At 43.1% G+C, this 72,089-nt stretch overlaps 2 protein-coding genes across 2 annotated transcripts; one reads left to right on the top strand and one right to left on the bottom strand.

The window, feature by feature from the left end:
• Positions 1–10,634: 10,634 nt before the first annotated feature.
• Positions 10,635–11,786, bottom strand: LOC147895486 (early light-induced protein, chloroplastic-like). Its single transcript, XM_087383526.1, has 3 exons — positions 11,592–11,786; positions 11,294–11,377; positions 10,635–11,013 (listed from the first exon to the last, which is right to left on the bottom strand). The coding sequence occupies exons 1-3, from the start codon at positions 11,727–11,729 to the stop codon at positions 10,666–10,668; spliced, it is 570 nt and encodes a 189-aa protein (XP_087239652.1). The 5' UTR covers positions 11,730–11,786; the 3' UTR covers positions 10,635–10,665.
• A 29,815-nt stretch (positions 11,787–41,601) lies between these two features.
• Positions 41,602–68,676, top strand: LOC147895485 (alpha/beta-Hydrolases superfamily protein). Its single transcript, XM_087383650.1, has 5 exons — positions 41,602–41,783; positions 48,328–48,464; positions 48,692–48,821; positions 49,276–49,467; positions 68,156–68,676. The coding sequence occupies exons 1-5, from the start codon at positions 41,634–41,636 to the stop codon at positions 68,393–68,395; spliced, it is 849 nt and encodes a 282-aa protein (XP_087239776.1). The 5' UTR covers positions 41,602–41,633; the 3' UTR covers positions 68,396–68,676.
• Positions 68,677–72,089: the final 3,413 nt, after the last annotated feature.

Here is a 72,089-nt window from a genome sequence, read left to right as displayed (position 1 = left end):
TTGAAACTCATCGTTTTCATTATCAACTACTTGCACACAATCAATATGTTGCATCTTTGGCCAAAATCTCTCGTACATGCCCTCTACACTATTGTTTGGTTTATCAAGCTCATCAATCATGCTCTTCCAGTACTTCACTACTGGCTTGTAAAACTTTGTGAAAGATGCTTCTGGACCTTGCAAGTGTGCCCATTTTTCCCAAAAGCATACATACTCCTTGATACCAACTATCACATCTAAGTGATCCTTCACATACTTGAACATGGTTACATAAGGTGGCTCTCCATTTGGTAGCATTGGATGACCATCTGGATGTCTCTTCCACAACTCAATGCCACCTTCACTTGGTTGCCAATCTAATGATCGTGGATGCACTTTATATTGCATGATAGGAACTTCATTTCGCATAAAGAACCAAAATTGGAGAGGCTTTGAGTGTCCCACTATAGAATCTTTCCCATCGCATGGGCATCCATCAACATAGCTCTTGAAATCAGGGACTTCCGTTACCAAAAATAGCATTGGAGAAGACTCCTCACATTGTCTAAAAGTATCCATGAGATGTGCAAATGTCAATGTTTGGCTAGTTCTTAACCTCTCTGAAAACCTGCTAAACATTGCATCAATATCCTCATGTGTATGCCCAACCATCAAGGATCCCAATTGAATTGACTTGAAAATCCCTCGAGCAACAAGTAATGATAGGTATGCAAACAAGTACCTATTCTTGTTTTCAAAACCACAATTATCCAACTGCAACAATATGTGTTCGGGTAGTTTCTTATAAGGATTTTCTTGATGGGAACTTCCAAGTCCAAGGTCTTTGAATGTTCCACCCACTGCTCCAAGATAAAGTTGTTGCTTGCCATTAGAAACATAGTGAGAATCCAATGCTTCTCTTGAGGTTAGTGCATTTAGCAGAGCATTGTTAGACCTTGGCATCCCATCATGTACTAAATCTCCAAGTGCATGGTTATCAAATCTTTCAAGATTTCTCAAACACAAAGCCAATGAACCAATTGTGAAGTTAGGATCCGACGGCCACAAGGATAAAGAAAAGTGACCATAACGTCCTTGACCATGTCCATGTGTTTATCATGCCAGTCAAAGCCACTGGGAGCTGAAAGGATTTGTCTGTGTCCTTTGAATGATTGCGTAATCTAGGGATGGCTGTCTTCTTTTGGTCCATCTTATCATGGATAATGCACAAGTATGTCTGAGGATACATTTCAGAAAATCTGCGCCAAGTGTAGTACACATTTCTACAACTTTTTTGTTGTAACATGTGCTTTCTTCTATCTTCCATCAACTTATTATGTTCATTTTGGCATTTTGTCGCTGCAAGCTGAGCCTTGATTGCACGACATAAACCACACTTAGAGAATTCACTTGTTTTTGACAAAGTTACATGCTTGAATTCAGAGTTCCATATGCAGTTGAATGTGGAAGTTGACATCTCCTTACAACCCAAACTATGCTTTAATTGCATGTTAACTTCATAGAGAATATCAACCTACTTGTATACATCCGGTATCACCAACTGTGTTTCCCTTGATCGATCCTGAAGTGTTCTACTTTTGTGTGGCATACGCTCAGAATTGTTATCCACAAAATAATGGATTATGGCTCTACCCAGTTCTGTGTGGTCCCAACCTCTCCGCATGATTCCTCTATTACCATGTATGCACCTTCATATACCAATTTCAAATTGCTCCCTGTCTCGATAAAATGTTGTTTTTGGAATACCATGCATTTCATACCATGCTCTACAACAAACTTGAATACCATTCAATGAAAAGACATATTTGAACTGCCCATTGTCATCTTTTCAACAAGCAACCCCAAGAGTGTCATATACATAATTGGTGCGAGCCTCCAAACTTTGGCCCCAATACTCTATGCGTAATTTGGATATCATTTGACAATCGGTGAATTGACAACAATTTTGTTTACAACAATCAATCATAGATACTTTTATGACTGCATCCCTTGTGAGTCTAGATGATGCTAATGGCATGCCATGTTTTTTAGCTTTTCTCTTTATCATGTAGTAACGCCTCTTTTTTGTGGATTTTTCCATTGGGTCCTCATCTTCCATGTGCTTTTTCCCAGAACCACTTCAAGAATTCATGGTGTCATCGATTCTTAATGAAGTTCTATCTAAAAAGGTTATTTGTGCAATGGGCCATTTTATTAAGTGGATGGTATCGATGCCTGATACATCACTGTCATACTTTTCAATTCCCACACCTAGATTACCTTCACCAAGCATCTCAAAATTTATAGGTTCAAATGGGTAGACATACAAAACAACACCCTCTACAATGCTCTTGGCTTTCTGCTCATCCCATATTAAGACTTTCTTGTCCTTCCATGATTCTCGAATGGAAAACTCATCATATTCACATAGAGGTTCAACGTCAATGGTATCTAATGTTATATCATTCAATGGTACAATAGCTCCATTGACATTGTCCACACAACTCATTGATCGTGCTTTCCAACGAACAACACTACCCAAAGCCTCATAGACTAAGAATGCATCCATTGTAGGAAATGGAAGAAGTGCACTTTCATCCATACAAATATCGATCGCCACTGATACATTGTTTTCTCCCAAGGGCACACCTTGGCACATGTCATCATGTGATGTAGAGAATATTGTCCCAATGGCAACAATCTTTCCACTGACGAGCAAGTTGACTTTAACCCCCACTTTCAATGTGGCACCTGCATAGTACATAGCATTTGTTATAGATCTGATGGTGTGAATTAGGATGAAAATGCTTTACAAGATTTATTGCAAGACCAAATCTTCCTAAACCTTGGTGCTTTGAATTTTAGGTAGCAAAATTTGGCTACATGGCCAAATCTTCACAGACCATGGCACACATCCAAATCTACTTAGACCTTGGTGCTTTGAAAGAAGCCCACAAGATTTGGCCACATGGTCAAATCTCCCTAGACCTTGGTGCTTTAATGGCAAAAGGCATGGCGAGAATTTTATGGTGTGCAGGAGAAGAGCCGAGAAGGGGTAGATGCAACCGAAATGCTGCTAGCAGGGAAAGGGCTTTAGAGAGAAGGAAGACAGGACACCATAGGCAAGCAGAGGGAGGCTGACAACAGCAGCAAGCTGGGATATCGCAGACCTCGATAGATGCTAAAGTCTTCAAGAGTGACGCTTTTTAAGAGACAATCGTTTCTAATTTTTATTAGAAACTCAATTCAGGTTGGAAGCTTGTTTCCAAATAATTGATGAGAAATCGTCAAGAAAATCAAAATGGAAAATTAGACTATAAAGACGACGAGAGCGCATGCATGTACTACCCCCCGCATCACTCGCTTTGCCAATGTCGTCCATATAATCCACAGCAATAGGTTCCGTAGACAAAGGGGTGGAAGGAGATTCGATTGCCTTAGAGCAAACTTTAACGAGACCAGCAATCAAAGAAACAAAGCACATAAATCGCCATCCTTCCTCATCCACATTCGTCACATTTCCATTCGAATCACCCTCTTCTTGTCGCTTTCCATTTTGCAATTTCCCTTTAATTGTCCCTTTCGTGCAGTTTTATGTGACATGATCCTCTCCTTCTGTCGCTACCTGCATTTTTATAGTGTTCCTTTTAAGTGTATCTCTTCATAGGATCCTCTCGCTACTTCATAGGATCCTCTCGCTACATGATACCTGAATAGATAGGTTTTGTTTCAATGACACTATGAGATTGCAAGTCGATCGATTCCTGGATCTTCAGAGAAGCATGATCTTCTCAAAACTTATTATTTTGCTACTAAACTTTGTGATTTTGTAGCATTTGAGTATAATGGTACAGAGCATGTTCGATAAGTTTGAGTAATAGTGGAACCATATTATGTATGGGTCGGTCATCTTTGTAATCGCAATAGTAAGGTCTCTTCAACCTGGACACTATCCATCCCTTACAGTAGTATCACGTCATCGCGTGACCTCAATTTGTCTGTCATTGAAAGGAAGGATGCATCAAAATTTCCTCCTCAGGCTTCGGATGAATTTGACACCAAGAGGCCGTCTCAGTTTCCCCCTACATTTCTTTACTCATAATCCTAGGAAGATCCTCGTGTCGACAAAGGCGTCTTGGAGATCAAGTCTAATGTATGGTTTTAACACTAATGTCGGGAGGCTATAATGCTATGGACTTGGTCCATCAGGTCCATCTTATAAGATTTCTGACACATGCAATTCAAATTTATCCCTTCCCTTGTTTTGCTCTCGTGTCTGAACCTTGGTTGTTCATCTCTTACTACAGCTCAAATGTGTAAGGAACTTGTGAGTTGATGCTGCATGCTCCTTCTGGCGTACATGGATTGCAAAGCTGAAGATGCGAGCACTAGTGGCAGGGTTACTGATAGTGGAGAAGAAAGCAAACTTGATGTCTACAAAATATTTTCGAGGCAGGAAGCTGATGATCCTAAGGATGTTGAGAGCACACATGGACATGAATGCTTGCTTCCACAAGGCCTGGCACTTGAAATACATACTGGTTCACTACATGAACTCCATAAGGTTCTTACAGAATTGGGTGCATCTCGCTTCTTATGCAAAACTGTAAGAAAACAATACAATGTCTGTGCTCAACAGATAACAGGATCTCGTATGCAAGAGAGAAAAGCAGATAGTATGGAGAATCAAAATTTGATTATTGTAGAACTGATACAATAGATGGCGCTGCCTCCCAACCGTGCGCTCCTGTGAAAGAAGCTTCGATGGCGAGCTAGAAACAGTAGAGGACGGAGGCTGGATGCTAAGGAATCAGGGTTGCTATAGCCAGTGATGAAATGGCCTTCACGGGCTTGCTCTTATATAGCCACCAGTCATAGTCGGTTAGACCCAATTGGGTGACCGACCCAGTCCGCCCAAACTGAGGGTCGGTCCCGAAATAGGCCACCGACCACACGATAGAATCGTTGCGTAAAATAGAGCAACAAACCTACGTTCTTCGTTCGGCCCAGACTGAGGGTCGGTCCCGAAATAGGCCACCGACCACATGATAGAATCGTTGCGTAAAATAGAGCAACAAACCTACGTTCGTCGTTCGGCCCAGAGCCATTCAGGATCATCTGGGGCTCCAAACAGGCCCCGTAACCCAAGAGTGGGCTACCCCGGGAAATGCTCCGTCTACCCTTAATGCAATCAGTCATGGGATGCCTTCTCGCACTTGCATGTAGCCTAGTTGGCAGTGTGCCAACTCCGTCCAACGAGCGTCCAGCCATCAGGCCACACATGGCCCCCATCTGGTGTCCAAACCAGGACCTATCGGATAACTGAGCTACTCAAATGCCTTCTCCTCATATGGGGGGCTTACAAGTAGAATTAGTTGGTTCCCGCATAGTTACACGAGAGTGGAGCATTGATATCTAACACCCCCCCTCAATGTCCACCCGCAAGTGAACTTACTTTTTCGGCCCAATGCCAAGTCGATGAAGATGCCTCTCCAGCAAATCTCTTCCGAGAGCCTTCGTGAAGATGTCCACAGAATTCTTTGTAGTCGAACAGTACACCAAGTCGACCTCTCCATCCATGATGAGCTCGCGTACAAAGTGATATTGAATCTCAATGTGTTTTGTGTGAGCGTGGAACACAGGGTTCTTTGCAATCGCCATACAACTCTAATTGTCACATGATAACTGCGTAGGCTTGTTTTGCACTGTACCCATGTCCCCCAAAATCCTACTCAACCACACTGCCTCGCAAGAAGCAAAGCATGCTGATTTGTACTCAGCCTCGATAGAAGAAAGAGCAACTATAGGTTGCTTCTTGCTGACCCATGACACAGCTCCAGATCCAAGTGAGAAATAGTAACCTGTCACTGATCTCCTGATGTCCACGTCTCCTGCCCATCCTCCTGCCCATCCGAGTCACAGAATCCGATCAAGATGTTGCCCTTGGTATAGGTGATACCATAATCAAGTGTGCCTTTGATGTATTTCAGCACCCGCATCCCTGCCCTCCAATGGTTCTCCCGGGGCTTATTGGAAAACGTGCTTAGTACACCAGTCACAAAACTGATGTCCGATCATGTGTTACACAAGTAAATTAAGCTGCCCACAAGCCTTCTATACTTCGCTTCGTCCACTAGTGGTGATGAATCCTCGTTTGAGAGCTTCATGTCAACCTCCATAGGGGTGCCAACTGTCTTGCACTTAGCCATGCCAAATGCCTTCAGTATCTCTCCAGCATACTTCAGCTATGAAATGAAGATCTGTTTTGGCTCTTACCAAACTTCAATCCCCAAACAGAAATGCATTAGTCTGAGGTCTGTCATTTCAAACTCTCTTCCTAGCAAATGCTTTGTCTGCGAGATCTTCTCTTCATGGTTCCCTGTTATGACAAGGTCGTCCACATAAAGGACCACGATCATAAACCTACCTCCTTCTCTGAAGATATACAAATTTGCATCTGATGGGCTCCTCCTGAACCCGTTTTGCAGAAAGTAGGCATCAATTCGCTGGTACCACGCTCGTGGGGCCTGTTTCAGGCTGTAAAGTACCTTCTTCAGTTTATAGACTTTACCTTCTGAATCGGGGATCACAAAACCTGGTGGTTGTTCCATGTATACCTCCTCCTTGAGATCTCCATTTAGAAAGGCGGATTTTACATCCATCTGAAACACGGGCCAACTTCCCTAGGCAGCTAAAGCCAAAACACTGTGAATTGTGGTTAGTCGAGTTGTGGGAGCAAAAGTATCTTGATAATCAAAACCATGTACCTGTGCAAATTCTTTTGCCACGAGCCGAGCCTTGTACTTATCCAACGTGCCGTCGCACTTGTACTTGGTCTTGTACACCCACTTGGTGCTGATTACCTTGCGTTTTGGTGGACGATCCACAAGGTCCCAAGTGTTGTTCTTCATTATGGAGCCATACTTCGACTGCATAGCCTCCATCCACCTATCATCACCCTGTGCCTCTTCAAGACACTTGGGTTCATCAGCACGGATCACCTCTGTCATCAAAGCATAGTTGACCAAGCATTCCTGCACCCTTCTTTGCTCCTCTAATCTCTTAGACTGGTGGTGTTCGGATGGTTCCTCCTCAATGGCTAGAGGTTCTCTACCGTCCAAAAGTTGCATTACCCACTTCGGGAATGGTCGTTGCTGTTGTGGTTCTGCAGACTCTTCTTCATCTTCTATATCTTGAATCCTCCCAAGCACCATTGGGGGAGTTCGGTCTACTGTTGGTGGTGGTACTGGATGGATATCTTGGTCCTGGTTGTCTGGGAAGGAAGCATCCTCCTCCAATTGATGCGACTGTTCTGAGAAGACCACATCGCGACTTACTATTACCTTCTTGGTAACAGGGTTATAGAGACGGTAACCCTTTGCCTCTTCACTGTAGCCCAAGAAAATACACTTTCAGCTCTTCGATTCCCATTTGGTCCTATTAGCATCAGGAACATGCACAAAACAGTCACATCCAAAAACTCTAAAATGTGCAGCTGAAGGTTTCTTACCAGAAAAGGCCTACAATGGAGTCATCCCGTTCACAGCCTTCGTGAGCTACGATTCAGAATGTAAACTGCCGTGTTACATGCTTCAGCCTAGAAAGTCTTTGGCAAATCTTTCCCTTTCATCATACTCCTGCCCATTTCATAGATGACAGGCATCTTGCGTTCTGCTACTCCATTTTGCTATGATGTATGTGGCAGGGGTTTCTGCCTCTTGATCCCGTGACTTTTGCAATAACTTTCGAATTCAGTTGATGTGAACTCTCCACCTCTGTCTGATCTCAATTTCTTCACCTTCCTCCCTGTTTCTTTCTCGACCATTACATGCCATATCTTGAACTTACTAAAAGCCTCGTCTTTAGTCTTCAGGAAGTATATCCATATCCTTCTATTGTAGTCATCGATCGGCGTCATGAAGTAGTAGGAACCACCCAAAGCTTCCGTCTCCATCTTTCCGCAAAGGTTTGTGTGAATGAGCTTTAGAGAAGCCTTTGCCCTACTGGCCTCTTTAGGAAAGGGATGCCGATGATGCTTGTCCATCATGCAAGCTTCACATACATCAGGCAAATTTGTAATTTCTGGTAGGTCTGCAATCATTCCACTTTTATGCATCTCCTTTAAAGAACTAAGGTTTAGATGATCAAACCTCTCATGCCACAGCTTAGTGTGTTCACATCGGCTCGAGCACTGAAAGCTCATTTTGCTTGTGCCCTGCCTTGTTGCAATAGAAGCACTTGATCTTCTTCTTTCTCTTTTTATCATCAGAAGAAGATCGGTTACCAGAGTCCTTGCCCTTACCTTTCTTTGATCCAACATACAAAGCCGAATCTTCTCCAGTCCTCATCTTTTGACGCATCTCCTCCTCCAGAAGCATCGTGCTGAAATCCTCAAAGTTGAGGGACGAATTTGCGTATTCAGTGCCATAACAAGACCGTCGTACTTTGGTGGGAGAATCCGTATGTACCTTCGTGCTAGATTCTCGCTGGTGATGGTGATGCCAATCGCAATCTGATCGCGTAGATTCTTCACCCTAGTGATGAACTTCTCTTCTGCTTCAGACTCAGACAATTTCTCGCTTGTGAGTTGAGTCTCCAGATTCTGAATCCACGTCTGATTCGTGGTCTCGTACTGATTTTTCAAGACCATCCATGCCTCCTCCGATGTGACATGTTGAATTAATGCCATGACAGAATCATTTACACTGCAGACAATAGAACACAGCGCATCTGCATTTCTTCTTGTCCATGCGAGAATCTCATCCGTAGTTGATACTATCTGTTGTCCTTCATTGGCTGGATCCGGTCTCGCAACCGGCTTCACGTCCACCCCAGTAGTAGTATCCCAAAGCTCATATGCACTTAGGATGGTCTTCATCTTGAACTTCCAGAGTGGATAGTTAGAGCCATCCAACTTTCTACTTTCGCCGAACGGTGGGATTTGCAATCTTGCGGGCTAAACCATCTCACTCTGCTCGCAAACAGAAACACACTACCAAATCTTCTTGCTAGAGTCTAGGCTCTGATACCATGTAAGAAAACAATACAATGTCTGTGCTCAGCAGATAACACGATCTCGTATGCAAGAGAGAAGCAGATAGTATGGAGAATCAAAAATTTGATTACTGTAGAACTGATACACTAGATGGCGCTACCTCCCAACCGTGCGCTCCTGTGAAAGAAGCTTCGATGGCGAGCTAGAAACAGTAAAGGACGGAGGTTGGATGCTAAGGAATCAAGGTTGCTGTAGCCAGTGATGAAATGGGCTTCACGAGCTTGCTCTTATATAGCTACCAGTCGTAGTCGATTAGACCCAATTGGATGACTGACCCAATCCGACCAAAACGGTCGACTAGGGATAGGTCCCGAAATAGGCCACCGATCACACGATAGAACCGTGGCGTAAAATAAAGCAACTAACCTACAGTCCCCGTTCGGCCCAGAGCCATCCAAAATCATCTAGGGCTGCAAATAAGCTCCACAACCCGAGAGTGGACTGCCCCAAGAAATGTTCAGTATACCCTCAATGCGGTCAGTCATGGGATGCTTTCCCACACTTGCATGTAGCCTAGTTGGCAATGTGCCAACTCCGTCCAACTATCAGGCCACACATGGCTCCCATCTAGTGTCCAAACTAGGAGCTACCGGATAACCGAGCTACTCAAATTCATTCTCATATGGGAAGGTTACAAGTAGAGTTAGCTGATACCTGCGTAGTTACATAAGAGTGAAGCATTGATATCTAACAAAAATAAGAATTTTGTGCATACTCATAATGGCTTGGATGGGCACCGTAAACAGAGGATTTAAGTCCTCAACAACAACCTTTCTAGTTACACGCGATGGTGGAATTAGAAGCTTACTTACGATGGGACAACCGATGACATGCATGACGTAGAGACTAGTAGCAACAATAATGGCAAGAAGAGCTTCAATAACAGAGATGGCAACAAAGAAGTGATGTTCCTAATTATAAAGGACACCACAATCCAAATGATCGAATTTTTTTGACGTCTTGCACAGCACGAATGTAAATAGTTTGGTTGCTTCCTAGCCGAAAAGGCCTAGGATGTAGCAGATGGATCTCAATGAGACAAACAATTCAAGCAATAGAAGAAACAATTTTCTTCAAAAAGGAATTGTCAATCAACCACAAGAATCAAGGAGTATGAATGCGCTAAATGCAAAGTACTATGTGCAAAGTGTAAAGTGCTATGTGTTGAATGCAAATTTGTGTAAAGTGCTATGTGTGAATGCAAATTCGTATGTACTAATTCAATTTTCTAAAACCAAAATGTATGGTCAGATACTACGATAACAAAATTTAAGTAAAGCATATTCTTAGTCAATACAACTACCTCCCGAATCTAGTTTACATGTGCTTTTTACTTAGACACACTTACACACTCTAGTAACTTTGCAAATAGTATATTTATTTCCATTAAGAATTCATTGAGTAATGATACATAACTTTAAAAATGATTGTAAGCTCTAATCTTCTATAACATAAACTTCTAAAGAGACGTACGCTAGTAATTGGGACTAGGTGCTGTGAAAGATATTTGAGAGACACCCCTTGAGATGACTTAAAATAAGTTAACCCTAATGTCAAGTCATTGTTCGGCTACCTGATAGTATAGCGTGGAACACCATGGTTTGTCTGAGTTTACACTCCCTTGAAAGGGTTCAAAAAATGAGGGGCCCTTGCTTCACATACTCTGTGACTGCAAGTGCCACCAGTCCTAGCATCGCTGCCCGCCCATTCCATGTTTCTGCTTGAGCTGACATTACGCCTCCCGATCTGCTTTCCGTGCTCACCCCCTTGAACATGGGTATCAGCGATGCTGCAGAAATTATCACTCCTGCAAGAATGAACCACTGCACACCACCATCGTTGATTTGAGAGACAAGCCCGTTCCCCGTTGCCGCCTCCACTCCCATGGCCGCTGCAAACCCCAACATGGCCAATCTCCCGTTGATCGTTTCCGGTGCCGGGCCTGAGAAGGAAAACACATCAAAGAAGCTGGTGCTAACCTGGCTCCACCGATTCAAACAAAAATGGAACATGTTAAGCCCGGCAGTGTTCGAAGATACAACTGTAAGCGAGACCCTACTTTACGGTCCGAAAGGAAAGATTAACGTAGCCGCCCTTAAAATCATCGAATCTAAAGCAAAAAGACAGCATAAGCTGACATGGAGCAAGCTGGAAAACGTTACTGTTCCCGCAGCAAGAACGTAACCAACGTACACATCAACGAGACAGTACACGCACGGGACAGCAATAAATGGAAATAAAAAATGTGGAGACAGCTACCTTCTGAGGCTTTACGGCCGGAGCAGGATCCGGTATTTTGATAGAGTCAGGGGGGGACGGTTTAGGCGTTGGATCGGCGTCCGGCTGCAGACCAAAGACATGCGTTACAAAGGGCAGGTACTGGAGCAAGCAAGAACCTCGACTAGCGAGCAAAATAAACCCGACCGATACTATATACGAAGAACGAGCAAAAGTAGGCAAGAAAAAAGAATTTTTTCCTGAGGAGCATATTCTTCTGAAGCAAAAAGCGCATGGGAAGCAGAGAAAGATGGGTGAAAGGAGGAAGAAAAGACGTTACCTGGGGCGGCGTTTGAGAGGCGCGAGGTGCGGAGAGGCGAGAGGGGGAAGAGAGGAGGGAAGGCGAGAAGGTGATGGAGGAAAGGAAGCGGGAGGTGGAAGGGGAGCAAGAGAAGAGAGCGATGGAGGAAGAGGCCATGGGAGCAGAGAGGAAGAAGAGAAATTGCAATGGGTGGTGGAGCTACGGCGGAAGAGCTATTTTATAGAGGAGGAGGATCGTGGAAGCGAGAGTGGCGGCCATCTATGCATGGTCCTCTTGGGGTGATGGGTAAGTGAGGAGTGCTTGCTTCTCCACGTCCCCCTCCCTTTCCTTACAAGCCCCCTCTAGAACCTCCCATGTCTTGGGGCCCCTACCTACCACATTTCTTGGAACTCCAATGCTAGATGTTTCTCCTCAGCTTCTCACCTGTATCAACTATACCCTCTATGACATCGTTGCTCCTTGTGTCAATTGTGCGCCATCTTAGCGCTTCCCCCCTCCCAAGTAGCTCCACATTGCACCACTTGCTCATAATATAGCAAACCCCTAAAAGACCCATTACAAAAACAAAACATATTGGTATAAGCATTGCAATAGGTTCTCAAATTTCTATTAGTCATTATAACCACATCGAAAGAAATGTTTAAAAGAACACCGAAAAACGAACGATAGAAAACTATGGACTTTTATCATCAAAACTCCCCCAAAAAAAAATCGTCAAAAACTCTTGGAGAGCCATTGCTAATAAACAGAGGTTGATACCTTTAGAAAGGGTGGTTTACGTGGATGCCTAAAAAAGTTTTCCCATTTTGGCATGTCATGACCAACTTGACACCATTGACCTGAACTTAGCTCATTGACTGTAGTGTGAACTCAAAGACGAGCACCAGAACTAAATGTTCATATGATGACGTGTGTTGATGGATGACGTGGAGAGCAAATGAGTCTTGCATTGATTGAACTCCGGTCAATCAAGCATGAATGGTGGGTGACGTTGTGATGAGCGCAAGGAGCAATGCAAAAGCTTTTGCATGAATGGTGGGTGAGGCTGTGAGCGCAAGATACGAGCTGTGGTGGGGAGTAGTGATAGCCGTAGTGATGTTGAGGAACCGCCAGGAGAACACTCAATACAAGTTACGAACGAGGATTGATGAATATACATAGTATAACGAAGGAAAAGACGAGGAACTTCAGTACCAATAGAAGGCGTGAGAGTGATACTGTGCCGGAACGTAGTTATGTCGATGCGTTTAACGAAGTTGCTCATAGACTACATTCAAAAGCGATTTCTTAGGAACAGCTATATGATAGAGAAATGATTTAACAGACGAATGAGAACAATTCGATGGATGTAGGAGCAGCAATCCACCTGGTGAATCGATGCTCCGTCATAGTTTGGCCAACCATCAATACACTCTCCAGCAACCCTCTGCCTACACCACCAGGAGGCACATTAACAATGCTTGGAACCTTCAAATCAACCCCGATAGCTCCCACTTTGTTGAGCTCCCTTCTGTCGATTGGAGCAGGCGCATCTGGGCGCATCTGGGGACGCACAGGTTGTAGCTTCAACACCACCAATTACTTCGTCTATGATAGTGGGAAATTTAAAAGATCAAAGGGCAGTCACTCTAAAAGCTTCTAGAAATTGCATGGGTTTGCAAATAACTTTTGGATATCCCTACTTGTGCTCCATGGTCGGTGCTCCTAATGCTCACGTATCCCATGTCGGCATTCTTACTACTCTATAACAATTCGAATTTTGCTCACCTCCATCGCCTTGAACCAAGGCAAGCATCAACGGCTCTCTCATCCCTTTACGCAATCCATTTCCAGCCTCCTTGCTATGCTTTTAGCTATCGCTTCCATCGCCTTTCCCCCATGCAAGAGCCCGATCCCTCCTCCAGTACCTCCACTGATTCCCTTCCCCCTCCTATCTCGCAGCATTAGAAAGCGTAGCTTGGGGAAGTGGGTCTCTAAGATTAGAGAGCCTCGCAAGCAATTGCGCATTTGGCTTGTCTTGCAGGTGGTTGCTGCTCGAGCATTTGACACGGCAAAGTATCCTCAAACAATCCTAGGAAATAAGCCTGAACTACCTCTTGAAGAGCCAACACAGGATAACTCTGGTAGCGCAAGTCCGTCTGCACAAGTGGGAGCATTCTATAAGCTGATGAGCAACACAAACAGAGCTAAGAGAGCGTCTTTAAAATGGTCCATACCTTGAAATTCTTGAACCAAGGCAATCCATTTCCAACCTCCTTGCTATGCTTTTAGCTGTCGCTTCCATCGCCTTCCCCCCATGCAAGAGCCCAACCCCTCCTCCAATACCTCCAATGATTCCCTTCCCCCTCCTATTGCAGCATTAGAAAGCATAACTTGGGGAAGTGGGTCTCTAAGATCAGAGAACCTCGCAAGCGATTGCCCATTTGGCTTGGCTCGCAGGTGGCTGCTGCTCGAGCATTTGACACGGCAGAGTATCCTCGAATAATCCTAGGAGGTAAGCCTCAGCTGCCTCTTGAAGAGCTAACACAAGATGACTCTAGTAGCGCAAGTCCATCTGCACAAGTGGGAGCATTCTATAAGCCGATGAGCAACACAAACAGAGCTAAGAGAGCATCTTTGAAATGGTCCGTACCTTGAAATCCTTGACTAAAGGCAAGCATCAACGGCTCTCTCATCCCTCTACGCAATCCATTTCCAGCCTCCTTGCTATGCTTTTAGCTGTTACTTCCATCACCTTCCCCTCATGCAGGAGCCCAACCCCTCCTCCAATACCTCTAGTGATTCCCTTCCCCCTCCTATCACAGCATTAAAAAGCGTAGCTTGGGGAAGTGGGTCTCTAAGATCAGAGAGCCTCGCAAGCGATTGCGCATTTGGCTTGGCTCACAGGTGGCTGTTGCTCGAGCATTTGACACGGCAGAGTATCCTCGAACAATCCTAGGAGGTAAGCCTCAGCTGCCTCTTGAAGAGCTAACACAGGATGACTCTGGTAGCACAAGTCTGTCTACACAAGTGGGAGCATTCTATAAGCCGATGAGCAACATAAATAGAGCTAAGAGAGTGTCTTTAAAATGGTCCATACCCTAAAATCCTTGAACCAATGCAAGCATTAACGGCTCTCTCATCCCTTACGCAATCCGTTTCCAACCTCCTTGCTATGCTTGTAGCTGTCACTTCCATCACGGTCTTCCCCCCATGCAAGAGCCCAACCCCTCCTCCAGTACCTCTAGTGATTCCCTTCCCCCTCCTAATGCAGCGATCAGAGATCCTTGCAAGCGATTGCGCATTTGGCTTGGCTCGCAGGTGGCTGCTACTCGAGCATTTGACATGGCAGAGTATCCTCGAACAATTCTAGGAGGTAAGCTGCCTCTCGAAGAACCAACACAGAATGACTCTGGTAGCGCAAGTCCGTCTACACAAGTGGGATCATTCTATAAGCGGATGAGCAGCACAAACAATGCTAAGAGAGCGTCTTTAAAATGGTCCATACCTTGAAATCCCAGGCTATTTCATGCACAAGCCTCAGAAAAGGCAATTTGTGAATTGGTAGCTTTGTGCTCTTCTGGTACTTAGGGCTATTATCCTTGCATTGCCATTATGTAGCCTCTACCAAAAGAACATCAAGGATTAGAGGCACTCCTTCTTCTAGCTCCTGTAATTTTCAAGCACACAGTTTCTTTTATTTACTCCAAGACCAGTCGCAGGAGCAATTCAGGAAAACAAGGATTACATCAGTTGAGCGTTCCTTGGAAGACGAGAAGAAGCTTTCTACAAACGCTCATGGAGTGCTAGGAAAAGAAGCCTCTCAAAGCTTAAAAAGCCGTAAAGCCAACTTTAGAAGAATCCAACAGTCCATGGATAATAGCTAACCATGGATGAATGCCACATGGATTTTTATTTTCAAAAAATAGAGAATAAAATGCACACACAAGCTAAAAGCTGAAAAGCCAATAGCCATCTAAAAGAAGAGGTTAAGAATTTTAGAAATTTCTAATAAAAATTTCTTAAAAACTAGAATAGTCACAAAACTCCCACTCAACTCAATCCTAAAGAACTGTCTCTAGGAGAGCCACTGCTAATAAGGCGAAAAAAAATGGGCAGAGCCTTGGTTCTATGCTAAGACAGCCCTAATACAGTTAATCCTAAGTATAACTCAATATATATAATGTATAATATAATATTATGTATATTAGATATTTTATATAATAAATATATTATATTATACCTCTACATATAGATAGGTGTGCATGCGTGCGTGTGTAGAGAGAGAGAGAGAGCGTGCATGTGTGTGTGTATAGAGAGAGAGAGAGAGAGAGCATGTGTGTGAAGGGTGGGGGGGGATTTGGTGCGAATGCTTTGCCCCTCGATCAACATGACATGGCCACTGACACTCATCTAGCTGAATCTCTGAACATATTGAGCGTAGAGCCAATCCAAACAATTTCTATGGTGAAGGGGCTCTTGAAACTTTAAATTTATTTCTTGAAACTAAAGGCATTTTAAGATCCCACCTTGAGACTTAGCGGAGCGGGTCTCTAACTGTCATGGACAGGTCATTGTACTTGTAATAACAAAAGCAAAAGGGAAGAGCATTGCTTATCCTTCTCTTCATTAATTTTCCAAAAGTCTTTTACAACTGTTTTACTTAGATACTCTAGTATCTTTGCAAATAGTATATTTACTTGCATTAAGCATTCATTGTGTAGTGATACATAATTCTAAAACTGATTGTAAGCTTTGTCCTTCTATAGCAACATAAGCTTCTAAAGAGACTTCAAAATCCACACAAAAAAGGAATCTACTTTCTCATTTTGGCTAGTTATTGGGACTAGGTCGTGTGAAAGATATTTGAGAGACCCCTTGAGATGAGCTAAAATAAGTGAAGCCTAATGATTCATTGTTTGGCTAACTGATAATATAGCATGTAACATCACGTTTTGTCTGAGTTTACACTCCCTTGAAAGGGTTCAAAAAATGAGGGACCCTTGCTTCACGTACTTTGTGACTGCAAGTGACACCAATCCTAGCATCGCTGCCCGCCCATTCCATGTTTCTACTTGAGCTGACATTACACCTCCCAATCTGCTTTCTGTGCTCACCCCCTTGAACATGGGTATCAACGATGCTACATAAATTATCACTCCCGCAAGAATGAACCACTGCACACCACCATCGTTGATTTGAGAAACAAGCCCATTCCCTGTTGCCACCTCCACTCCCATGGCCACTACAAACCCCAACATGGCCAACCTCCCATTGATGGTTTTCGGTGCCGGGCCTAAGAAGGAAAACACATCAAAGAAGCTGGTGCTAACTTGGCTCCACCAATTCAAACAAAAATGGAACATGTTAGTCACCCCAAGCTCAGGAGGAGGGGGAGCAAGAGAAGAGGGCGATGGAGGAAGAAGCCATAGGAGCAGAGAGGAAGAAGAGAAATTGCAATGTGTGGTGGAACTATGGCGAAAGAGCTATTTTATAAAGGAGGAGGATCGTGGAAGTGGGAGCGGTCCTCATGGGGTGATGGGTAAATGAGGAGTGCTTGCTTCTCCATGTCCCCATCCTTTTCCCTTACATAACCCCCTCGGCCCCCTTCCTCCACCCTTCCTCGAGAACATCCCATGTCTGGGGGCCCTACCTACCACATTTCTTGGAACTCCAGTGCTAGATATTTCTCCTCAACTTCTCGCCTCTATCATCTCTACGACATCGTTGCTGCTTGTGTCAATTGTGTGCCATCGTAGCGCTTCCCACCCTCCCAAGTAGCTCCACATTGCACCACTTGCTCATAAATATAGCAAACCCCTAAAAGACCCATTACAAAAATAAGGCCAAAAAAAATGTGCAGAGCCGTGGGTCTACACTAAGACAGCTCTAATACAATACGAAACACTAGCTGATTTCTGATGTGTACTAGATGGCATAACGAATCACCCCTCTCAAAACCAATTGATTTGATTGTCAACAAGTCTTAGCCAAACCTAGAAAGAGCACACAACATATTAATTGACCTTAATCCAAATTGCCTTAAACCAACAAATATCCCAAATTTTAATATTATCCGATGGGTTCGTTTATACATATAGCAATCCCCTCCCAAAAAAACTCTCCCCCTCTCTTTTTACTCCCAGGGCTTCCTCTAGTCGCCTTCCTTCCTGCTCACCTTCTTTCATTACCATTACCTGTTGCCTCTAGTCATGCCAACAATTGCCCAACAAAGGCAAAGGCAATCTAGATACCATGTCTTTGCATTTCCTAAATGTTTTTCCCTTGTCTCAATGTTTAATCGTCCCTCATGGTCTTTCACATGACTCATGTTGCTATATTTTCCACTTTCTACTCTTCGCCTCTTCTTTGTAGTTCTCTAGTATCTCAAGTCATGTCTTCTCCACCCATTTATATGAAAGGACCTTGGAGTTACTCATCTCAACACCTAACAAGCTTCCTTATAATAACTCACCAATAAGCTCTAGAACCAATAACCTCAACATCTAACAAGCTTCTCTATATTAACTCACCAATAACCCATAGAACTTATGAAAGCAATTGCTTGCATTGAACCTTCACCTACCAAATCCAAAGGCAATAAGGTTGTGACTAGGAAATCTTTAGCCAACATAATCAAGGACATGAAGCATTTTCCATGGAAGAGAATGTAGGGAATCAAAGATGACAAATGATGGGAGGGCTTCAGCCATAACGGAGTGTGGGGGTTAAAGCTCACTGTGCCTTTACCCCGGTTATGTACAATACTCAAACACATATATAAATGAATGAAAAAGAAGATTAGGGTGTTTTGCACCCACCAAAAACTTATGGCTCTCTGTTTCTCTCTCTCCCTCTTCCGTTCTGCTTCCGTTGAGAGCACTCTCAACTGGTACCAGAGCCCAAGTGATCTAGCTGAGTGTGCGTGAATGCCTGGAAGCTGAGCAGCTCTATGGGAGGAAGGAGAAGCTTTGTGGGAAGCTTTGTTGGTGATTTTACTTGCATCCGAGTGCACTTAGACCTTGAAGGAATCTTTGGGAAAGTCACTTTAGTTTTGCGAAGTGGTTTTGAGAGCTTGTTAAGTGTTCTCAAAGAAAAAGTCCTTTTTTTTTTACTTTTCCCTGTTCCGTTCGACGACAGAGACTTCGTATTGACTTGTAGAGGCAACCATTGTCTACTTTTGGTGTCCATTTCACTTCAGGAGCTTGGAAACACCTTCATTCTTGAATTTGGGATCATTTCGTTGGATTTATGACTCACTGTGTCAGTTTCAACGTTTTTCTGCCCGGGTGTTGGAACTCAAGTTTGGAGCAACCATTTGCAGATCTGTTAGTCTCGGTGGACTCAGGAGGTCCTAAAACTTCTATGTTGCTCATCGTTCCCACTCCGGTGGAGTTTACAAATAGTTCAGTTTCCAAAAACGTTTTTTAGTCCATGTGTTGGACCCAGTGATTGGGACCACGGTTTCCAAAACCGTCTATCCCATTGCATTTCGGATGCCTAAAAACCCCTATCTATCAGTTCTTGCGCGATTCGATTGAGTATTTTCAAAGTTATAGATCTCTGTGTATTTGATTTCGTCTCTTTGTTATGCATTTTTCATTCTAAGGTTTTGAAACCTTAGATTTATGCACATGGTAGTGGATAAGTGTTGATTCCCATTTCTCACTCATCGGTTGGGATTTTTGAGTTCCAATAGAAGAGAGATATTTGCAGATTGTCTTGCTGAGTTCGACAATGGCGCCCATGTTTTGAGGCATCTCAGGTTCTATTTTCAGTAGGGTCATTGCCGTGGGACCATGATTTCTTCAGCATACCTTATGCAGATCACTCTGGTTGCAGTTTGAGCCATGTGCGCTCATTCGTGGTGTGCATTGGGTTGCAGTGGATGATTTATAGGCTATTTGGATGCATTTGATCCTTATTGGATGCACTAATAGGCCCAGATTGCCTTGTGGAATGCTATTTTTTATGGATGCTTTGCACATGGATGCTATTTTATGTTGAGGGACAGCTTTGACACATTGCAGTTGATGCACTGAAAGTGTTATGCTCTCTTGGATGAGATATTGTTGATGTATATGCCCATGGATGGTGTTTATGCTTGAGCCATTTGGCACTTATTGGCATTTTGGATTGCCATTGCAGTTGGCATTTTCTTTTGGGCCAAATTTGCTCATATGGATGCATAGTACATGCACAAGAGTCAGTTGTATCTTTTGATGCTTTGAGTTTTGGTGATATTTCACTCTATTGTGGCATACACATTTGGGTGCACTTGGTATTTGGTGTGATTCTCTCTTGTAGGCACTAGCATTTGGGATTTTGATTTATTTGCATCATGGCATCCTCTTCCATGTCTGAAAAGGAGTTTTTCAGCATTAAAAAGTTTGATGGGACAAACTTTTCTTTGTGGAAAGAACAGATAATGGATGTGCTTATTCAAAAGAAGTAGATAAAACCCTTACAAGGGATTGCAACTAAGCCTACAGCTATGTCCACACATGAATGGAATGAGTTGGATGCATTGGCAAAGTTGACCATTAGACTTCATCTTGGGGAGACAGCTTATTTCACAGTAGTCACTGAAAAGACTACAGAAGCTTTATGGAAAAAGATGTGTGCTACATATGAGAAAGAGACTGCCTCAAACAAAGTCTATCTCATGAAGAGATTGTTTGAGTTGCACATGAAGGAGGGAGTATCCATAGCTTTGCACTTGAATGAATTTAATATCATTTTCAGACAGCTTCAAGCTCAAAAGCTGAATTTCGATGCAGAAATGAGGGCAATATTTCTCTTATACTCATTACCATCCTCATGGGATACTTTCCGTACTGCTATCAGTAACTCTACACCTGGTGGAGTATTGAACTTTGATGATGTGGTTGGTAGCTTGTTGGCTGAGGACATTAGACGGAAGTCAATGGAAGGCAACAAGCAAGATGCAGCCTTAAATGTGCAAAGGGGCAGATCACAGTCCACGGGGAAGTTTCAAGAAAGAGGGAAGTCTCGTAGTAAGTCCAGGGCACAGAACATTGAGTGTCTCTATTGTGGCAAGAAGGGCCACATGAAAAAGGATTGCTACAAGCTTAAAAGAGAGCAAAACGATAAGAAAAAGAATGCAAATTGGGGTGCAAATCAAAAGGAAGAGAGTCCAAGGGAGGACAAAGGAAAAGTGAAGATTGAGGAGATCAATGCAGTCACACATGATAGTGACAATGACATTCTCTTCATGTCTAGTTTATTTGCAGAGTTGCTTACCACTTCAGATGATGCATATTCCCAGGATTGGATTTTGGATTCAGGTGCTTCATTCCATGTTACTCCCCATAGGGAATGATTCTCCACTTATGACAGTGGAAAGACTGGTTGTGTGCATCTTGGAAATGACTATGCATGTGACATAGTGGGAGTAGGTGACATGAAGTTTTCTTTTGCAAATGGGTCTGCATTTATTTTGAAAAATATGAGACATGTGCCTAAGCTAACCAAGAGTCTCATTTCAATGGGTCAACTAGATGATGCTGGTTTTCAGACCATCTTTGGTTCTGGGAGTTGGAAAATTCAGAAGGGCTCTATGCTTTTGGCCAGGGGTGCCAAGTGTGGTACTTTGTATCCCTAACATGTATCAGGGGTGTTTGATCATGTTGTTGCAATAACCGAGCAGCCAAGCACTTCTTTATGGCATTGCCAGTTGTGCCATATGAGCCAAAATGGGATGAAACTCTTATGCCGTTTGGGTTATGTACCGCATTTGAGTTTCTCAGATTTTGAATTTTGTGAGCATTGTCTCTATGGGAAGCATACTAAATCAGCCCATAAAAGAAGGGGAAAGAAAGAGTTTGAAAAGCTTGATTTGGTGCATTCAGACGTATGTGGTCCCATGCCTACATGTTCATTAGGCGGGGTTGAATACTATGTGACATTCATAAATGTTGCAACTAGGAAAGTGTGGGCTTGTGCAAGAGTGATGTGTTCCAAGTATTTCAGAAATGGCTGGCCTTGGTTGAGAATCAGTCAAGTAGAATACTTAAATGCCTATGGACTGCTGACAATGGTGGAGAGTATCGCTCTCATGACTTTCAACATTTCTGTGATACACGTGGGATTAAGAGGGAGCTCACATCCCCTCGTACTCCAGAGCAAAATTCAGTTGCAGAAAAGATGAACCATACCATTCAAGAAAGGTTTCAATCCATGCTTTCCAATGCAAGTCTTTTGGTGGTTTTTGGGCTGAGGCAATGAAGACTGCAATGCATGTGATCAATAGATCACCTGGTAAGAGTTTGGATGGTGGTATTCCTGAAGAGGCTTGGAGTGGCAAGAAGCCCTCTTACTCTCATTTGCATATATTTGGGTATGAGGCATATGCACATGTGCCAATAGAGCTTCGAAAGAAGCTAGATCCTGAGTCTAGGAAATGCATCTTTCTGGATTATGGTGAAAGTGGAGAGAGGGGCTATCATCTTTGGGATCCAGAAGCAAAGAAGATCATATGCAGCCATGATCTAGCCTTCAATGAGAAAAAGTTGCATAAGGCATCCATGAGGAATGTGGAAATGAGGAGAATCACTTTCCAGGACATGAATCCACCTGCATATGTTGATAGACAACAAGCTGTCCATGCACCAAGTGTGTAAGAAATGGTACCACCAAGTACTCCCACAAGTATACAATCAAGGGTAGATGATGGATCATCTATTGGTGGAAATGATGAGCCAAATGTGGCTGATATGCAGGTGGGACAGCATGCTGAAATGCCCTTGAGAAGATCATCTAGAGTGTCTAGACCACCTGATAGGTTTGTTCTAGGGGTAGACTATGTAATGCTTACTGATTGCAGGGAGCTTTCTTGCTACAGAGATGCTATGATGCATGAGGATCAATGCAAGTGGGAGTATGCTATGCAATTAGAGATGAGTTCACTTATGAAGAATAAGACTTGGGACTTGGTTTCTTTGCCACATGGAAAGAAAGCATTGCCATGTAAATGGGTCTACAAGATGAAGCTCACAGGTGATGATGTGCCTAGGTACAAGGCCCGTTTGGTTGCTAAAGGGTTCAAGCAAGAGAGGGGTGTGGACTTTGATGAGATATTCTCTCCAGTTGTGAAGATGACCACACTTAGATGCATGCTTGGACTAGTGGCAACAGAGGATATGGAGCTTATGTAGTTTCTTGCATGGGGATCTGCATGAGGAAATTTACATGGTGCAGCCAGAAGGCTTTGAAGAAAAGGGCAAAGAGCATTTAGTTTGCAAGCTGAAGAAGAGTCTCTATGGTCTTAAGCAAGCGCCTAGAGAATGGTATCAGAAGTTTGATGCTTTCATTCGGTCCCAAGGTTTTAGAAGGAGTGAAATTGATCACTGCCTCTACACTAAAAGGGCTAAGGATAATAGCATGATACTCCTGGCACTATATGTGGATGATATGCTTTTGGCTAGCAAGAATACTTATGAGCTAGATGCATTAAAGGCCAAGTTGCATGAGGCCTTTGCTATGAAGGATTTGGGACTGGCAGGTCATATTCTTGGTATGCGCATCATGCATGATCGGAGTAGGAAACTCCAAAGTTCTAAAACCCTGGGACCGAATGAAAGCATCAAACTTCTAATACCATTCTCTAGGCACTTGCTTAAGACCATAGAGACTCTTCTTCAGCTTGCAAACTAAATGCTCTTTGCCCTTTTCTTCAAAGCCTTCTGGGTGCACCATGTAAATTCCTCATGTAGATCCCCATGCAAGAAAGCTGTCTTGACATCCATCTGCATAAGCTCCATATCCTCTGCTGGCACTAGTCCAAGCATGCATTTCAATATGGAGGGGGGGAAGGCAGTGAATAATCCATTGCCTCCATATGTGAAACTAAGTCATACAGATAGTCCCAAATTAGATGAGGAGAGGGCCATGATGGCTAAGGTTCCTTACGCATCAGCAGTTGGGAGTCTTATGTATGTTATGATAGCTACTAGACCAGACATTGCATTTGTAGTGGGAGTTGTTAGCCGGTATATGGCTAATCGAGGAAAGAGACATTGGGAGGCAGTTAAGTGCATCATGAGGTACATGAAGGGTACCAAGTAGATGTACATCTGCTTTGGTAGAGGAGACATGCATGTACTTGGGTACATAGATTCAGACTATGCAGGGCATGTGGATAGTAGGAGATCCACTTCTAGTTATGTGTTCACCTTTGCAGGTGGTGCAGTGTCGTGGATGTCTCATGCACGGAAGTGCGTTGCTTTGTCTACCACAGAGGCTGAGTACGTTGCAGCCATAGGGGGTTGCAAGGAGGCTATATGGCTTGATCGACTAGTGGGAGATTTGGCATTTCATATAGGTGTACCAACATTGCATAGTGATTCCATGAGTGCTATTCAGCTAGCACGAAATCCGGTCTTTCATGCAAAGACCAAACACATTGAGGTCAGGTACCATTTCATCGGGGAGGTACTTGAGGACAAGCGCATAGAGCTTGTCAAGGTTCATACAGATGATAATCCTACAAATATGCTGACGAAGAGTCTACCTAGTTAGTGGTTTGAGTATTGTCGTGTATTGATGGGAATTGGAGAATATGCTCACTGGTTGTTCTCCCTTAAAGGCACATTGTCCTTTAAGTGGGGGGTTATGGGGGTTAAAGGTCACTGTGCCTTTACCGCGGTTATGTACAATCCTCAGACACATATATAAATGAATGAAAAAGAAGATTAGGGTGTTCTACACCCACCCAAAACTTGTGTGGCTCTCTGTTTCTCTCTCTTCCTCTTCTGTTTTGCTTCCGCACTCTCATGGAGGCCCCGAAAGATAATAGACATGTTTAGCTAATAACTTGGAAGGAGCGGGGACAATCTCTTTCCTTTTTTACTTTACAAAGCCCTTTTAGATTCTAGTTTGAAGGCACCCTGTTTCTTTGTGTCCCTAGCCTTTAATAGCATCTATCAAGTAACTCTTCATGCTCATTTCTTGCATTATATGGGAATGATATATTTGGACATGGGGCCTCCTTCCTCTTCATAGCTTCTATCCAGGTCCCTTTACTCCCTCCATGTTGTGTTTAGATTCAACTCATGTCTCTGACTGTTTACTTACTAGACACCAAACTTGACCTAGTTTCTATCCCTAGTTTGGGAAATGGATGCTTTCCTTTTGTAACCACTATTAATTCACTAGTAGTACTCTTTGCATTAGTCCATTTGGGATTATTAATTTTGAATTAATGACATCTTTTTTAGACAATTTTGTATGTGAAACTTGATTCTCAAGAGTTGCATATGTCCCTTCTTTCCCACTTGTTTTCCATCCAAGTTCTTCCTAAGTATTTGTATCCATTCTAGCTCACTCAAGCAAGGATTACACCTCACCTATGTGGGGCCTTGTCATTGCCCAATTTTTTCATGTCCTACTATTGAAGTAGCTATTTCAAGAATAGGAGATACACTATCTTGAAGACCCATTTCACTAATTTGGGACTAGTGTACTCCCCAAAATGATTACTTTTGAAGAAAAATTGAAAAAAAACAATACTTTAAATAACAAAAAAAGCTCAAGTTAAAGGAAAATTTGAAAGGTTTTTTAGAGGAATTACAAATTAAATTATATAAGGACTTGATGATAAATTACAAGAGATTTATCTATTATGATAGTCCTCTAAATGATGGTGTCAATAAACACCTTAACTTTTAAAAAGCAACTAATAAAATCTTAAAGATGGCGTTAACAAACACCATCTTTAAGGCATGCCACTTAGTATTCTCTAGGTCAAAAGCCACTTGTGTCTCTACTTACTCCATATCGTTGTTGTCAATATAACCAAATTTGTTAAAGACTATCAAGGAATGAGATATTTTTCATTGCAAAGCTTTTAATTGTTTTACAATGGATTCTACTTCATCTATTGGATATGGCCCAAAATGTGTACTTTAATTGATATTATACTAAAAAACCTTGCTAGCTTTGCTCGACAATTTTCTTAGTTCTTCTTTGCAATCATTAGGGAAGATTTGGGGTCTCAAAAGGGCCTCTAATTATTGTTTCCTAATTTTAAGGGGTTAGAGAGGGATTTGAGGTGTATCAATGGGAATGCTAGAACGTGTGGGGCAATGCTATGTAGAGGTGGATGGAGGGTAGGCATGTAAAGAGGCCCTATTGATTGTTCCTCTTACACTAGGGATGACCCAAACCATCTCCCACATTCCCTTAACCCATGCTTAACCCTCCTCCATGTGCACCTTCCCTAGATGAGTCCCAAGTAGCATTAAAATTCCTTGCGAGCCCTTTGGGGCAAATTTTAATTCTCTCCTATCTCTATCTCTAGTCTACTGCTCTAGGGCCAGGTGCCATTCTCTCTCTACTTTTGAATTTTCAAGTTTCCCCCATCTTTCTCTGATCCCCTCCTACTCTCTCTCTCTCTCTCTCTCTCTCTCTCTCTCTCTCTCTCTCTCTCTCTCTCTCTCTCTTCCTCCCTCCCTCCCCCTCTCTCTCTCTCTCTCTCTCTCTCTCTCTCTCTCTCTCTCTGCCCCCCCCTCTACCTACTTTACATGCATACCCACCCTCTCTCTCTCTCTCTCTCTCTCTCTCTCTCTCTCTCTCTCTCTCTCCATCTCTCCCCCCCCCTCTACCTACTCTACATGCATACCCACTCTCTCTCTCTCTCTACCTCCTCCTGTACTTGCCCTTTGCACTATTGTATCGGCTCTGCCTTTGCTAGAGCTACTCTCTCCCTCCAAGTTGCACTGCCCTATGTTGGAGTTTCTCCTATTACAAGCTCTTCAAGCATGGTGAGGAGCAAGGCTAATATTGTGACCTTTTATGTGTTCCACAACACCAAAAATGCATTGGATAAGTGGATCCCTTACACCTACAGCTTGTATGACTAAATAGTCATGAAAGGATCAGCCAAGGGTCCACATAAGCTGCCCAAGACCAAGAGGTGAAATCTTGCATGAATTGAAGAGCCACATCTTAAGGTTTAATTTTTGTAAGATACTGCAATGGATTGCAAAGGTGTAACACGTGTGCATGGGAAAAGACATGCACTTGCATCCATCACTCAATCAATCTAGGTTACCTGCAGTTGTATTCCCTTTGGACTTTGAGGAGTGGGAACTTGTGTCATTCATAGGTAAGTTCATTGCGAGTCATGAGGATTTAGGTAAGAAAATGCATGCTGGGGAGAATTCTTCCACTTTGCAAAAGAAGAGTATTAGTATAATGCAACATACATTACACCAAGGACAACATCAAGTTATGGCTATCTTCAAAGTAGTGCACCACAACTTCAAGACATTGACTGCAGCATTGTGGATGCAAGGACATTGCAATCATATAAGGACACAATAGAAAAGAATGTGGGCATGTCCATGAAGTTCACATTTGGCTCCAAATGGGCAAGGTTGTCTTGGTTTATGCCTGTGCACATTTTTGTCTCTTATTTTTAGAATATACAGATGCATAGAACAAAAACTATGTGGTCATGCAAGTGTGTAGATGAGACTACTGTTGGGTCAACAAACAAAAAAGGGTGAGTTGTTTTATTGTCATGCATGTAAGGACAATGTGGTTATTATGTGGTTATTAGGTACCGAATATCATGCCAAATGTTCTATTTTTCTTTCCAATACAAGCATTGGAAAAACATAAGTGGCCATTTTCTTTCCCTTGACTCTAACGATGATGACAATACATGGGTGAGTTTGTCGACTAATGGAAGCTGCCAAGAATGTCACTGGTACTTTATAATGGGCTCAAGAGGATGTGTGAGAAAACTTTTTACTCATAGAGGATGGCATGTTAGAGTCCTTTAACTTTACCTTAAATGGTGAAACAATGGGTAGGCATGTAGAGAAGTTCATGCATACTGTCAAATTCATTCCTCCTGCAACATTGAGGATAGTAAACAATGTGTTTGGCTAGTGCAGGCATTAAATTTTGGATTTTGAATAAGGGAATTTGGAAGTTATTGCTTCAAGAACTAGAGGCCATAGAAAATTGTGTTATTATTTACGAGAAATATTCTTTTTCTCCTAGCTTCTTTTTGTTTTTGTCTTTATTCCTTGCTTTGTTGAGTCATGATATGAAATAGTCAATGATCTACCATGATGATGACATGTATTTACAACAAAATTGTTTCATTGTTGGGGAGGTCTTATGAGAGGACAAAGACAATGCTTATGTAACCCACTCAATTTGCAATAACAAGCATTGCTTCAAGATACTCTAAGAGACATCATAGAGCGGAGGGGGGAAGCACAAACAACACAAAAGACAGGTGGGAAAAAAACATTAAGTCTTTGTACAATGTATGTACCAACTTTGATAACTTTAGCAATATTTTGAATGAAATTGACAAGTGCCACAGGTGCTTTCATTACAATAGTTGGAAGAAGGCAACTTTGGAAGCTTATCCAATTCAAAAGGATGATGAACCAAACATATTTATACTAAAGGCAAAGATTATAAAGTGGCTTGTTGTTAGATTGACATTATTTTACATGAGAGATTTGTTGCAAAGGTGCAAAAACATGTCAATAAGGGAAGCTCAACAATCGAGTACTTATGATGTTCAAATTATTTTGTTTCTTTCTTGTTCTAGTTATTGTATTTACTTGTGGATGAGCTATTACACAATTAAGCCAAATATGGCATAAATGAAGGCATTGGAAAATATTAAATATGACCTTTAGCATCTAGACAGAGACGATTTCTTTTCACCTTTGGTTTTGAGTATGGGCAATGAGGTTGTGCTTTGAGGGAGGTTTCTTAAGAAAATTCAAGGTGGGTACCATTGCTTTACCCCTAAGAAGGGGGACATCAAACCCTCAAAGATCACACACACACACACACACACACACACACACACATTTAAAGAGTGTGCACATGCATGCCCAAGTATTCACACATGCGTATGCATGCATGCATGTATGTATGCACGTATGTACGTCTATGCATGTGCATGTGTACATGCACATGCATGCATGTGCGCACGTGGGTGTGTGTAAGAGGAGTGCATGGGTAGTGTTTTGGCTAAGCATGCGAGGAGCCAACGAGGTGCAAGTATGTGGATTTGAGGATGAGGACCCAATCCATATGTTTTTATAAGAACACACATGGGTGAAGTGTGTGGTGTGAAATGAAGTCCAACTTGGATAAGTTCTTGTCTTTTGGTCTCTCCTATTCTTTCTCTCTCATTTTTTACATTGAGATATTTCTCTTGCATCGTGCACTTCTATTATCCCTAGATGGTATCAAAGCCAAGGAAGAATTTCCCCTTGTCTCCACCTTGCTCCTCCTAATTCTAATCTGCCTATTCACCTTGATGCAATGCTTTTGCTCATCCCCATTTCCTAAGGAGATCTTATACTTTGTTCATGATTGTCTTATCTCTTCAAGGGAATATTTTATGTTTTATTACTAGCTCAAGAGCCCATTGCCATATCCATAGCATCAGAAGCTGTAGATGGTCGAAGCATACGTACATCAGCATGAATAGTAGGACATAAACCCTCAACAAAGGTACGACATTGCTCCTTTCGGGACACTTTCTCAATGGTTTGCAATTGAAGTAGAGAGGAAACGTATTTCTCAGTGTATGCGTCCACACTCTCATTATCCAACTACCTCAATCTTTGCCATTGCCTGTGAGTATCCTCTTCAAACTATGTAGGTAGGAAGCACTTCTTGATTTTATCTTTGAATGCATCCCATGTCTTTGGAACATGAGTGATTTTGGCAACCACACTCCACCATAGTTGTGCATTGCTTGTCATGTGACTCGCAGCAAGTTTTACCTTCTCGATCTCTTCGAACCGTTCTCCCATTTGGCAGTAGAGTCAAAAAGAAAGCAAGGAAGAAGCTTTGCTACTCACACCCCTTGAGCAAAGAAGCATACTTTAAGCAGGAGGGTGTAAGTGGTAAACTTGGTAGATATGATGGTAAGTCTAATTGGAAACCTGCTAAGTAACATATTAATCGAAGAACCAAAGAACTTGTCACATGTTACGAATGCAAAGAGAAGGGACACTACTCTTATGAATGTCCAAAGAATCCACTTACTACAGACAAGATAGGTACCCAAGCAAAGAATGCTACCAACAACAATGGAGGTAATGGAGGGAGAACCAATGGACATACCAATAGTAATAGTCAGCGCAACAAATCCGCACAGATCAATACATTGATGATGGATCCCATGATAAATCTTTCAAGCAAGAGGGCAAGGATGAGGACAACGATACTGAAGATGCCGACTACACCCCTTCAGATAAGTGTTATTCAGGTAAAAGTGCATCTTATTTTTGTACTTCTTTGTTACATATGATTGCACTATTGCATGAAAAAGAACATAGTGTCTTATTTGATGATGGAAGCACCCAAGATTTCATTTCGCAACGTTTAGTCGAAAAATTAGGGCGCAACCATCAAAACAAAAAGTCAAATCAGCTTTTCAAAGATCGAATTATAATTGTTTGCAAATGGTTAAGGATCTCGAGGTGACTTTAGGGCCATTAGTTGAGAGCCATGATTTCTTAGTCGCTCCTTTGTGTGAGCAAGATCTCATTCTAGGGATGCCCTGGTGCGTCGATCATAACGCCAAACCTGATTATCTTAAACGCACCATTACTGTGATTCAAGGCACTGAGACTATGACTCTAGAATGTGACAAGAATCTTCCCTCTTGGCCTATATTGTCACATACCCAAGCTAAAAGAACTTTGCGCAAATGTGAGAAGACAAATCTGGTTATGGTCAATAAGATTGAGGTTAATCCTGAGACTAAGAAAACTAAGCAAGAGCCTTTGGATCCTTTTCCAACTACCTATGATTACTTTATGGAAGGCTTACCCCCTGGCCTACCTCAATCTAGACCTGAGGATCATAAGATTGACCTTATTCTAGGTAGCGCACCACCATGCAAATCACCATATAGGCATAATCCTACTGAGCAGCAAGAGATTCAATCCCAAATAGAAGATCTTTTGGCTAGAGGCCTAATTCGACCTAGTAGCTCACCATTTAGGGCACCTGTTCTTCTTGTCAAGAAGAAAAATGGAACTTTTCGAATGTGCATCGATTATCGTGCCTTAAATAAAATCACAGTGAAAAATTGATACCCCATTCCGAGAGTTGATGATCTACTTGACAAGTTAAAAGGATCCACAATCTTTAGCAAGATCGATCTTAAGTCAAGATATCATCAAGTGAGAGTGATCGAGAGTGATATTTTCAAGATTGCTTTTAGAACCCAAACTGGTCACTATGAATTTCTTGTTATGCCTTTTGGATTGACCAATGCACCTGCCACATTTAGTTGGATGATGAATCGTATCTTCCTACCCTATCAAGACTTGGTGGTAGTTTTCTTTGATGATATCATGATTTATAGCAAGAGTCGAGAGGAACATGAGAAACACTTGGATCTTGTTTTCTCTCTCTTATGTGAGAACCAACTATATGCCAACCTGGAGAAAAGTTCTTTTGTCTAGCGTGAAATTGAATATCTTGGACACATTGTTTCAGCTAAAGGCATTCGAGTAGATCCCAAGAAGGTAGAAGTGATAGTAAATTGGCCACAGCCTAAAGATATCCATGAGTTACGATCTTTTCTAGGTCTGTGTAGTTTCTATCATAGATTTGTTAGAAATTTTGCACACAAGGCACATCCATTGACCGAACTACTGCATAAGACTCGTGCTTTCTCTTGGGGTGAGCAGCACACTTTAGCTTTTCAATGACTTAAGGGTGCAATGACACACACACTAGTTTTGACCATGCCGGACTTTACGAGACCCTTCTTTGTCATGGTTACTGATGCCAGTGGACAGGGTTTTGGGGCTATTCTCATGCAAGATAACCATCCAATTGCATTCGAGTCACGTAAATTAAAACCAGCAAAGCTAAACTATTCCACGTATGACAAAGAACTAGCCGCTGTGGTACATGCCCTTACTCTGGAAACACTATCTTATGGGTTTCGAGTTACTCATTAAGACTGATCACCAGAGTCTTAGACATCTCCTTACTCAGCCGGTGATCTCGAATCGGCACATTAAATGGGCTGCCTTTATTGATAGCTTTAAACCGATGATCCAAAATCAACTAGGCAAAGACAATGTAGTTGCCGACGCACTGAACCATTGACCTAGCATAACTAATATCTCAGTCATTGAGGGAGACTTTTGAGCCTATGAAGGTAGAATATCCTACTAATTAAGACTTTTCAAAAATCTGGCATAAGATTAAGGAAGCTAATAGCACCCCTATGGCCTCGTATTCCATTCATAATGACTATCTATTCTACAAAAAGAGTTTGTATGTCACTGCACCATTTTGACGCTTGGTGCTAGAAGAGGTACATCAGCCACCCTACATGGGACATAGAGGCGTCGCTGCTACGTATCAGACTGTAATTCAAGATTTTTTTTGGCCTAAGCTTAAAGTTGATGTTGCAACTTTTGTTGCACAATGTCTTATTTGTCAAAAAGTCAAGAGCTACAAGGGCAAATATCAAGGTTTGCTTATGCCTTTACCAATTCCTGATGGCTCATGGGAGTAGATTTCTATGGACTTTATTACTGGATTTCCTATGACTAGCTCAGGTTTTGATATGATTTGGACTATCATTGATAGATTTAGCAAGCAAACTTACTTTATTCCTTGTAAGAAGACCTTGACCGCAGTTCATGCTGCTCATTTGTTCATCAAGCACATCTTTATACACCATGGCCTTCCAAAAGTAATCGTGTCAGACCGGGATAGTAAATTTTATAGTAACTTCTGGACCGCACTCTTTGATAATCTTGGTACGAAGTTAGATTTTTCCACTGCTTTTCATCCCGAGTCTAATGGCCAAACCGAGGTCACACAAAATACTATTTGTGACATGTTATGTGCTTACGTGTCTGGTCAGCCAGGCAAATGGGACAAATTTATACACATATTACAATTTGCCTACAACAACACTAAGCACTCTGCTGCAGGCAAATCTCCATTCCAAATTGTCTATGGAAAGACCATTCCTACTCCATTGACCTGCCTTAAGCACCAAAGTAGAGGCTGCTGATCGATATACTGAAGATTTCTCTAGCATTTTGGCTACTGTCAAAAAGAATATCGAGCATGCTCAAGCTGTGTATACTGCACGTGCAAACAAGGGTAGAAAGAAAGTTGTATTTGCTGAAGGTAACCTAGTCATGTTACATATTGAGAAGCGCATACTTAAGAGTATTGAGACACACCTTGTAGTTAAGTTCGCTCCTAAATCCTATGGTCCCTTTAAAGTTTTGGAGCGCATTAATGACAATGCCTATCGGCTTGAATTACCGTCCGATTGGAAAATTCATAATTCTTTTCATGTGCACCTCCTGAAACCTTTCCATGGAGACCCACCAGTTCGACCTATTTTAGACGATGCACCGTTGCTTCAAGGAGAGACCCAGCTCTTAGAGCCAAACCAGATCATTGATCAACAAATCACTCAAACGAGACGTGAAAACTCGTATCCTACTTATCTTCTTACATTTAAGAACCACCCCGTTGAGGATGCTAAGTGGATGCCCGAGCGATATTTTCACCAGTACCTTGATTTATTGACTACTTTTTTGTCCCGCAATTGAGGGCAATTGCGATTTCAAGCAAGAGGGATGTTACAAGAATTGGAATTATCCCATTAATTTAATCCTTTAGTATTTAGTTTAGTGAGATCCAACATTTTTATCATGCAGTTGATGCATGTATGCTTGTTGTTCCGTAGTGATGCATGTGTGCTCCTACATGGTTGGATATATGGATGCAGGCTGTATGAGTATGTAGCATTGTAAGCACCACTTACGCGATGATGGTATGTGTAGCATGTGTGCACCATTCGTATGATTTTATTCATGTGTAGCATTAGGTGCACCATGAGATGGTATGTGTCGCATGTGTGCACCATTCATCTGTAATTTATTAATTTCGCATTGCTATAATACTGAAAGGTTGATCAATTGTGGTGATTAATTCCAAGGTTATCTTATGCTTGAAATATTTCATTACTATTGATCGTGTGAATTGGCATTGAGATGGGATGTTATAATATCTTCATGTTATTGAAGCAATAGGAGTGCATGGGTGAGTGGTGTTTCGGCGAAGCATGTGAGGAGCCAACTAGGTGCAAGTATGTGGATTTGGGGATGAGGAACCAATCCATATTTCTGTATAAGAACACACATGGGTGAGTTGTGTGGTGTGGAATGAAGTCCAATGTTGAAGTTGGGTAAGCTCTTGTCTCTTGTCTCGTGGCCTCTCTTGTCCTATCTCTCCCATGTTTTCCATTGAGAGTTTTCTCTTGCTTTATGAGCGTCCACCACCTTGTCCTTGCACTCTATTTCTCTACATATATATCTAAATGGATTTAAAAAAAGGTATATCCTAAATAATGGTCTCCTATCTTGGATCATGATGTGTAAAACTAAACAAGAGGTTGATTTTATTAAATTAAATCTATAAGAGCCTACAATAGAGTGGAGTGGGACTTCCTTACCGGTGCACTAGAGAGCTTGGTTACTCCCATGAAGTCATCCAATGGGTGCATATTGCTTAGGTTGGTTAGCTCAAGGATGTTAATTAATGGTAAAATGAATCACTTCCACCCCATTGTGATATTGGTAAGGCAAGGCTATTTGTTAGCCCGAATTGATCGTTTAGGGCACCTATTTGATGTTAAAAAGTAGTAAGGAGTGAGTGCAGAATGCATATTATGAGAGGGGAAAGGGAAGCCAAGGAAGGAGAGGTGAGCTCATAAACATCAAGGAGGGGGTGCAAAATATACATTATGAGAGGGGGAAGAGAAGACAAGAGAGGAGAGGAGAGCTCATACACATGGGGGAAAAGAACTTCTCACAATGTCCTTTTTGGCTACTTTTGCCATGCGTTGCTTTCAAACATTCTATGGCATCTCCATGAAATGCTTAGAATGAGAACTTATCCTCACACGTGACTCTCTACCTTTGGAGTTATCCAACCTTAGCTACTAGCCCCCCACAAGCTTTCTGCATTTTTATATCTTTCATACATGCATATGTCTTCTCACGTAGAGGGTCAGCACATAAACAATTACGACCTTATCACCTTATAAAGACCTAATTATTGAAAAATGCACTTGGAGGTTAGTATATTAAATTGTCTCCACCTCGTTTAAGGTACTTCATTTCTCCCTATGTGTATTATTGTCTAAACACTCCATGCACTCAATTTATTTAAGGACCAAAGGATTGGTCTCTTTTATACCTATTCTATATTCTTGCCAATCTTTCGATCGCAAAGCATCTTAGATTTGGTGCATGTCTGAACATGGAATGGCTTGAGATGTCTCTTGTTAAAGACCTTTTGTTTATGGAGCTCTCTCAATTCTTCCACTAGTACTAAACGGTCTCTTGCTTCTTCACCACCTTGTAGGTATATTAAATTGTTTCCACCTCGTTTAAGGTACTTCATTTCTCCCTATGCATATTATTGTCTAAACACTCCATGCACTCAATTTATTTAAGGACCAAAGGATTGGTCTCTTTTGTACCTATTCCATATTCTTGCCAAACTTTTGATCACAAAGCATCCTAGATTTGATGCATGCCTAAACATGGAATGGCTTGAGATATCTCTTGTTAAAGACCTTTTGTTCATGGAGCTCATTCAATTCTTTCACTAGTACTAAACTGTCTCTTGCTCCTTCACCACCTTGTAGGTATTAGCCCAAGTGGGGAAGAAGAAGAGAGAGAGAGAGAGAGAGAGAGAGGTACACACACACACACACACATATGTATGGATGTATGTATGTATATAATATTATATGTATTATATAATATATATATATATATATATATATATATGCACACACACACATACGTACATATTTGTGTGTGTGTGTGTATACCTCTCTCTCTCTCTCTCTCTCTCTCTCTCTCTCATGCATGTTAGCAAGCTGGTGGCGGTCTCACAGGTTGGCAGCAGTCTCAGAGTTTACACGTAACTGTGCCATGATACATGGCGAAAGACTATCGAGCAATGTGGCGTCGTGGAGAACATGACATGTGTCACCCCTTGAGCTACAAGCCACCCTTCGAGCTATGTGGCACATCTGTGAGTCTAGACTCTACGCAATTTTCACCCCACTCAGCACTGCTCATTGTCGCCAGACTTGCCATGTGTCTTAGTGCAGCCTCCACTCTTGAATCTCTTCGTGAACCTCCTACTCCTCATCCCGAAGCTCTCACAAACCTTCATCTTCCTCTCTTCAAACCTCTACAGTGCTTCATGTGGATCCCTTCCTTAAAGAATAGTAATATGTAAAGCAATGTGCAAAATGTGTGTGTCTCTGGAAGAGAGAGAGGGTTGTGAGAATGAGAGAGAGATTTCACACAAAGAAGAGTGTGCGTGCATGTGTGTCTGTGTATGTGTGTGTGTGTGTGTGAGAGAGAGAGAGAGAGAGTTGGGGGACAAAAGCATATCGATAAGGAGCCACACGGTAAGGACACTTTTAAAAAAAAAGTGTTCATAGAGTGTTGCCATGCAAGGCAATGCTAAAAAATTTAAGTGTGACTCTTGGCAGACATTGGGGGGTGTGTGTGTGTGTGTGTGTATGAGAGAGAGAGAGAGAGAGAGAGAGAGAGAGAGTTTATTAAAGTATTCGGAAGACCGATGGGTCTATGAGACCGTTAGAAATGAGAATACAAGACCAACTAAAAGGGTGGAACTTATCGAGCATCAACACCCATACTACAAACTACATGCTACATAGTCATGAGAATATCAATATAAAACCACATCATAATGTCCTCATATGTCATCTAAGTACAAGCAGAATCCTATTTTTGACTTTATGCTACCATTGGCCCCTCAAGCATTAGGTCTTTCATGATGTGGAGCTGGATTCAGCTTGAGTGTTATCGACTATTTGTGGGCTTTGCCAAGCGTGGTCTCTTGGCAAAAGCTCTGCATCAAACCAGGGCTACAGTATTCCAGTCGGCGGTCATATCCCTACCCTAAGCATGGAGGGGATGTCTCCAAGTGTAAAATAGTTGTCCATCCTTTGTCGGGTATGACGTGTCACTGAAACCTGGTCTCGTGGGTGGTAACCTACTCGGTCCTAGCTAGAAGGACTCTATGTTTATGCTCACTGAGAGAGAGAGAGAGAGAGAGAGAGAGAGAGAGAGAGAGAGAGAGACAGAAGGGGGGGGGGCTAATTATGTGAAAGTCAAGTCTTGAGAATCAATGGGGATGACATGCTAAGGAATTCCTTGGGATAAAATACTATGATTCCCAAGAGAATCACATAAGAATGGTTGAAGAGATGCAAAGATGTGGTAGTTTCAAGGAGTACACATCTAGCTTGTGGAATATAGACTCCTCATAGAGCACATTGGTATGAAAATATTAAAAACTTCACAAATATAGATGAGTTTAATCTATGAATCTGTCTAAATGAATGTTGAAGATTCAAGTGCATATTTTGGACACTACCCAATTCAACAAGATCCCAGGGTCCTATAGAAAAGGACAAATAAAGCAACAATAGTTGTAGGCATTGACAAAGGATGTAGGGAGAGCCTTAAGGCTAAGTAGTGACTACACAAGAGCAACCTATGACACAAAAGCCCAACCGAAAATGGCACGAGAGCAAGTTTGGGCTATAAAGGGCACAAAGGCTATTGCATTCCAGGCACAAGAGGAGGGAAGACAAGAGAGCTCACTCTCTCTCTCTCTCTCTCTCTCTCTCTCTCTCTCTCTCTCTCCCCCCCCTTCCCTTTCCCTTTCCCTCCCCCTCTCCCTCCCCTTCCCTCCCCCTCCTCCCTCCCTCTCGAGTAGTAAAGGAATTCCTTCTATGCCTGCCTCCCCCTTCCTCCCTCCCGTAGTAAAGGCAATGCTCACAACAAGTACTTGTACTCGCTTGTATTTATATTTATAAAATACAATATAAAATATAAAATATAATTTATAATTTATTCTGTGTGTGTGTGTGTATACTCTATGTATAAATATATATAATATATATAATATATAATTGAGTGTATATTTGTAATAATAATAAATAACATATAATATATTATTTCATGGATATTATATTCTATTATATTATAATAAACATATATTATATTGTATTACATCTCTCTCTATATGTGTGTGTGTGTGTGTGTGTGTGTGTGTGTGTATTAGTTTACCACCTCCCCTAATACTCAATTAACATATGCTAAGACTACATTAATTAATCCAGAGGTTTTCCCACTCCACCCTGCCTCCCTACGCATCTTCTCAGCCCCTTCCTTGTCTGCCTCCCTGTGTCTTCTCCTTGCCTTGCCTACCTTTTCCCTCTCCAGGCCTCACCCTCCTTCCCATCTCCCTACCCTCTTTGCCTCCCTCCATTCTGCCTATCGCTGTGCCTCACCCTCGACTCCTTCACCTGCTCACCTCCCCTCCTCTCCCTTTCCTATATGCACTCCCCACGAAGCTTCTAGGTTGTAACACGTCATGCACAGCTTCTTCAAAATCGATGCCTCTCAAACTTTCTAGTGATAATGCTTGTTACGCTTAGGTTAATCACTATCCTGGGCATGCACGCTCTCCTTGAATTAATTGAATTTGTTTTTTCAATGTCATGGGCACCTATTTTTTATTTTTATACACACACACACATATATAGTGTATATATATATAACTTATAATATATATTATAATATTATATATTATATTCTATTATAATAAATAGAGATTATATTGTATTATATATTTATCTCTCTCTCTCTCTCTCTCTCTATATATATATATATATATACTATATATTAATTTTACAGATATTAGACCTAAGGGTGAAGGGGGATTGGGTGTGGTGGACATACAATACTTAGCCTATAGGTTAGTAAGGCGGCGCGCTTACTTCCCCAAAGAGTTATAATCCGAGTGAATGGGCCCTTCCCTAGATGCCGAGATAACGTCGAGAATATAAACGCCAAGAATATTAGCATCGAGATAAGTCTCGTGAATGGATAAGATACTGGCATATTACCTGAATGTCAATAGTCGTAATCGTAGTCGAATGCCGATAAAATCACCATGAGTGATTGTGTATACTTTCTTTACTCGAGCTTTTGCTGCAAACAAATCGGAACCATCAAGGTGCGAAAGTAGCTTAGGGCTAGCTCTCCATAAGAGCATGAAGGGGTACAAGGCCAAAGGAAATAATACTTATGGGGTCCCAGTTATTGGCACGATCGAACCTAATTGTCACCATTCCATCTGCGTGACAGAGCGCTTGATTACAATGTAGACTTATAAAGATGTAATGGTCCTATAAAGGTCCAGTTTTACACACAAGTCAGGGGTTGTCTAATCTCTATAACAACACTAAAGACAAAACTCCCGCTATGGTTAATGAGCCAAGGTCCTAGACTGTTATAGTTTCCTCTAAGATTGGCAGGCATATTTGCCATGAAATGTTAACTTTTGGAAATTCCACACCTTCCTTAATGTTGAATTCCAATGGATTTGTGCCTAACATCTTAACTAATCTTCTAAATGTAGACCACGACTTGTACTAGCCAACTCAATTGCTATGATTCTACCATCCACGTACTCAATCTTTAAGCCCCATCGCTTGGTCATGATTTCTTCAATGCAGGAAATCCACTCTTGGAATTGTTTGTGTGTAGTAGTGAATTAACTAGCGATAGTTTCATGCCTTTCTATAGACTTGTGATGTCTCGTTTACTTTGCTTAGCAATCTTAAGAAGCCAATCCTTTACCTGTAGCCTCTACCAAGCATTCTTAATTCCACTCTCTTTGCATTCGAAGAAAAACTACTCAAATCTTTGGCAACAACCTCAATAGTATTCCGCTCTTCTGTTTGATTTCAAGATTCAGGCGCGCCTTGACGTCTTAAGGGGAAACTTGACAGAGAAGGTGAAATTGATGAAGAAACAGAGTTCAACACCTTTTTGACAATGTCTCGAAAGGATCTGCTCGACTCTCGCAATCGGGTCTCATGTCCCATTTGTTTCTACATGGTACCGCGACAGTTGAGATGGAATTTGTACTGTGAAGAACATCGCCTGAGTCGATCGATAGATGAGGTTTCAAGCGACATAGTCATAGCCATAACAACTGCCTTGAGATCTTAGAGAGTATACAAGAAGGCCATTGCCAGTTTTCGCAAAGGCGTCCAACATGGGGTGCACAACATTTGTTGGCTATGGCAGGCTTATTCTAGGATGCTCGACGTGCACGACACCTTTGAAGAGCTCTCAGCTGCCAAGCTCCAATGTGCATGTGCATGCAGCACCTGAACCTTATGAAGAGCATGACGATGATCAAGGTCTTGGCTATGACAGCCTTTATCCAAAAAGTGACTTGTCGAATTCCGTCATTGTTCATTTGTTGAGCAAGTAAAGGAAGCTGCCAACACTTTTGACACCTGCAAGTTCGACTTGCTATGGCTTGTTCAATAAGCTCATCAGAGTGAAGTACCTCTTCCAGTATGTCCAATGCTTTCTAGCCTTGCTGCGCATCACCTCAGACGTCTGAGAGCTACTCTTCTTCACAATGCTTTGCTCTATTTGCATCATCTTGCCTTCACGCTCTTGCACAGCGCTTGAAGCTCTTAGCCCCCAGAATCATATCAAGGGGTAGCAAGAAAAGAATCTATTTCACTGGCGAAATAGTTTCAGCGTTCGTTGATGAAGGTAGATAGCGTGGGTGAATGATTAAAGCGAGGGCTTACCCCCCTAAACAACTTCAACTCATGGTTGAATACAAGAATCCACAAAGACTCCTATGCCAAACATAATTGGATAGTTCCTGACTTCATGGGCATGGAGCGCAAAAGGAAGCTTAGATGTGGTGGATGAGTCCACTATCCCTTGGATTGAACTAGCAATGAAATTTAAGAATAATCTGAACCCAAAATTGAAGGGGTCAGTACACTCCAAAACTGTTTAGGCTCTGCTGCCTCAGGCAACGCTGCACACTGGTACACGGAAGAAATAATCTTTCCTTCTGTAAAAGTTTCAAAAAACTATACAATTCGTTTGGCTTGCAGTAGCTATCTGGTGGATGGAGCTCGCTACCCATTTTCATCTTCTTGCTACACCACTTCAAAAAAGATCAAGCTGTCTTTCGGCCTAGTGGAAATCGAGAGTGACCTCTGAAATTTCATGCGTAAGCTTTTGCCCCTTAAGCTTATGCTCATGTTAGCACTTCAAACCCTGAGCGTCTTTCTCATTGGCTGTGATTGCAGAAACCTACCAAGAGTTACTTGATAAGCATTTAAAACGTGACGTTGAAAAAGGCATGAATCTTTTAGAGAAAAGTTGGGAAGCATTGTCAAGAAGGTGAGATTGCAAGGTAGCCCGGCCATGCCTCGTGAGCTCCTAAGAGAACCTTCAAAGGACGAATTGCATAGGTACAGAAGCCCTGGCATTGTTTTTCCATGCTTTCGAACTAGTGCCTTGGAACTTGGAGGAAGACTGGCACCCGCGATCATCCCCATTGCTTTGCTTTTTGATTAGATATGACTTTCTTCTCCTCAACTCCCTGTTGTTGGCATGGTCACAGTGCCAGGATCAAGTTCCATCTATTGTCTATGGATATATAATTGGTGAGGGACGAAAAATTGCAGCATGCTGTCAGTTTGAGTCAAATATCAAAACACACCCAAAAATAAAGCACCATTGAGACCATTAGATCTCGTTCAACATCAAGGTCTAAGATTGTGACACGTGGGTGAAGAGGTGTGAAAAAACCAAAACATCCCTTTAGGCTGCGTGCCGTAACAAGGTTCTCCAAAACCGTATTTGTTCAAATTCAAAAGTTTGATTGAATTAAAGGCTTGATTGTTCAACTGAAAATTCTTGAATATTTCTGTGTCTGTATGTTGGTATCTGTGTATATGTTTTTCCAAATTTTTATAAAATTCCTAAAAGTTTGAATTGATTATTCTCTAAAACAAAAGGCAGAGTCTCTAACCCGTCGTAGTTTGCATTATAGCACTCAAACTTTCAACTTTCCAATGGTTCTAACTTTTACCAGCATCGCGGTAAACAGTGCACCCAGTCCATGGCCTCCTGTTTTCTTTCAAGGGTGACAATCCCCTTGCGATTGCGCTCCTACGCCGCCTTTCTCCCCTCCTGCAACAGATTCACTTCTACACCCATGGCGACCCTCGGCACCGACTTGCAGAAAGTCCAAATCAAGCGTGGCGATTCGGTATCCCCTGTTCCTGGCACCCTTTTCTACATTTTGGGGTCTTTTGAGGGAGATGCGTGAAGCAAGAATGCTATTGGCATTGATGAAACTGAGGCAAATTGAGTGCGAGTGATCTTCGCCGGAAAATAAGCACGTCGTATAGCGTAAATTGTCAGCTTCGAGAACGACCACATCATTTGCTTATCGTTTATTATTGCCTTATGTAAATGAATAATTGATGCTAAGATTGATTTATTTTCTGTTGTCTGTAAGCTGATGGAATCTCAAAAAAATGGTAGCCTCGCTTTCTTCAGAACGATTGTAAATATTTTAAAAGTGGACGAGGAATAGAGACGTAAGCAAACGAATAGAGACCACAGGAAAGGGACAACCGGAGATAATCAGCAACTAAAGAAGAAGAAGAAAGAGTGACACGATGGTTGCTGTGTCTTTGGGTCGAGAGTTTTGTAGGCCAGGTAAGGTTTTCTTGGTTTTTGGAGGAGACAATTTCATTCGCTATTAAGGATCTATTTCACTGCAGGGCAAGATTACGCGGCACTGGAAAAGATAGTAAGGTTGGAGATATAGCTTAAAGCATATTAGCATTGCATTTTGTAACATTTTTGCTCGAAAACAGCTGTTTGAAAGCTGGAGTAATCTAGTTGAGGGAAAAAGGAAAAAGTAAAGCAATATGGCGAGGAGAAGGAGAAGGTGAAAACTCTTGGGAAAATTGAATGGCGAAGATAGTAGGACACGTCTACAAGATAATAAACGAAGAACAGGAACAAGAAACCACTTTGAAAGACCGAAACGTTAATGCAATTATTTGGCGAAGATGGTAGGATACAGCGAGAAGATACTGTACGATGATAAAGAAGAAGAGACCACTTTGAAAGACTGAACAGAAATTCACGTGATCGGTTAAGATAGTAAATGCACTTTGATCCACAAATTGAGTGCCTCTAGGGCACCCGAAACGGATTCATTGCAATGTGAGCCCTCCAGCTGGGGGTGGTCACTGCTCTCCTGCATGCTTTCAACGAGCGACTGCCTACAAGTAGATTTCTGACATGGGAGGCCGTGGGAATGGTTAGCGAGCCGAGTCCCTGCATGTGTAGCTAGAAATCAAATTCCAGAGGGGTGGCATCAGAGCATTGGAAGACCATTTCTGGCCTTTGAACCTGCCGGATCCTGAATATCAGCCATGGGAGGCATGCTTGGCTGCTGGGCTTGGCACAAATTCAACACTAACTTGCCACCTCTCCTTCAGGTCGTCCTTCCAATGCACTTCACCTCCCCTTTCCTTGACATTAGTGGAAGGCGACTGAAACCCTATGGGGCTCCTTCTAATGCCTGCAAAGTTGTAAAAATATTTCGCACAGAATTATAACTTTAAGCCTTTCCAAACTAACATATCATCTTCCATTACTTCCATGTATTCTTACTACAAAGCAGCTTCAATAGGACCCCCCGTGAGAAAAAGGCCGCTATTGGGAGGAGGTGATTAACGAATAGGTCCCAAGCAAAGTCTAGAAGGTTCGAAGATCCAGGAGGATCTTAACCGGCCTCAACGATTATATCAAGGGGACAGGGGAGGGGTAAGGAGAAGGGGGGCTGTGAAAGCCTCCCCCTGAAGAAGGAAGAACAGGAGGGTGGGCCTGAGTTGAGGGAGAGGGAGGGAAGGGAGAGGGAGGGCTGAGCGCAGGGGAGAGGGAGGGGAAGGAGAGGGGAGGGCTGTTTGCAGGTTTGAGAGGGAGGGAGGGAGAGGGATGGAGGAGGGGCTTGAGCGCAGGGTAGCACAGGGAGGGGAGGGGGAAGGAAGTCGAGATGGCGAGGCGAGGCTCAACAGATAGGAGAGCAATTACATCAACTACGTCAATTCGACGGAGGGTAATTGAGGCATAGGTTAAGTGGTTGCGACACAGAGATTAATTATTTGCGAATAGCCATTAGATTGGGACCTCAATGTATGCCTCAAGAAGAGCTGGCGCTCCCTTCAGGGACCCGATCCGGTGGGTTTAAAGGCTAGAAATGGCGTTCCACTTCCAGAATTTGGTTTCTTCATCCAATCTGCCGAATTCTGGGGGTCCTCGGAGCACTCTCAGAGTTGAAAAGTTTTAATGGCCATTAGAAATGCATTCATGCAGGGAGAGGCAGCTGAAGGTGTTCACTGCTCAAGCTTCACTGAGCGGCTGCCGCCTGCAGGTAGGTTTCTGACAGGTGAGGCCAATGCCGCTAGAACATGACAAGGTTCTCTTAGCTTCCTTCATGCATGATAGCAGAAGGATTTGTAGTTCTTAAAGAACATTTGTCTTGTTGGTACGAGAAGGAAATGCAAGCCATGCCTCAGTAGTCTGCATTGGTGGCATCCGTGTGGGGGTGATAGGCACCAGGCTGCCCCTCAGCCCCTGTCAAGCTTGTGTTGACATGCGGCTTGGGGTCAAAATGGCCCATGTGGAGGTCAAGTTAGCTGCCATTTTTCAGGCCATGCCATTTTTTCATGGGCGCATGCGAGGGAGCTAAAAAAGCCTTCACCCAGGCCAACTTATTACCTCTTAAATATGTGTGTGGCCCACAAGTAGGGGCCATTTTGCATAGTTACGAGGGAACACCGTTCTGGGTTCCTGGAACGTGGGAACGCTGTTCCCAGAAGGCATACTACACAGGAACGTCCCGGAACGTTCCCAGATGAGGGAACTCCATGTGAACGTTCCCACATCAAATGAAAGATCTACCTCCTTGAGATCGATGATCCTGAGAAACTGATCACTTCTTGTTTTTACACCATGGCCATCCGATATCTCAGTAAGAAGTTATGGATTTGAGAAAGTTTGGAGACGCTTCATGAAGTGCCATTGAAAAACTGCTCCCAAATTTGTCACTACTCCAAACTAGAATCTTGCTTTACGACGTTAAAGATCGTGGAAAACTAATCAATTGGCCTTTTTGCAGCACTAGCATCGATAGTTTGGTCAAAAGTTATGGCCTCCCGAACAAATCACAATTAATCTTTGAATTTGTGAAAGGGGTGTAAGAAATCCTAGATTTACTATATTTAGAAATGTGCTAAGGAACATAAAAGAGGCTGAAATAGCAGAGAACAAGGAATATTTGTATTGCTTGAGTGTCTATAGTGTGTCATCCATACAGTCGGGCCTCTCTTATATAGAGAGTGAAGAGTCACACATGAAAAGGTGTATGTGCATGAAGAGGTGTGTACCCCTTGTAAAGGGTGTGACCCTTGATGAGAGGGTACATTACAATGGTAGTGTCTCTTCAATAGAATGTGTCTTTTGTGAAGGGTTGTGCCTCATAGGAAGTGTCCCGTCGAAAGGGCATACCCTTCCACAAGTGTCCATTCATCAAACCATCCATAAGTCTAAGGTATAGAGAAAGGAATGCGTCACAGATCGTGACATTCCCTCCCACTCAAAAGAAGACCCTGGTGGAGATAATGAACTGGCAAAATATTGCTTTAATATGTCAGGTATTGCTGTAAGTCTCATCAGATTGCCAAGTAGCGTCGGAGTCGTCCAGATCGTGCTAAAGAACAAGGAAGTCGATGTCGAGTCTCTCGTTGTCGATTTTCCAGAATATGCTCAGGAATAAGGAGAACATAATCATCTTTGATTTCTGGGACATAGTCACCTGCAGGAGGAACTGCTTCATCTTCTGGAATATATGTCTTTAACCAAGAAATATGAAATGTTGGATGAATTTTACCCCATGATGGTGGTAATTCCAATTTGTAACTTAAAGGTGAATGTCTCTTGATGATCTGGAAAGGTCCATAGTATCTTGGTCGCAGCTTAGGAAACACAGATGATACTGATCTTGTGCTTTTCACATATGATCCCTGACTTGGAGTAGAATATCTTGCATTTCTTGAACCAGTTGATCAGTTAGGGCCACTCGATGTTGAAGTACAAAATTCGTTGGTACAATCAGAGTGTGTCCATAAGCTGCTTGGAATGGAGTCATGCTGATGGCACTATGGAAAGAGTTATTATAAGCAAACTCAAGGAGTGGCAAATACTCTTCCCAAGCTGTTAAGTGTGACTGAATATAATGTCGGAGCATTTCTTCCAGAACTTGGTTGACTCTTTCAGTCTGGCCATTTGATTCTGGGTGGTAGGCTGAACTGAACAGTAGAGTTGTACCTAGAAAGTGCTTCAATCTCGCGATCCCAAAACTGCTTCCCAGCTAGAAGCTGCACCTCGTAGGTGTGATCGCTAGGTATCGTGGACAGCTCCATCTTCTGCACAAGTTTGTAATTAACAAAGTTGTGAGAGCTGCCCGGGTCAAAGAGAATGTGAAGTCTTTGGTCCCTAACTTCTCCATAAACTCAGAAAAGATCATGGGAACCAAATAACGAATTATTAAAAGTGCAATTACAAGAAAGTGGGCAGGTAATGACATTTACAGAAATACCTGTTATCGAAACTTGATTAGCTCCCTTGGCTTTGGTACCTGGAGCTTCGGTCCTGACGCTGGCATCTAGTTCTTGCGCTTAGGACAATCATTCCTAGTGTGGCCCCGCTCCTCGCATATGAAGCAACGTCCTTCTTTCTTTAGCTTCAATGTATGAAGGAAACGGGCACGACCATTCTTCACCTGAGTCGAATGTTTCTTGGAGGCATTGTCTATAGACTTCGAGTCCTCGGTACCAGTGGTAGACTGGAAGAATTTCCTCTTGTTCTTCCCACCCGTGTCGGCAACTGTGGTTCCCTTTGCGCTGGCCATGGTATCATCATAGATGCGCGCATAATTCATGGCCTCTTGCAAAGTGGTACACTTGTTATTCTTGATCTGTAACTTGTACGAGTCAAGCAAACCATGCACAAAGAAACCTAACAAGGTCACTGGATCCATCTTTGTAGCTCTGGTTTTCACACTAAAATCTGTTTGCTCCTAAACTGTTACGTCGATTCACGGGTGCAGGCACATTCAATAACCTCCCAGCCAACCTCGATGGTAGCAAGCTGTCAGAAATTCAAATCAGATTACGTGAAAGTTCTTTTTTTGCTTGCTTATGCCCAACGAGTCCCAAAACTCCCTAGATGGATCTAGTATGCCACATGTCTGTAAATTAGGGTCCTTCCTTAATGCATTATTTACCCCTCTCTTGGGATATCTATGAAACCATATGCCCCTAGGCACATTTAATGCATTTAGGTCCCTTAGCCTTAGATCCACCTAGTCTAGTGCCATGTCACCCTCACCAAGGACCTTGACCTTTATTCCTTTCTGATCATTTAGATGAAGCCCAAATAAATATAGTACAAACATTGATCCTTTAAAGGAAAATGTCGATTGACCCTTCCGAGGTCATGTTACCTCAACTTGAGTGTAACATTCCTTCCCTCTTCAAGCATCAGTGTCCTCGATGATGAAGTCTTGGAACACTCTCCGTAACTGGTATACGGATTCCCAGGTAGCTTCTGATAGAGGTAGACCATGCCATGCAACCAACACCGTGGGTATCTTCCGATTGCGCACTTGCATTGTTCCGATTGCGCACTTGCATTGTTCCTCGGTCCAGGATTCCTGTTGGTTTGCGTCTTGCATTATCCTCTATCTCCTGAAACAAAACAACACCCTCGATTAGTAAGTCACCTATATGCAAAAATTTCTTTAAACGAGAAACATGAAACACTGGGTGCACCTTACAACCCTGTGGCAATTCTAATTTATAGGCTACCTTGCCTATTCTTTTTAGAATTAACCATGGCCCACAATATCGAGGTGATAACTTAGCACACTCTCCTGCAGTCAAAGACTTAGAATGCGAAGGAACTCTGAGAAAAACTTTTTCTCCTTCCTTAAATTCTCTAGCGGATTGGTTTTCATCTGCATACGCCTTAGCTCTATCCATAGCTTGGCGGATGTTAGCTCTCGCAAGTGCTAGCATCTCCCGCATTTGAACCACAAAGTTCGCGGCACTAGGCACTTTCTGAGGTATTCCAACTATAGTTGGATTTGCTGGTCTATAACCATAGTTCAGCTCAAATGGACTGAACCCAGTAGAGGAATGTTTTCTATCATTGTAGGCAAATTCTAACAATGGCAACCACTTGTCCCATGTATGTTGCCTCAATGACACATATGCTCTAAGCACATCCTCTAAAATTTGGTTGATTCTTTCCGTCTGACCATCCGTTTCTGGATGATTCCCACTACTCTTTCCATCCATAGTGTCTCAAATACCGCAGTCCAAAAATGACCGGTAAATTTGACATCTCTATCTGACACTATGGATTTGGGTAATCCATGCAAACGAAATATATGTCCAATAAACAATTCCGCCACTTGCGGGGCACTAACAGACTCTCTAGTTGGAATGAAGTGAGCCATCTTGGTAAGACGATCAACCACCACAAGGATAGAATCATATCCACCTTGTGTCGTAGGCAGACCTACAATAAAGTGATGGTAGCATGAGCTGTGTTTGATATATTGATCATATGTTTTATTTGGGTCTTTTTGATGCTCTTGATTGGTTTAACGGAATTTAATGCAGGTTTGCTCACTGAGAAAGCTAAATTTGTTCTGTTTTTGTATGCAGTCTTTTGATGCATATGTCATAGGTGAACGAACAGCCCCAGGTATTGTGGTGTTGCAAGAGTGGTGGGGAGTAGACTATGAAGTGAAAAACCATGCAGCCACAATTGCCAAGAAGGGCTTCCGCTCTCTCATTCCTGAGTATGCATTTTATCTGGAGCATATCAAAGTCTTTTTTCTTTGTTTGTGAAATGAATCTAAATTATGGGGTCATCTTGCTTTGAAATGCATACCGTTTAAGATATGACTAGTTTTTCTTCCATTTGTGCTTTGCATCACTGCAGTATCATTGCATGCCTGTGATGAGTCAAGATTTGGAATTGTGTGTGGGAAAATCTCCATTCTCATGAGCTCTATTGATTATGCAGCCTTTATCGTGGAAAGATAGGTCTTGATGCAGAAGAAGCACAGCACTTGTTTGATAATCTGGACTGGCCTGGTGCTATCAGTGATATAGCTGAATCAGTGAATTGGCTGAAGGAGAGTGGGTCTTCAAAGGTGCCATCCATTCATTAATCAGTTTCCGAATCCAGTTATGCTTTTTGTAAACAAGAAGATAAAGCTTTCTGCTCATTTTCAATTGGAAATTTTGTTTAAATAAAGACAGGCTAAAAAGAAAACCCGCATCCTCTATCTTTTTTTCTTTGTTAGCATGGTCTACTGAAAGCAGGTGAAATAATAAAATACACTACAGGTTTATAAATACCTTTTACGCTCTTTGGTTATGATTTTCTTCTAGTTTATGTTGCTTCTATTTCTTGGATGTCTTCCCAACTTTCAAATCTCAACCTTGATGGCACTACTTCACACACACACACACACACACACACACACACACACACACAGAGGCATGCACGCATCTCAACCTTGATGGTACGACTTTTCATACACGCACACACACACGCACACTAACAGACAACTAATAGGATAGTTCGTGCGGTGAATTTTGAAGGTTGGCGTGACAGGGTTTTGCATGGGAGGAGCACTTTCAATTGCTAGTGCAGTTTTAGTGCCAGGAGTTGATGCAGCGGTGGCATTTTATGGTACACCCTCCCCTGAGTTGGCAGATGTTTCAAAGGTGAGCGTTCCAGTCCAGGCACACTTTGGTGAGCTCGACAACATTGCAGGTTTTTCAGATTTGAAGGTGAGACTTTTATGCTTTGGGATATTTGGGACATTTACTTTCAATTGACATACTTACCAATTGTCAGATGCTTTGAAACAATGTCTGTATGAATGGCTGTGATCTGTCGAGAGAGAGAGAGAGAAAGAAAAGAAAGAAAGGTATATTAACGTCGACAGAAGCCCTCACGGGACTATGCGACAAAATACACATCCAAGAAAGATTACATCTGGAAAAGACCAGAGAGTCAAGGAGTGCCCATGGCAACTCAGCTTGAAATTATTCTATCAAACTGAAACACATCGAAGAGAGTGCTCATGGCTACTCAATTCGGGATGATTTAACACACACAAACTAAGTAGAACTAGATCAGCTTACATCAGTTTAAGACTGAGAGTCTTTAGGTTTGGATTTAAAGTCTCTGATGAGTGCTTTCCCATCTTTGTAAACAGCCCACTTCCCTTCTTTCCGAGCTTCCTTTACTTTACTAAGTTCTGTGGCCTTTATCTTGAGCTGAGTCGGAGTGAGTTCCTCTGAAATCCATATCTTGGTTCTCTCAGTTTGTTACTTTGCCTGTGGATTTTGTTCCTTGCTGCCTTGTTGTTCATAAATATCACCGCACAATTCCCTTTCTGAGCTATGTAGTCCTCATCTGAGAGAGAGAGAGAGAGAGAGAGAGAGAGAGAGAGAGAGAGAAAGAAAGAAAGAAATTTTATTAAAGTCTTCGGGAGACCGTGAAGGTCTATGAGACTAAAGATAACTGATACAATGAGCATAACGGTGGTGGTCTCAAAACGGGCCAGCCAACCGTTTCAACAAAAAAGAGGTTATGAAGGACTGTGTGTCTAGTCCTAATACAAAAAATATGTGTCTACCTCCAGATGATACTAAAAAGAAGGGAGGGGCACCAAAAATGGGACAGAGGGGGGAGATACAGTATACATGTGCAGGTGGTGATCGTCAGAGACCAATCATAGAAGGGCCGTCAAATGAGAAGTCGGAAAAAACCCTGCGATAGATGATTGGCCTCTGACGCCACACGGCCTAGTCGAGCTCGGTCGTCGGGGGGCGGCGGGTGGCCCTTGTGGATGAGGGCAACGGTAACCCCGGTGGGGCGGGCAGAGAGCAGAGACGAGATGTCATGGACCTGGATGTGTGAGTCTGTCCGTTGGCGCAGCTGTTGTGGCTCTGGCTCTCGCTCATATCCGCGTCGTCGGCTAGACTGAGAAGAGGTATCCTGTGACTGGAAGAAGTCAGTGATAGGTTGCTGGGTGTCCTCATGCTGTGTGCGCTGCTCGTGTCGTCGTGCTCGGAGAGAGGTATCTCGGTGGCGAGTCATCTCATGTAGGAAAGCGGCTAGGCATCGCTGATCTGGGAACTGCAGCATGTGTGAGAGGGAGCCGAATCCGTCGCGGAAGAGGCAGTGATACCGGCCTCGAATGGCATAATAGATAGGACATCTGAAAGCAAAGTGCTCCTCCGACTCGATCTCCTGCAAGTCGCAAAGTGGGCAAAGGCGGTCCTCTCGTGGGATACCCTCTGCGCGTCCGCTCTCGATCCGTAATTGGTGTGACGAGACCCTAAACTGACCGAGGGAGATCCGGAGCGCATGTGGTAGATGAAGCTGTGTGTAACCCGGAGGTGTGATGAAGCCCTCCTGTGAGATCTGGAGGCAGTGTCGGCGGTAGAAGTCGAGCTTCACAGGAAGCTCGGAGTGAAGAAACCATGTCCGCCAAGTGTGGAGCTGGAGCAGATTCGCTCGAATGAGCCGGTTGACCTCCTGGTCAGTGGGGGAGAGGGGAGATGGTGGAGCGTCAAGGCTGTACTGAAAAGGAGGCAACCGGTCTAAGTCGAGGCCCAGTCGGGTGAACCAACTGGAAAGACGACTATACCAGCATCGCTGGTCCCCATCAACGGATAAGGCCATAGAGGAGGATAGGGCTAGCCAAGGTAGGCGGAGGCGACCGTCGGCGGAGGAGCTGAAACCCCTAACTCTGTGGAGATAGGTGATAGCCTGAAAAGCCGCATCAAGCTGTAGGGGTGAGGCGCCGAACTCTGCTAGAATGATCTGGTGTGGTACTGATGGTTTGCTGCGGATCATCCGAGCAAACATCAGTATCTGTAGGCGCTCGACTCGAGCCCACTTTGTGTCTGAAAGGTCGACTCCCCACCAAGGCCTACCGTACATGCCTGCTGGGCGGACCAAAGAATCAAAAAGGAGAGACTTGATCCGCGGGTCCTGGAAGTGGGAGTGGTAGCACTGTCGCTCCAGCCTGGCAAGAGCGGCGTATCCCCGGCTGATCCTGGCCTGCATGGCCGGGCGCATCGTGAAGATCGGGCCTAAGAAGACAACGCCCAGGTATGTGTAAGAGTCAACTATCTCAATAGGGTCGCCGGCGAAGAGGAACTGCTCTCGGTGCATAGCGGGTCTGGAAGTGTTGAAGATCATTACCTTGGTTTTCCCAAGGTTGACCTTCAAGTCATGTGTATCATAGAAGACGTGAAGTCCATCCAGGTGTCGCGGAAGACCAGTAGCAGAAGAGGATAGTAGTACTGCATCGTTTGCGTATAGGAGAATCTAGATGACAGCCTCCGCAAGAGAGCAGCCTGCACCTCCGAATGTCCTGATGGTGGTCTCGAGCTAGTCGATGTAGAGGCCAAATAGAGTCGGTGACAAGGGACATCCTTGTTTGACTCCGATAGAGAGAGAAATATATGTTAACGTTTGCAAGAGGCCTCGCTAGCGTATGAGACAAAGTGTGAATCCAAGAAGTATCTCATACAAGCCACTGGGGGCTGAAGCAAAGGGTTCACTAAGACCCTTGCTGAGAACTAAAAGCTGAAAACTGAAAGCAAAAGCTAAAACGCTAACATGCTCAGCTAGTGAACAAAATACTAGAATAGCAAAGTAATAGAAGCGTGTCAGGCGCTTAGGGCTAGCACTCCTAGTACATGCTCAGGTTCCATATATCCAGGTAACCTAGTGGCATTCTGATGAGATGTGAGAAGCTCTCGTATCTGTGTCTATCGAGCTGTCTCGCGGCGTGGGGGAGGGCATGGTCTCCTCGATCTCTGGATCCCGGTGTGCTACGTAGAGAGAGAGAGAGAGAGAGAGAGAGAGAGAGAGAGAGAGAGGGAGGGAGGGAGAGAGAGAGAGGTCTATGAGACTAAAAGAAACTTGATACAATGAGCTGAAAGGGTGGAGCCTCTAATCGGGCATCATCACCACGATGAGTACAACATAATCATATCATATCAAATCTAATACATGAGAGAAATATGGGCATGTGGCCAGAATGGAAGCTCAAGGGTGGAGCCTCTAATCGGGCATCATCACCACGATGAGTACAACATAATCATATCATATCAAATCTAATACATGAGAGAAATATGGGCGTGTGGCCAGAATGGAAGCTCAAGGGGAGCCTGACGATGAATGAGGCTGTGATGATAGGAAACCTGCAATAGAGCACCGATGGTGGGCTGGGCCTGTGACTAGCTGTGGTCTCCTAGCGGCTGCCCTATGTCCGACAATGGCCACCGTAACCCCTGTCAGTGGTGCCCCTGATCTAGTGAACATGGAAGGGAGTTCTCCAAGCAAGATCCACCCGCTGTCGAGTCTGTCGTGTCGTTGGCTCTGGATCTCGGCCTCGCCAACCACTCGTGATCTGTTGGTCCGTAATATTTGGCTGGAAAAACTCCGTGATCATACTCTGTGTAGAGTTTGGTAGTGTGCCCTGTGCTTGCCTATGTGTCCTCAGTAAGTGCTCTCTCTGTCTAATGACCTCGTGGATGAGGCATCAAGGCATCTCTGATTTGGGTAAGAAAGGAAGCCAAGGGGGGTCTGAAACCATCTATGAAGAGACAGTGATAACAACCTCAAATCTCATAGTACATAGGGCATCTGAAGCGAAATACTCCTTTGACTCAATCCCATGCCGAGTGCATAGAGAGAGTCACAGGTTTCATCCTCTCAAGGTATGTTTTTCCACCTACTTGTTTCCACTTCTAGATTGTGTTGGTTTCTGCATATTATATGCTCTTGCAAACAGAGATATCTCCTTTACGAAACTCTTACCTTCCATAGATAGGCATCGGGTTAACGCCCTTCGTAGCTCATGCCATACTTTTATCCAACATTTTCTTTCTTATCAATGCTCTAATGTCTCCCTCTTTGTCCGGAAGACTATGGCATTTAGTGAACACCCAAGGCTTGACTACCTTAGAGTTTGGCGCCCTTGATTGGTTAGGCATAGCATAGTGCATGCATAGAGTATTGGTAGGGGGAAGGTTGACATGAGAGCGATACATCTAGTTACAGTGCATACCAACAATCCTCATCTTTTGCTCTTGCTAATTGCATGGATGAGGATAAGTGCCCTCCATAGGAGCCTATGTTTGCTTGCCTGTGACTGAACATACTATCAAGTTTGGTCAAGAAAGTCGATTGATATAGAAGGACTGCCCATAAAGACTCCCAAAATGCATTCTACCCTTATTGTACATGAACATTCTTTTTTGCATTGGTGCCATGTATTGATTGTCAAGACTCAATACATATGAAATGTTAGGCGTAGTGGTATAAGATAGATGAAGCTGCCCATTAACTTCTTGTACAAGCTAGCATATGAATTTCAATTTTGTATTTTTGGGGATTGAAATTGGTCATGCATGTGAAATATTCTAGTAACCCTTTAGCATACTTTCTCGAGCTGACAAACATGCCTTTAATTTCGTGCTATGCTATGTCCAAAAAATAGTGCACCTGTCCCAAAGCTGTCATCTCATGTTGAGATCATTCACATAGAGAATGACAAGAATGGCCATTTTCATGTCAAATGTATGACGATGCCATCTATCTTGGTGTACCATGACTCGTGTGCTTAAGTCCATAAAGTGATTTGTCAATTTGACTATAGTCGGATTAGGTTTACGTCTTGGAAAGTTTTTGAAATTGAGACTAGAAAGTGGTAAAATTCTTTAGAATAGATGAAGGAGAAAGTCCACTTTAAAAGCATTGACCCTTATGGCAAGAAGACTTGGCTCAAGTGGTAGCTAACCACAACTCAGACTTCCCAATTAAACATCATGGTAGAACCAATCCAGTCCAGAGGTGCAGCTGAGTATGCTCAAAAGTAAGTGAAGCAAGCTCATTTCTGAAATGGTAAAGCCATTCTTGTAGAAGGAGTCTCTACAGTGTTTGAGCTGGAGGAGGGTCTCGGGGTAGGTGGTGAAGCCTTAGGTTAGACCGGGAGTGGATGAGGTGTAGTTTGTGCAGAGCAGGAAGATTGGAGGGACTCATTGTTGTGAGCGGGTGTGCCTGAAGGAAGCTCAGGGGGAAGGGGTGGCGGCGGTTAGGTTTTGAATGAGGATGCGATGACAGAAGGGAGGGAGGTTTAGAAGAATTGGAAAGTGGGCATTGGGTAGGGCACTAGGATTTGAGATTGAGGTAGGCTTGTGTTAGGTGGGACTGAAGGAACACGCCTAGGAGGTGGATGGGTCATCCCATCTCCTATTGGTAAAGAACTAGGTTCTATCCCAAAGGAGTGGAGGCCAGTGTGAACTCTGCCTGAAGAAATGAGGGTAGGCCTTGGCTTGGTAAACCATTTCTCTATATTAGGCATTGTCTTGTAGAATTGAAACCTCCACTTGTTAGCAAAAGACCCCACTGTTCAAGGTCCCTAGCATCACCTCCGGAATGATCAAAATATCTTTCGTACTCTGTATATTTTCCAAAGAGTATAGAAGGCATTGTCATAGGGGCTTCCAACACTATGCCAAAATGAGCACCGATGGATGGAAGGATGGTTGGTACTTCTTGCCGAGACCTTGTTGAGAATTCGAAAACTTGATGAGTCAAACCATATCATCCAATGTGAATAGTGGTACCAATAGGATAAATAATTCGAAGTAATGGCCCAAATACACTAGGCTCTACTCGATTAGTGCTTGTGTGGTCTCTAGTGATGTAACCTATGTCATGACAAGATAAATGATTATTTAGTTAATTAATAGTCATTAGAACCTTATTATTGTTAGGCGCCAATTTGATGGTGCGGTTATATGTTTGTATTTATGATTGATCAAGCGGTGTAAATAGTACTGCCAAACTATGTAACATTGGTCAATTATTAGTAATAAAGATGTGCACACATGTGTCTAGGTCCTAGGGGCAATAGGAAAGGGAAGGGTGCATTAGAGTGCATTGAATGGTAGGTGCATGGGTCATAGGATAAGAGTAGGTGTAAATGGGAAGATGGAACTTGAGTGATCTCAAGGGACATTAATGAAAGGGTATCACCCTTCATTGTGAATCTCACGTAGCATTCTCTCTACCACATTGCATTCATCCGCCTTCTCTCTCCCACCTTGCATGTAGGTCGAAATAGAAACAAGTACTCTCACGAGGGTGCTCTTCCCCATTGGAGGGCCAATTGGCATTCAAATTTTGCATGCATTGCACACATTTGCATTCTCGAAAAGTCTGGTTCTTCACAACCTACTCTTGCTTGCGTCTAGTCTTGAAGCTGCTGTTGTGTGGGGGTGAGGCCAACAATGTATTCCATAACAGCTCTATTATGCATATCCTGAATAGCTTTATGTACTTGCTATTTGTCTTTGGGGAAAGGGAAATTGGAATGGTGGTGCAAGTTGAGGATCATGAATCTTTGGGGAAAGGGAAATTGGAATGGTGGTGCAAATTGAGGATCGTGACATTTGAGGTTGTTACTGAACCGCCCTCCTTTAGCACGTGCAAGCAAAGGAGAGACTGAGAGGAAGGATGAGTAGTGCTGAGTTTTTTGACTAAGCGCAGGCCTGCAGAGCTGAGATGCGTTAGAATATTAGGGTCACCTCCCCACTTGTGAACCCAAATATGAGGAGGACATGGGGGAGGATGACGTACACCATAGGAAGGGCTTGATTAGGACTGCCATGTGGGCAGCAGATTGGCTGCCAAATGGGCAGTACACAGACTCTCTTATTGAATTGGATTTGGCAACCTCAAGGGCCTCACTCTCCATCATCAAGGTTGTCACGGGGACGTGGTGGTGATGGTGAAGTGTCTAAACTAACTGTCATTGAATTTGGCCTAGGGTACTAGGCTAGGGGCCTTAGTTAATGCCCAAAAGGTACCTATGATTTTATGTGCAACAAGTGCAACTCCTGGTGCTATTAGAGTGGTTTCATTTCCTAAGGTCATTGGTTTGGTTCAGTGGGGTTATCCTTTAAAAATTGACCCCCTAGAGATCCTTCAAAATAGGGTCATTGGTTCCTTTGCACTGGGGTCATGGCGTGCCAGCTGACCCCCTAGGGGCATTAAAAATCCCATGCCTCATTTTGCTTAGGTGTCTGCTGGTGGCCTATCTGCTTGCCTTGTGTCACCTATGGAAGTCCCTGGAAGGCCCTGGAGCCCTTCCTTGGTTTTCCTTGCTGATTTGAGACTTCACCCCTACCAAGGGCAGCTTGATTCATTCATGGTGGATTTCTGCAGCTCTCCCTTTGCTTGCTGAAGTGGAATTTTGTACTTTCTTCACGACAGTTCTCCTCCCCTTGGTGCCCTCTGTTGTTGGCACGCTTCCGGGACCTGGACGCCTTCATTCTGGGCCACTTTTGAAGCTGTTTTCGACTTTCTTCACGACAGAAGTTCTTCTTTTCGACATCTGAAGCCATATACATGGGTGCCTCTCTTCTTGCTCTTGCCTGGTGCAAGGCGCACTGAAAACGGAGCTGTTTCTGGGCTGTAAACTCTGTTCTGGTGGACGTATTCTTGGCTGATCTGCTACAGCTTGCTGGACGCACTTTTCTCTGATCTTTTCTGGTGCTGGAAGACACTCCTAGGCAGCTCTCTCCTACTAGAGTTTGCTGTCCGCTTCTCATCCTACTTTTGGAGCTGTTTCGGGCTGAAACAGGCTCTTTTTGTTGGCTGAATTCTCATCTTCCTTCGACACTCTTTGCTACAGACATTCCTACTGAGTTCCTGCTAGGTTGGATGCCCTGCCGTTGGCCCGGGAGAGGACTGGGGCACTGGTTGTGATACTCTCTTCCTAGGGGTGCAATGGTTGGCCTTGGGCTCGGTAATGGCTTGGAAATGGGTAATGCATTGCTTGGCATGCTGTCAGACTGGTCTACTTGTGATTATGCATGTCTGCTGAAAGGAACCAAGGTAATAGCACTGGGAGTTGGTCAGTAAGCACAGCCACGGGTTTGCGTTGTACTGGGTTGCACCTGTGGGTGAGCTCTTGAAGGGAGTCCCTTTGTATCTTTAAGCTAACCAGTTTAAATAAATACCGCAAGGAATGCAAGTGTTGGGGCCAACAGGTGTCACTCTCTATGTTTTTGAGTAGGGGCATTCTAGCCTCCCTTTTCTTGAATGGTTACATGATGTTATGCAGTGAAGTTCTATGCTTTGAGTTTGGTTTGTGGACAAAGGCAATCCTTTAAGTTGGCTGTATTTTCATCTTTGTGAGTTAGTAGAGATAGATACATTGCCCTTAGTGATCTAAGGCCGGTTATAGTGGTTCCATTGCCGGGACCCTCATCAAATCATCTAGAGGAGTCCTTGGGCAGCTTGGATAGAGAAAACCTTTGCTGATTTTGGTACAGCCATCCATTGCTTTTGGATATGGATAATATTAGGCTTGGTTATGATGCAGGCTCAGAGTCTGACCCAGAGCCACAGATAAGGGGAGCACACCCCGGAATAAGAGTGCAAAATGCAGCCCATGAAGGGTAGAATGTTCAAGTTGATGCATTGGGGCAGCCAGATCCACAAATGCAAAATCCTGTGGGTATAGTTGCATTGGGTGTTGACCCAAGTGTGCAGGCAAATGCTATGGCAGTAATGCAAACATAGATGGCTTCTGTGTAGCAAGTTTTGACTCAGCTCACTCAGAGCTTTGCTGAGATTGTGCATAATCCAGCTTTGATGCCAAGGACAGAGGCACTGGCCAGCACTTGGCTTGGGCTTCTTGCCTCTGGGGTCCTCTCTATTGCCTTGATTAGTGTCAGCCCGAGTTGCTGCAGGGAAAATCTGCTGCCCTATGACCCGTCTCTTTGCAGAGAAAACACCTCCCTTCAGTAAACAACTTGTTCCTCTCCCCAGGAGTGAGAGAAGAGGGCTGCTGTTTTCTCCTTTGTCCTGCCACAAAATTTGATTTAAGAGGGACTTTTCCAGCTTGCTGTTTTTTCTTTGGCTCCTCCTTGAAGTTGCTCTTGAAACCTGAGACTCTACCCTGCGAGTGAGTAGCTGTGTTGGCATTCTCTATCAATTGTGACATGCTGGAAATATGTGTCTTGGTGTAATAGTCCCTCAACTCTTTGGGAAGACCACAACAATACTTTTCAGCTTGCTCTGAAATAGGGACGGTTCTGTAAGAGCTCACAGGTAGAAGGGCATCCCAAAACTTCTTGTTGTAATCCTCAAGATTCCTGCATTCCCTAGCATTCAAGTTATGCCACTGAGTCATGACATCCACTTCAAAAGTAGTGGTGAGCCATGCGGCTGAGAATGCCTTTTTGAATTCAACCCATGTAGCAGGTGTTTGGCCCTGAAGGAGAAGGTTAGACCACCACTACATGGCATTTCCCTTAAGGAATGTGGCTGCCTTCCTGATTTTCGAAGACTCTCTGAAGTACCCTCCAGCAAAAGCCAAATCAAATTGCTGCAAGAAGGTAAGAGCCTTCATTCTATCTGCATGACCATTGAAGGTCTCAAACTTCACTGTTGCCCCCCCTTCCTTGTAATCCTTCATCTTGAGCCGGGGCTCCAACTAATAATAGCCAGGGGGCTGCAAATAAAGGGGCTGCTGTCCTTGGGGTCCTTCAGGAGCCTGAAGAACACCCCCCATCCCCACTTTAGCATACAAAGAATTTGGGGCTGGCTGTGAGGTCATGGCGTGAAAAATGGATCCTCCTCCAAAGTGTGTAGGCTGAAGCACATACTGTGGTTCGGCTTGCTGCCCTTGCTGCACATTCTAAGCATTGCTACCATGCTCATTCCCATTTGGTCCTTGCCTCTGTGGCACTGCAAGTGGCTGTACCACTGGTGTAGGTGGCTCTGATAGTGGCTGTATCACTAGTGTCGATGGCTCTGGTAGTGTCTGTCCCACATGCATCTGTGGACCCTTGTCTGTACTTCTTTGATTCAGGAGCTTCTTTGATTCAGGAGCCAAAGCAAATTTCATTACTCTTGAACTTGCAGCTCAGTTCGGTCTTCGACTAGAGGAGATTGGTCCCCTTTGTGAGGCCAACATGGCCAAATCCGGAGCTTAGTACCCTTGTGACTCCTATCATAGGGAAGCTACGAATTCACATTCAGGGATATGTGGACTATGAGGATTTCTATGTGATGCCTTTACCTGAGTGTGATGTTTTGCTGGGGATGCCTTGGATGTACCTTGTGCATGCTATCATAGATACACATGACAAGAAGCTTACCTTGACTTATAGGGGTAAAACCCAAGTCATTGATGTAAATTTGAAGGGAGAATCAGTCCTAGTTGTATCCGCTTCGGCGATTTCCTCTATAATGAAAAAGCATATTTCTGCGTATTTCATTTTCGTCAAAGAAAAAGAACCCGATGAGGATAACTCTGATTTTTCCAAGCTGGAAAAACAGCAAACTGAGTTTTTATTTCAGTTTCAGGATTGTTTTTTAAATGAACTCCCAGAGGAGTTACCTCTTGGGAGGCCAGAAGATCATACCATTGATATCATTCCTAGCAGTTCTCCACCTAATCGACCACCATACAGGGTGAGTGCGGCACAGCAGGAGGAGATCATGTGTCAGGTGAATGAATTGTTACAGAAGGGGCTGATTCAGCCAAGCTCTTCTCCATATTGTTCTCGCGTCCTACTTGTGCAAAAGAAGGATGGATCTTGGAGAATGTGTATTGACTACAGGGATTTGAATAAGATCTCTATCAAGAATCGATTTCCTATTCCATGCATTGATGATATCTTGGATCGATTAGAGGGATCAACCATCTTTAGTCGCATTGACTTGAAGAGTGGTTACCATCAGATACGAATCAGGCCGAAGATGTACATAAGACTACCTTCATGACCACTTTTGGGCTTTATAAGTTTCTTGTTGTGCCATTTGGTTTGACCAATGCTCTTGCTACCTTCAATCGTATGATGGATTGCATTTTCAAAGAGCACAGGAAGTTTGTGGGTACAGTCTTTGATGACATTATTGTGCACTCGAAAGATGAAGAGGAGCATAGGCAACACTTGGCAGTTGTATTTGTAGAACTCAAGAAACACAGTTTACTAGTCAACACCAAGAAGAGTGAGTTCTTCATGCCAGAGATACATTTCTTGGGACACATCATCTCACGAGATGGAGTGAGGATGGACCTTGCCAAGATAGAGGCAATCAAGAATTGGCCTCCATTGAAGAACCTACATGAATTTCGTAGTTTTTTTGGCTTGTGTTCATACTATAGGCGCTTCATTCGCTATTTTGCTGAGATAGCTTCACCCTTACATGCTTTGCAGAAGAAGGCAGTGCCTTTCCGTTGGGGGAAGAAAGAAATTGCAGCATTTAATGAGTTGAAAGAAAAGCTATGCTCAGATCCTGTCATCATTTTGCCATACTTGCGAAAGCCTTTTGTTCTTCAATGTGATGCAAGCGGCAATAGTGTTGGAGGAGTACTCATGCAGGAAGGCAGAATGGTTGCATATGAGAGTAGGCTGCTCCAAGATGCTGAACACAACATGAATGTATATGAGCAAGAGTTGGTAGCTGTAATTCATGCTCTTACTGTGTGGAAGCACTATCTTTTAGGTGCTGATTTTTATGTGCAAACTGATCATCAATCGCTGCGATACTTTCTCACTCAGAGAAAGTTATCAGAAAAGCACATGAGATGGGCAAACTTCCTTTCCATTTTTCATTTTCAGATTGTACATGTGGCTGGAAAGAAAAATGTAGTGGCTGATGCACTTTCAAGAAGGCCACGTACGGAAGCTATGTCCAAGAAACCACATGTATCTGCAGCTACCATTGCTTATCACAATGAACTAGATGCCATGAAGGAGCAGTATGCTATAGATGATGCTTTTGCACATATTTATGATCAGCTTATGGAGGGCAATAGGCATGATCATTACACACTTAAGGAGGGATTTATGATGATGCATGGAAAGCTGTGTGTAACGCAGCCATTGAGGCATAAGGTGCTCATTGAAAGTCATGCCCCACCGTATGCATGGCATAGGGGTGTTGAGACTACAGTCAAAGCAGTAGAGCACTACTTTTATTGGCCTTCACTACGAAAGGATGTTGAGGCTGATGTCAGGACATGCATCACTTGTCAAAAGGTGAAGTATGACAGGCAGAAACAGCCTGGTTTACTTCAGCCTTTGCCTATACTAGACAGACCATGGCAGAGTATCGCCATGGATTTTGTTTTTGATCTCCCTCGCACTCCTTCTGGTCATGATGGCATTTGGACCATAATTTGTAGATTCAGCAAGATAGCTCATTTCATTCCAGTAAGGAAGAAGATTACTTTAGAGCAGATGGCAAAGGAGTTCTTAAAATCTGTTTTCAAGTATCATGGGATGCCTGAGTCTATCGTGAGCGATAGAGATCCACGGATGACCAGCATGTTCTGGAGAGGTTTGTTTGAAGACAAGGGAACCTCACTGCTGTTTTCATCTTCTTATCATCCACAGTCTGATGGTCAATCAGAAGAGGCAAATTCTACAGCTTTGGATTTGCTCCGATGCTATGTGTCTGAGCACAAAACAAAGTGGGAACAATACTTGCCACTAATTGAGTATGCATACAACAATACAGTGCACTCTTCCACGGGTAAGGCACCGTTTGAAATAGTGGAAGGAGCGAGGAAGGTTCCTCCTATCTTGCATACAAAGGATAAAATTTTTGTGGCAGATGAGTATGTGGAGGATTTGCGGGCAGCCTATGAAAAGGTTAAGTATGTCCTCCAACGCAGCCAAGATAAACAGAAAAGAGCTGCGGATAAGCATCGCAGGGACTTGGTTTTCATTGAAGGTGATTGGGTGTTGCTGCGTTTTCTTAAAGCACGCCTCAAGAACAAGAAAGGGAAAGTAAAGCTGTACACTAAGCTGAATATGAGGTACTAGGGCCCCTTTCAAGTTCTTGAGAAGATCAATGAGGTAGCTTACAGGCTGAAGCTACCTAAGCAATGGACCATCCATAATGCTTTCCATGTTATCTTACTGAAGCCTTTTCATGGAGAAGTGCCACAGGATATGCAAGTTGAAGAGCAACTCGAAGTTGATGAGCAAGATGAGGTCTTGATTCCTGAGCAGATTGTGGCACATAAGAAACGGAAAGTTAATGGTAGAGTGGCTAGACGCTATCGTGTGAAGTGCAAGAACTATCTTGTGAACGATGCGATTTGGATGGAAGAGAGTGAATTGGCAGATTCACCTCAGATTTTACAGCTCTACCTTGAGGCATTTGGTCTCGAGCCTACTGCGGTAGTCTCTCATGCCGGTTCAGCAGAGCATATGTCTAGAGTGGATGCTCATGGGGGCGGTAGCACCTCCACACCCACAGTACAGACAGGCTCACATGATATCTAGAGATCGCTTGGTGACACTGCGGTTTCACCCAAGGCATTGATGCTGACAGTGTTTCTGCCATGAGACTTCTATGATGAGTGATCATGACACATTGCCATACGGATGGATCTGCAGTCTTGCTGTATGTACATTGTATTTTTGGTACTTCATGTGATGTACTACTATTGATAATGGGTTGTTTTATGCCTATTGTGACACCCTTTTCTATTTGCTGTAATTTTGGGACAGCAAACAAGATAGTTTGCTAGATAGTTTGCTGTTTCAAGAGGGGGGGTATGCCACGGGGACGTGGTGGTGATGGTGAAGTGTCTAAACTAACTATTAAACTAAGTGTCACTGAATTCGGCCTAGGGTACTAGGCTAGGGGCCTTAGTTAATGCCCAAAAGGTACCTATGATTTTATGTGCAACAAGTGCAACATCTGGTGCTATTAGAGTGGTTTCATTTTCTAAGGTCATTGGTTTGGTTCAGTGGGATCATCCTTTAAAAACTGACCCCCTAGAGATCCTTCAAAATAGGGTCATTGGTTCCTTTGCACTGGGGTCATGGTGTGCCAGCTGACCCCCTAGGGGCATTAAAAATCCCATGCCTCATTTTGCTTAGGTGTCTGCTGGTGGCCTATCTGCTTGCCTTGTGTCACCTCTGGAAGTCCCTGGAAGGCCCTGGAGCCCTTCCTTGGTTCCCTTGCTGATTTGAGACTTCACCCCTACCAGGGGCAGCTTGATTCATTCATGGCAGATTTCTGCAGCTCTCCCTTTGCTTGCTGAAGTGGAATTTCATACTTTCTTCGCGATAGTTCTCCTCCCCTTGGTGCCCTCTGTTGTTGGCATGCTTCCGGGACCTAGACGCCTTCATTCTGGGCCACTTTTGAAGCTGTTTTCGACTTTCTTCGCGACATAAGTTCTTCTTTTTTGCATTTGAAGCCATATTCATGGGCGCCTCTCTTCCTGCTCCTGCTTGGTCTAAGCGCACTAAAAACGGAGCTGTTTGTGGGCTGTAAACTCTGTTCTGGTGGACGCATTTGGCTGATCTGCTACAGCTTGCTGGACGCACTTTTCTCTGATCTTTTCTGGTGCTGGAAGACACTCCTAGGCAGCTCTCTCCTACCAGAGTTTGCTGTCCGCTTCTCATCCTACTTCTGGAGCTGTTTCGGGCTGAAATAGGCTCTTTTTGTTGGCTGAATTCTCATCTTCCTTCGACACTCTTTGCTACAGCCATTCCTACTGAGTTCCTGCTAGGTTGGATGCCCTGCCGTTGGCCCGGGAGAGGACTGGGGCACTAGTTGTGATACTCTCTTCCTGGGGGTGTAGTGGTTGGCGTTGGGCTCGGTAATGGCTTGGAAATGGGTAATGCATTGCTTGGCATGCTGTCAGACGGGTCTCCTTGTGATTATGCATGTCTGTTGAAAGGAACCAAGGTAATAGCACTGGGAGTTGGTCACTAAGCACAGCCACGGGTTTGCGTTGTACTGGGTTGCACCTGCGGGTGAGCTCTTGAAGGGAGTCCCTTTGTGTCTTTGAGCTATCCAATTTAAATAAATACCGCAAGAGGCGCCAAGTGTTGGGGCCAACAGGTGTCACTCTATATATTTCTGAGTAGGGGCATTCTAGCCTCCCTTGTCTTGAATGGTTACGTGATGCTGTGCAGTGAAGTTCTATGCTTTGAGTTTGGTTTGTGGACAAAGGCAATCCTCTAAGTTGGCTGTATTTTCATCTTTGTGAGTTAGTAGAGATAGCACTGCCCTTAGTGATCTAAGGCCGGTTACAAAGGCCTAGCACAAGACCCTTGTTGAGGGCACATGAGCTGGGGCAACAATGCCCAGCCAAATGTGGTCAACAAGACTTCTATATGGCAGGCTGTTCAGCCTGTTCCAGGTTGACCACCGAGGCCTGCAAGGATGGCATGCAACAGCAGGTCGGGTCAGAATACAGCAGGGCGGCCAGAAGGATGCTGAAGGTGGTGTCAGCGACCTGGTCGGCAGATCCACATACCCTGGTCGGCGGGCAGGTCTGGTTGGGTATATTTTTGGGGCCAACCTGCCTACGGTCTGGATCTGCCAAATCCTGGGAAATCGTCTGTTACAGGAGGCCTTTTGCCCTAGAAAAGGCCTCCCTTGGGGGTATTCCAGAGTTGAGAACTGGGCATTCAATTGGCACTCCAGCCTGCAGACCGACAAACTGTTGAGAAGAACAATGAGGAGGGCATGATTGCAGCAGTTTCCATTCACTCAGCCTGCAGATCATCACTGAAAGTGAAGAGCAGAGGGAGAGCTTGAGATCAGAGTTCTTGCAGGAGGAACAGTCCCAGACTTCTATATGTTGGAAGGAGCTTTGCCTGCAGTAACCATAGAGCAAAACTTTGCAGGATTTGAGCAGCTACAAAGTCTACATAGAGGCACATGGAAGAAGAGGTGTCGTCTACTTCAGAGGTTGCAGTAATTGGAGTAATATGTTGTACCTAACCTCAGTGATTGCATGTGGAGACAGATTTTGTACTTGGTTTCGTCCATTATATGCTCTCTTTACTGTTCAGTAAGCCCACTTTGTTGAGTTGTGTCTTTCCATTAGTATTTCTTGTGATCTCAAGGTCTGCGAGGGGAGGTGGGGCAGAAAGCAACTCCTATTTTTTTCTACAAGATGGTCAAGCACTCATCGTTAAGCTACAAGGAGCTCCCTAGGAGTGGGTACACTTTGAGGACAGAGTCCATACATGGTGTAGTTCAGGTCCCCCAGCCTCTGGTGTGAGCTGCTTAAATTATTCGAGCCCGATTGGTTGTACACCTATTATGCAGTTTTTAAGAAGGCTTACCACAGCCAGACATTTCGATCACATCATGTTGTCTTTGGTCTCTGGTGCCAGATTGTAGGTTTTGCTGATGGGAGCCATAGCAACGTTACTCAATTTTGCGTTTCAACGCCTGTTGTGTGATTCTATAGTGTTATGAGTTGCTGATCCCTTCTTTGCCACCAATCTTGGCGTCGTTTTGCCGTGTGCTTTGTTGCCCACAGTCAGGTGCATAGGAAACACTCTAGATGAGATTTATTAGAGGCCTGATGTCCGGTTGACCCCCCCCCCCCCCCCCCTCCCAGCTGCGCGAAATGAAAAGTTCCTTTAAATGGTGAGGTTTTGATGAAAGCGGCTAGTGGTGTCTTCTCTGTAGGCCAAAGATGACTCATCAAGATCTGTTCCTTCTTGCTTGTTTTCAGGGTGAGCATGCCTCTCTAGAAGGTCACTGGAGTACACATGATAGTTTTAGAGGTGCTTGTTCTAGAAGAGGTTTGTGCAGTGTAGCCTTTTCTTGAGGTTGCTTTGGAGAATTCATGTTCTGGCACCAAAGATGTGTCTTTTTGCAGTGACCAACTGCTGATCATGGTGGATCTGATGGTTCTACACCTTGCTGGAGTTTTGGCATTGCAAAGTGTTTCGGTAGAGCATAACTCCTTGGTGATCGCTGCTGTTAACGTTGAACCTTCTCTTGATGTGGATTGTGCTGGTATACCCCTATGATTCTTCCGCATTCTCTTTATACTCTTGAATGGGAGGTGTTTTGCCTCTTCTGTTTCACATGTTGATGTGGACAATGCTCCCTCAAATAGTGGTGGTCAATTCTGAGATGTTGGCAACTTGGCATCTACTATTTCTATCTCTAAAAGATGGCTGCTAATCAGAAAAGGTGATCTGCGAGGGAGAGGTGAAAAGAATCCCCATTGAGGAGTGAAACAGGACATGAAGCCATGAGCTTCTAAGCATTGGGAGAAGAAGTGGGTCTCTGACACATGTCTGCTGAAGAAAGAGTGGGTGACTCATATGCATGGCCTGGTTAAGGGAACCTACTGTGGCTGTAACAACAGCGAGTCGTGCTAGGGCAATTGCCACTGCATATGAACCCAAACCTGGGTGATCTATTCATGGCCAGGTTGAAGCTTGGGCGTGGCCAAGTGGAGGTCAGAACAAGTTGAAAAATCAGTGGATGAGTTGTAAGTTGAACCTAGAGCTAGCTGGCACTCTCCGAAATGTGTCAAGGTGCAGCAGCTGACTGGACGGCGGGTTAAAGCACAGTTCTGGTAGGCAGAAAGGGTCAACCAGTGAGATGATGGGGGAACAAGACTCATCGGCAAGAGAGAACAGCCCAGATCATGGCTTGGTGCAAAATGCTCTGTCCTTAGGGTTTCCAGTGTACTCTTTACTGTACTCTGAACTTTGAATTTTTTATTATTTTTTTGGAGGCAAAAAAGAGACTTCTATTAAGTAAGAAAGAAACTCATTAGAGCAAGCTCTGAGCGAAAATACAACATCATGAAATCATGATAAAATCCCCTCAAAGTGAGGTGGAAAACAACCAAGGCTGAGGCTGAAAGTGCCACCTCAACCCTGTAAGAGGCTCAGAGAAGAAAGGAGAGTCCTTCCATTCCTTGAAGAAAGAAGCCCTCCTAGCTGAGGCTGCACAGGAGTCTCCCTGTATCCTCATCCAAATGGCCATCAAAGTATGTACGGTATCCGTCCAGATACTAGCCAAAGTGTGCGAGGGATGAACCTGAGTACCCTCCATAGCCTCTGTACATCTGGCCCTCTAGATATGCCAGGATGCAATGCTTGCTAAAATCTCCCAAGAAGTATTCACCGAGACATGTACATCTGTAAAAGGAAGGCGTGGTATGACATCCAACGAACAGGACTCAATCTGATGACGTCGAACCAAAATGGCCCGAGAGGAGTCAAGTCTGTCATAGAATACTTGAGGCCCTGTAAGAGAAAGCCAAGCCACTGAGCCCCATGTCATAAAGAATGGGAAAATGTTCATAGACACTTTTCTAGAAACTCATTGCTGATCCTAAGCAGTAGGTCAATGCCATCTGTTCTGGACTTGTGGACTCGACCATTAGCTACTTGTATGTCTGTTGGATGTCAAAAGACGATTTGGTTGCACATAGATGGATCTTTGTGGCTAAAAAATATGAGTAAAGTTGCAGTAGTTATATCATATTTGGCATTAAATTGGGCATTGTAGGTTTGATTTTAAGAATGCTGTCTCAAAGTCTAGAGTAACTCCAATAGATTTGTAGTTTTTGAACAAACGGTGTTGTAGTTTCATTCAAGTGAAGTAATGCCACCTTTGTTGTGATTTCAGGCATCAAAATTGCTTGAAGAGAAGCTGAAAGCATCTGGAGTGGAGTATGAAGTTCATCTGTATCCAAAGGTTGGCCACGCCTTCATGAACAGTTCCCCGGAAGCCAGGAAGCGGAAAGAGGAATGTGGCTTTGGCAAACATGAGGACGCTGCAGTTGAGTTGGCCTGGTCCAGATTTGAGACTTGGTTCAAAAAATACTTGCAATATGATGAGTCCCGTGCTCACATCTCCCAATTATGAAGGTTAGTATTCATCCTGATAGAGGTTTATAGTACCCTTGGAGGCACTAGTAGGTGCTGCATATAATTCCACGCTTGCACTTGTCCCCTGCAAAACTATCAAATTAACGTTAAGAAATCATTATGTTTCTCTGAATAATCTTGTATCTTGCGTGGGTTTTTTGCTGGAGTTTCCCGAGCTTCATTTAGGCTTAAGGGTCATAATTACACAGACCCACAGATCGATTTACAGATTATTTCCAGTGTTCTTTTATTTATCATTAATTCCATAAATAAATGACAGATAGGATTATGACCATTGTTTTTGTAGGCTCATTATAGAATTTGTGTACTTTTGCAAGCTCATATTAGCTAATTAAAATACAACTTCTTTGCATCCCTATTCCATAGGAACATAAAAGCTGTGCATTAGAAAACTCTTGAATGGGAAACACTGGTTTTCCTACTGATTGATGCCTTTTTACTTGTTCCACCATCTAATGTCTTGTTGACAGATCTGTTCAACTTGTGCATTATCATATTCCAGCCTTGCATACCATATGCCCTTACTGTGAAGGATTGATCCATCCCATTTCCGCTACGGTCTGTTTTTCTCTTAGGTGCTTCAGAGTATATGGAGCTGACTTTTGTCTCCACTTGATCTCAGAATTTTCATTTTCTTATTGGACGTTTGGCCATTTTTTTCTATTCCTTGAATTCAAAAAAATGTTTGGTATTTTCTTGACCAGAAGTAAATTCTACCAAAATAAAAGTTGAATGTGAGAATGATGAAATTGCCCCCCCCCCCCACCCCTCCCCCCCCCAAAAAGTTATTTAAAAAAAAAAAAACTTGAGCTTGCCAAACTTGGTTGCGAAGACCTTTGAACTTTGTCTACTTCAATTGACTCCAAAGGCTCTTAAAAATCCCCAAGAATGGCCTTCAAGATTTACTCAATATAGTTTACTACATGCCCAAAATATAGTAACACATGATTCCAATGTTGCCAATCATAATCTTAAAGTGACCAACAAAGTTGCTTGAAGTGAGTCTCCCAGATGCATGATACACTGACTAGACGATAACAAATAAAGCACAATCAATGAGAATATGGTCCATGAAATTGGCCAATTAAAAAAACGCACCAGATTCTTAAAAGAGGAACCTTGGAAAGTGAGATGTAATCCAAAAGGTTGAGAGGTATTGTTTTTTGTGTGTGGAAGTGTTACTAAAATATGTAACGAATCCATCTTACATTAACCACCTATCTCCTCCTTGTCTAAAGACAATCCTAAATACTAAGGCTTACTAAAATATTACATGACCAAAGGTGTCTTCTTCACTATACACTCCACTCTTCTCCATGAAATGTGCTTACAAACAAATATAATGCTACAAACTATTTTAGAGTATATTTTGAACCAATTTTCACACTAAATAAGAGAAAGTGAGGTGCATATCTTTAAAATTCATCCAAGAAAGTAAGTGTGCATATGTGTGAAATTCATCCAAGTCTCCAGTGGTCTCAAAAGCTTATAACGTTTATACAAAAGTGACTTAAAGTGATATTTCACTAAATATTACGTCATGAAAACATCAAATCTCCTTGTTCTCACTATAAAACATTGAGGTTTCATCAAATCTACTAGTGGTTTAGCAAAGAGAAGTCTAAACATTGATGTTTAGAAAAAATATAATACTTAGATCTTGAATCTATGTTAGAAGCTTGTCTTCCTTAGTATACTTCATTCTCCTCCATGAAGCGAACTTACAAACAAATGTAATGTTATAGAACATTTTGAAATCTATTCTATAAATTTTGCGCAAAATTGATATTGAAGTGAGGATTCACTCAACATTACATCATAAGAGCCATAAGTGCATTATGGAACACTGACGTTCCCCGGGTTACTCTATGGCCAAACTTGATATTGTCCATTGCATTGGGGTAGGACCACACTAATGCATAAATGTCCTAAAGTTGAGCTCAAGTTGAGGAATGAAGTGTTGATTTGAGGTAGTGGTGATAATTGAATTTAAGTGTGGTGCATTGTAGCATAATTGAGTTGATGCTAAGATGTCCTAATGACTATTTGTTGACCACAAGTAGTGGTGGGAATTAAGTCCAAGGACACGATATGCTTCGTGTCAAATGTGAAAGCATTAGTGATAAATGCTAAAATGAAATCACTTGAGGAGCTAGATGCACTAAGGCATGTATCTCTACATGTTGCTAGAGATGTCAGAGCCTTATTTTACTTGGAAATCTACATGGTCACTACTCTTGAACTCCTATTGTGTATCTGCATCATCTATTGTGGTATGAAATGCAGTTGGATCCATGCATGAATGTGATGATTATACATCAATAAAGTTAGTTTGTGCTAATGTAGATGGAAACGCCTCGTGTTGAGGCTTGCCTGTAAATGTGCATGATAAAAAAGTAGAGTTTGATCTGTGCAAGGATCTGATATAGGAAACAAAATTAGTTGTTTGCTTCTGAATCCTTTACTTTACTTGTCATGTATCCTTGTCCCTGGAACTAAGCATCTTTTTGGAACAAATCTAACACTCCATTGTTGAGAAATTTGGAGTCAACATCATCTTGATAGTCTCAAAATGACCACTTTTGAAGCACACTAAATCAAGTTGGTGGGGGATCACTCTTAGAAGAATATGTTTCCTATGTTAGGGTATTTCTATAGCATTTTTGCACTTGGATTGATGGCACCTATCCTTCTATAAGCTGTAGATGTAAATGTAGGTGGGTGGTACCCTCCAAGAGGGTTTTGTATATAAGGGAGTGGATGTGAGGTAGTTAGGGTCATTTTGTTGTGCTAAGACCAATGGGTGCATAGAGATTGACTAAAGAACCAATTGTACTTCCATTTCCCAAGGGGATTCGTTTAAAAAATGTATTTTTTTTAAACATTTGTCTCTTGAGCATTATTTTCTTCTCTTTTTAATTTTCTTTTATACAATGAATTTATTTTCTTTGCAGTCGATAGTTCATCCATTCCTTAGACACGTGACTAGCAGTAGTTCCATGTGATACGTGCATCAATTAGCCTCCAAAATGAATGCAAACACCCCAAAAAAGTCAAGAATAATTGAAAGCCTTATATCAAGCCTTGAGGTAATGGGTAATAAGGGAGCATAAAATATTTGAGGTAGACAAAATAGTAGGGGCAGAGGACATTGACTAATACCACTTGATATATAGACAAAGATTGAACCTCCACCCAACCAAAGGGTGATGGATCTGCACATACCATGAAAATTTGAGGTAGACAAAATAGTAGGGGCAGAGGCCAAGGACTAATAGCACTTGATATATAAACAAATATTGAACCTCCACCCAACCAAAGGGTGATGGATCTCCATATACCATAGCCCCAGTTGGAAGGAGCTATATAAGCCAGTTTAGTTAGTTGCCTAGTCACAACCCCAATAAGTTCAAAGGATGAATTGATCCACCCAAGGAACCCACAACCAAAAGAATAATAATATAAGGACATTTTTGTGAAATGTAGTGATAAGGAATGACACTAAAAATGTAACCATCCCACTGGAGCATAAAGGCCAATAGCCCATATGATGGGGTAGGAGTGAAGATCTTAGCAAAGGAACTCTATGATGGATGGTACTACCACCCATGATAATTAATGGGTACACCAAAATGATGAATGATGAATGGGTATTACCACTGATGATGATG

Source organism: Dipteris shenzhenensis, chromosome 13 (assembly GCF_047967505.1).
Source record: "Dipteris shenzhenensis isolate YYH24624 ecotype China chromosome 13, Dip_SZ_1.0, whole genome shotgun sequence".
Lineage (NCBI taxonomy): Eukaryota > Viridiplantae > Streptophyta > Polypodiopsida > Gleicheniales > Dipteridaceae > Dipteris > Dipteris shenzhenensis.
This window is presented reverse-complemented; position numbering and strand designations above follow the sequence as displayed.

Coding starts and splice junctions, on each gene's coding strand:
- LOC147895485 (XM_087383650.1), top strand. CDS start 41,634: ATGGCCTCCTGTTTTCTTTCAAGGGTGACAATCCCCTTGCGATTGCGC. Junction 41,784..48,327: donor AAATCAAGCGTGGCGATTCG/GTATCCCCTGTT, acceptor TTTTGTATGCAG/TCTTTTGATGCATATGTCAT. Junction 48,822..49,275: donor AGGAGAGTGGGTCTTCAAAG/GTGCCATCCATT, acceptor TGAATTTTGAAG/GTTGGCGTGACAGGGTTTTG.
- LOC147895486 (XM_087383526.1), bottom strand. CDS start 11,729: ATGGCCTCTTCCTCCATCGCTCTCTTCTCTTGCTCCCCTTCCACCTCC. Junction 11,378..11,591: donor CCTCTCAAACGCCGCCCCAG/GTAACGTCTTTT, acceptor TTTGGTCTGCAG/CCGGACGCCGATCCAACGCC. Junction 11,014..11,293: donor CGGCCGTAAAGCCTCAGAAG/GTAGCTGTCTCC, acceptor CGGTGGAGCCAG/GTTAGCACCAGCTTCTTTGA.